Here is a 72089-nt window from a genome sequence, read left to right on the forward strand (position 1 = left end):
CACTTTTGCTACTATAGATGTTTGTAGTATGACCAAGTTTTCCATAATGGTAATATGTTGACTTGCCTTTGGACTTTGTATTTCTCAATTCTCTACTCTTGCATGATTTGTCTTGCTTGGTAGATGAATAACCTAACGAAAAGTGCTTCTAGATGACCTCATTAGTTCTTCAAAGTATTTCATTACTCCATGAGGCTTTTCCAAGTATTCTACAACTTCTTTCTTAGTCTTCAGTTCATTCTACAATGAGTCCTTCTATGATCTTAGATTTTCTATCTCGATATCCTTTCTATTCAGCTCTTAATTTTCAAGCGTCAATTGATTCATCATATCTAGTTGAGTATTTGTAAGCTTTTGCACATTAGATGACCTATCTTCAATTCTAATTTTTGTTTTCCTTTTATCTTCCTCAATAACAACTTTGTATTCCTTAGCTTGATTATTTTGTTTGGTCACTTCACATTGCCTCACTAACTGGATCTTATGTTCCCTTTTTAGTCCTCTAACTTCTTCATTCAGAATACTATTCTTTTCTAGTAGATCTAAAAAAGTTGCATTACAATCAGTTGAATATTTAGTTTCAAATATTCCTAGAGTATCTAATTCTTCACAAGTCAACTCATTTATCTATATGGCCAACTCCTTTCTCCTTTCCCAAGATTTCTTTAGTTCCTTTCTTGCCACCACAAGTTTCTATAGTATGAGTTGGATATCAATCACTAGATTGTTACTAACTCTTTCCAAGTTGTAAGCCTCTATTTCCATGATCTAGATTCTCAAGCTATTAGACTTTTATACGATAACCTTATCTCTAATACTAAGTGTTGAAAGTCTTAATTGGGAACATAAGATACTAAGATGGGGGTGAATCAGGATCTGTAACACTTCAACCTTTTTCTTACTTTAGTGCATTCACTACATTAACCATCTCTTATCTAATTTAGGCATAACATAAGTTATAAAATTAATCTATATTAGCATGTAGATCTAATATATCAATAACATGCATGAAATTTAAACACATAACACTAATATTTGGTTTCCTAGAAACCTTCCAAGGTGAAGGTAATAGTGTGGTGGGGATGACACCCACAAATCTTCACTACAATAGTAATAAAGTTAACCTATTAAGGTTACAATATTGATCACAATAGATGATCTACCTTGTGAGGGGTCTACCCTATTAAATGGTTTAGGACTATTAGGTCTTATCCTGTGAGAGGATTTTATACTTACAATAAAGTAAGGACTCAGTTAAGAGTTTTATTAAGATCTATTAAGACCACTCCATTGCAAGATTATCCCAAACTAAATCTATAAAAAATGATTCACTACTATACCCTTATTTTTCTCTAATAAGCTCATTTTAGATCTCCTTTCTTCAATCTGATATGATTTTCAATATGATATAGATTTTACTATCCCTCACTTCTTAACAAGGTTGCTTTCTCAGTTCTACAATAACCAAAATCTTTTTCCTCCTCTGCAATGTTCCCACTTTCACACTTAATCATCTTTTTTATTGGATGAATAGCTTACTCACTTCTTCTCATCATTATCATCATATCAAATAGGTTTATATCTTCCCTATTTAGATATTTCATATAGAGTTTTCTAGACACTTCCTTATTTTGCCTCTTCATCTAATTGGTTAATCACAACACATAGAGATCTATGATCCATCATAAAGCACATAATAACCTCCTTAACAACATTTACAAATATTAAATGTTTCATCCAGGTTAGGCCAAAATGGTTTACCTTAAAGTTTGCACAATTCGTGACTTGAATGTTAATTTTTCATTACTCGACATTCACTATACATGCTACTATTACTTGGTTCCTATTGTGCTTGACATCTTATACATAACTAGGCATCAATATGCTCATACTGGTCAACAATCATTAGGCTCAGCTTAAACTAAACATATTGGAGAACAATGGCATTCTCAATTCCTATAGAGCTTGGTATATATATGTTTATTTACAAGTCTTTATTTTTGGATACAATTGTTCAATTGTGTGTTGTCTTTGATGTTACAAAAATGTCATATCAGTTATCAAATAGATTCTATTAAGCTCAATTGGTTAGCAAAGTGATTTACAGAGTCTATTGAACATTCCCAGTAGTTACATTGTAGAGACAATTTTTACAAAGCTCACTTAGGCAATGACGGATTTTATGGAAGAAGTTAGTTTCTACTAAGCTCACAAGGTCGATGAAGGAAAGTTAGTGTTTATCAAGTTCACTCGGTCTCCAATGGATTTTGTAGAGTTTACAATGCTTATTAAGCTTCACTTGGTTAACACTAGAAATCATTTCTGGAGTAGGTTTACCGAGAAGGGTGGGTCAATGAAGGATTTCATTGTTTTGGGAAATAAAGTTTAATTGTTTCATGTAATATTTGTAGCTGACAAATGTCATGATTATTGGTAACTATAACTTGTAAATGAGCCAACTAGACAATTTGTATGGTATAAATAAAAGGTCAAGTTGTGAAATCTAAAAGGTAATGAGCGAGCATGCAAGTGAGTTAATTGTGTGAAGAGGAAAGTGTGAGAAAATTTAGAAGAAGGATTATAAATCCTTGAGTAACAGAAAAGTTGTATTCAATCAGAGAGGATCTAGTGAAGTAGAATAGATCTGTAATATCAAAGTTCAATTGCATCTCATTTAGGTCACTTATAGTTACTTTCTCACCATTGTAGTAGTCATTCCTAAATCTCTTAATAGATCTAGTTTAACATCCATTTTGTAAACTCTATAACAAGGTGGATAGTTCTATTTAATTATTCTAAAATTCCTCTAGCAAGGCCACTCCTAGTAGGGTGATTAAATCCTCTAACAAGGTCACACCTAACAGTGTGTTTTGTAACCTTTAATAGGGTTGGCTCCTAACAGGGTTCACTTCAAAAGAGTGAAAATTGGTAGCTAGTTACTTGGTGGTTTTTACCATATTGGGTTTCCATGTTAAATTTGGTGTCTCTTGTGTTGATTTTATTTCATTTATGCATGCATGTTAAAACTTTGTGAATTCTTAAAGATCAGTAATAAGTTAATTCTTAGTACATATACTAAGTTACAACATTTTTCTATGTGGCTACCAAGTGACAATAGTAACTAAGTTTTAAGACATCTAAGGGATTTTTAGATTTGTTTTTATGGTAACTGATTCAACTCCGCTCTCAGTTACTCCATCTATATTTCCAACAATTGGTATCAAAGCTTTTAGTTCTTGTAGGAAGGATTTCAAGGATCTAGGATAAAGATCATGATGTCTTACAAGAGGGAAATTCCAAGGCTTAACAGGGATAACTTTTTAGCATGGCAAGGTCTCATGAGACTCCATTTGGCTTCCATTGGAGATACAGGATTGAAATGTCTTGATGAAGCATATGTAACTCCTTCTGGCACATTATTTACTAATGACATTACTAAGAAGAAGACTCAAAACACCATGATGATAGACATTGTATCTGCCCTAAGCTATGAATAATTTGATGATGTCAATGACTACAAAATTGCTTTTGAACTGTAGAACAAGCTAAAAGATATATATGGAGGTGATGATAATGTGAGAAGAGCCAAAGTAGAAAGTCTAAGAAGATAATTTGGTCAAATGAGAATGAGAGAGGATGAAAACATTGCCAAATATGTTGAACAAGTCAAAAGAGTTGTCAATGCAATCAAGGCTTTTGGAGGAGACATTGAGGAGGAAACAATTGTAAGTAAAGTTCTTAGAACATTACTTCTCATTTATACAATCAGAGTTTCTACAATTCAAGAAAGAATATGTGAAGAAAATCATAAGATAAATTTAGAGGCCATAGTAGGAAGACTAACTACATTTGAGCTAGATAACTATGATAACTATGTTCCAACATCAAAGAACATTGAGTCAACATTTGAAGCCAAGATTTCATTCAAGGTAAAAGGAAAGAAAATAAAGGACTCTCCATCAAAAAGTGAAGAAGAATCAGAACAGAGTTTTGATAGTGATCTTGAGGTGGTTGAAGCTCTACTAGGAAATAAATACTCTAGAGGCAAAGGAAAATACAAAGGTAAGGTTCCTCTAATCTATTTTTCATGTAAGGAAATTGGACATATTAGTGCTAGGTGCCCAAACAAGAAAAACACAGATGAGAAGAAAGGTCACAAGTGCAATGCGAAGAAAGACTTCAAATAATTCAAGGAAAAAGGTAAAAAGCTAAGTATTCTAATGATTTTGATGAAGAAGAAGAAGAAATTGTTTACATTGTTGTGACAGATGAATCTAATAATGATGAGGAAGATAAAATGACACTTATCTCTCATGTGAGAAAAAATGATACATGGAATATAGATAGTGGTTTCTCTCATCATATGACTAGTGATAAAACTAAGTTTAAACAATTTGAAGACTATGATGATGGTAGTGTGAGGTTTGGTAATAATGAACCTTTTTGCATAAAAGGAAGAGGAAGAATCTCACCAACTAAAGAACTTGTATGTGATAATGCCTATTGGTTTGAAGGTATAAAACACAATTTGTTGAGTGTGGCATGCTAATCAATATTGGATTCAAAGTGGAATTCATGGATGGAAAAGTGAGGCTACTGGATGAAAAAGGAAAGTTGATTGGATCAAGCATATAGACAAAGGTAACTTGATTTATCTTGAACTCTATGAATATTCATGCTTTATTACTCAAGTTGAAGAAAGATGGTTATGGAATAGAAGGTTATGTCATGTGAACTTTGATAATCTGGTGAAGATAAGAAAATTCAAAAAAGTAAGAGGCATTCCTTGTATAAAGAAACCTGAGGTTGGTCTATGCAAAAATTGTTAGATTGGTAAGATGGGAAAGACTAGCTTTAAAAGTAAGAACTATCAGTCTGAAGAAGTTTTTGAAATTGTCCATATTGACTTGTGTGGACCCATTGGAATTAAAAGCTATACTAGAGAAAAGTTCTACATTCTTTTTGTTGATGATACTCTAGAATGATGATTGTCATGTATTGGAGAGAGAAATCAAAAGCATTTGAGAAGTTCAAAAGGCATTTGGCTAGAGTAGAGAAAAAAAAAGCGAAAAGACTAAAATTCTTGAGGTTAGGTAGAGGTAGTGAATTCATCTCCCATGAGTTCAATAATTTTCGCATTGAAAGAGGAATCAAAAGATAGGTATCAGCTCCTGAAACTCCAAAGAAAAATGGAATAGCTAAGAGGAGGAACAGATCTATCATGGACTATGCAAGAACTTTAATGATTGAAAAGAACATTGCTATCAAATACTAGAAGGAAGCTATCAACACTATAGTTCATACCTTGAACTAAGTACATCTGAAGAAAGACTCATTCAAAACTTCCTATAATTTATGGTATGGCTATAAACCCAATGTAAGTTACCTAAGAGTATTTGGAAGCAAATGTTACATTTTGAAAGAATTTAGAAAAGATAAATTTGATGTGAAGGGTGATGAAGGAATATTTTTGGGATATTCGTGCAAGAGTAAAGCATATAGATTTTTAAATTTGCCTAATCACAAAGTCATAGAAAGTGTACATGTAAAATTTGATGAGTTTGCAAAAAAAACTAAAGAAGAAAGAAAAAGGGAACCAAAAGATTACAAACATCTACCAGTCAGGAATCTTGTACTCTCAAGTCTTCAGTAATTGAGTTGTAGGAAGTTCAAACTGAGCTCCAAGAACCCGAGTCTCATTTAGATGCTACTGAGCCAATGCCTACTAAGTTTGAAGGACCTGACCAATAGTCAAATTATATAGAATAGCCAGAACATGAAGTTGAAATGCAAGAGGATGAAATTGTAATTCATTCAAAAGGCAATGAACCGATTTTAGCCAAGTATGTCAGGAGACATCATGCATCAGATCAGATTATTGGAGACAAATTTGAAGGTACTATGACAAGAACTAAGCTAAAAGTTACTTGTTTACTTGTTGATTTTAAATCTAGAAGCGTCAAAGATGCATTAGAAAACAAAAGTTGGATTGAGGCTATGAATGAAGAGATAGAGAAAATAGAGAAGAACAAAACATGGACTCTTGTACCTAGGCCAAAAGATAAAAATGTGATTGGAACTAAGTGGGTATTCAAAAATAAGTTGAATGAAGATGGTAATGTGTCAAGGAACAAAGCTAGATTGGTATGTAAAGGATAGTCTCAAGAAGAAGGAATAGACAATGGAGAGACCTTTTCTCCCATTGCAAGATTAGAAGGTGTCAGGATGCTACTTGCATATGCTGCATACAAAGGATTTAAGGTATATCAAATGGATGCCAAATCTACATTTCTCAATAGTATACTAGATGAAGAAGTCTACACTGAACAACCTGAAGGTTTTGTTGATCCAGACAAGAAAGACATGGTCTGCAAATTACACAAAGTATTGTATGGTCTGAAACAAGCCCCTAGAGCATGGTATGAAAGATTGCATAAATATCTTATTCAGATTGGTTTTCAGAGAACTAATGATAATAGTAGCTTGTATATCAAGGAAGGACCATATAAAAAAATTGTTTTGGCATAAATATTTGTGGATGATATTTTCTTTACAATAAATGATGATTTATGCAAAGAATTTTCAAAGCAAATGAACAAGTAATTTGAGATGTCAATGTTTGGTGAGATTAAATTCTTTGTTGGTCTTCAAATTCAGCAGAGTAAGAAAGGAATCTACATCACTCAGTTTAAATACATCAAGGAGATACTAAAAAAGTTTGATATGGAGTACTCTAAACCAGTTGGAACTATGTGAACTTGTCTAGAGCTTACCGAGGATGATGAATCAAAAGAGGTAGATCAGACATTATATAGATCAATCATTGGAAAATTGTAATATATAGTTCATACAAGGGTAGATATTGCTCTTGCAATTGGTATTGTGTCAATATTTTCAACAAAATCAAGAGAGAATCACATGATGGAAATCAAAAGGATCATGAGATACTTGAAAGGAATTAAAGATTATGGATTATGGTACAAATTTGGAGGTAATTTAGATCTGAAAGTGTTTATTGATGTAGATTAGGCTGGAAACATTGATGATAGATAGAGTACAAGTGAAGGAGCTTTCTTTCTTGGAAAGAGGTTGGTTTCTTAGACAAGTAAAAAGTAGAATTCCACATCCCAATCTATACCAGAAGTAGAGTATGTTGTAGTAGTAGTAAATTGTTCTAATATTGTTTTGTTCAAATAGTTATTGGAGGGCATGAAGGAGGAAACCAAAGAACCTATTGTTATGTTTTGTGACAATACAAGTGCAATCAACATATCTAAGAATCTAGTGATGCATTCCAAGACCAAGCATATTGCAATAAAGTATCACTTTGTTAGAGAATTGGTACAAGATAAGAAGGTTAGATTGGAATACATCCATACAAAGGAAAAAATTGCTGATATATTCACCAAATCATTACCTAAGGATGCATTCTTGTATCTAAGAGGAAAGTTAGGGGTCATTCCCCTATCTGAGGCTCACTAAAATGAAGTTTTAGTGATGCATCAAAAGGTGCCATGTTGAAGATCTATCAGTTGATGTGATATAGTCATGGGAACATTGCATATGAATCAGTACTTAAGGTACAATGCTACTCATTTGGTTTGTGCTATCTTTGGCATGTGTTGTCAAAGAGGGAGAGTATACTATCATATCTTTTTGAAATTTGAATTTGTTTGTATAGAGTTTGATGTTTGATAAGAAGCTATGTAATTCCTTTACAGAGGGAGATTATTGTATTTGGGAAGTTTGTAGAATAAAATTTAAGAGGGAGAAATATTTGGTTAAGAAAAAGACTTGTTCTCAAATTTCATCTTCTATGACATGTTGTGTTGCCATCAATGCCAAAGAGGGGGATTGTTGGATACAATTGTTCAATTATCTATTGTCTTTGATATTACACAAATGTCATATTAGTTATTAGACAGAGTCTATCAAGCTCAGTTTCTTAGGAAAGAAAAAGATAGAGTCTATCAAGCTTAGATGGTTAACAAAGTGATTTACAGAGTCTACTAAGAATTCCTAGTAGTTACACTGTGGAGACAATTTCTACTGAGCTCACTTGAGCAATGAAGGATTTTATGGCAAAAGTTAGTTTCTACCAAGTTCACAAGGTCAATGAAGGAAAGTTAGTGTTTATTGAGTTCACTCGCTCTCTAAAGGATTTTGCAAAGTTTGCAATGTTTACCCAGCTTCACTTGGTTAACATTGGAAATCATTTCTGCAGTAGTGTTTGCCAAGTAGGGTTGGCTAATGAAGGATTTCATTGTTTTGACAAATAAAGTTTAATTGTTTCATGTAATGTTTGTAGCTGACTAATGTAATGATTATCAGTAATTGTAACTTGTAAATGAGCCAACTAGACAATTTGTATAGTATAAATAAAAGGTCAAGTTGTGAAATCTAAATGCTAATGAGCGAGCATGCAAGTGAGTTAATTGTGTGAAGAGGAAAGTGTGAGAGCATTTAGAAGAAGGATCAGATATCCTTGAGGAGTAGAAAACTTGTATTTGATCAGAGACGATCTAGTGAAGTAGAATAGAGATCTACTATAGAAAAGTTTAGTTGCATCTCATTCAGGTCACTTATTGTTACTTTCTCACCATTGCAGCAATAATGTCTAAATTTCTTAACAGAGTTGGTTTAACAGCCATTTTGTAAACCCTCTAACAAGGTGGATAGTTCTATTAAATTATTCTAAAAATCCTTTAGCAAGCCCATTCCTACTAGGGTGATTAAATTCTCTAACAAGTCACACCTAATAGTGTGTTTTGTAACCTTTAACAGGGTTGGCTACTAATAGGGCTCACTTCAAAAGAGTGAAAATTGGTAGTTAGTTGCTTGGTGGTTTTTTCCATATTGGGTTTCCACATTAAATCTAGTGTCTGTTGTGTTGATGTTATTTATTTTATGCATGCATGTTAAATCATTGTGAATGCTTAAAGATCAATAATAAGTTAAATCTTAGTACATCTACTGAGTTACAACATTTTTCTATCTGGCTACCAAGTGGTAGTAGTAACTAAGTTTTAAGACATCTAAGGGATTTGTGGATTTATTTTTCTAGTAACTAATTGACCCCCTCCCAGTTACTCCATCTATATTTCCAACATTTATATGATCCAGCCTATATAGAATAGATCGGTTGTAGTGATGACCTTCTCACTCTTCCTAGTATACGACTAAGTGTTTGATGCTAATAGACAACAATAGTTAGAGATACCAACAAATTCCACTTGTGATCTAAACTAGAATGCAATACTAATATATATACTCTTTTAGGTCCTTGATAGATAATCAAAATGTAAAATTGAACTAAATGATTAGGAAATATAAATCTAGGTATTATGTGAGTAAAATAAGACAAATTAAGATGAAAATATAGGGTAAACATGTGAAAAGAAATAAAATTGGAAAGTTTGAGCTTTAAATGCATGGAAGAGGATGTATTTTCCATCAACAACTTTCAAATATGAATCTTTTCTAAATATTTTGACTGCGTATCTTGGAATAAAATGATGAAAGGAACAAAAACTTGAAATCTCCACATGATCTAATATTGAAGGACTAGGTGTACATGGAAGGATGCCATACAACCAAGTTGATTTAGTTTGTGACTCCAAAGTAACAAATCTACAAAGTTTACAAACTATAAGTTATAGATCTATAATCCTTTTTTTCTCCCAACCTTCAAATCAAAACTAAAAAGGAAGGTTTGGGGATTGGGGTTGGATTAGGGCTTGCCTTGGTCAAGCACTAGATTAAGGAATTACTTGTAATTAATAAATTTAAATTTAAATAAAATGTTTGCATGTAGTAGATATGAATAATATCAAATGAAATATACAATTACATCTGTAGATGTAATCACCTTTGATATGTGATCAAGTATGTAAGTGTAATAGGCTTGACTCAAAGAAACCATAAGTAAATGAAAGAAGAAAAAACCTCATCTATAGAAATATATGTGGCATGGAATGAATGGATAACCAAAGAGGTTGAATTAATAGGAATGATGGATCTTCTCCTCCTTAGAACTAAAATCCATTAGCACCTCGAAGGAAGAAACTTGATGCAAGGAGATGCTTGGACTTGAATTCTTAAAATACTTTATTGAGGAACACCATGAATGCTTTCTTTCTTTAGAGAAGATAAATTAATGATGAGATGATCTAAAAATCAAGCCCACAAGTCTCCTTTTATAATATATTTCAGATTGGAAAACAACTTGGGCTTGACTATAAAAGTAAATAAATAAATTTAAAAACTTGAGAACTTTTAGGCATCAAACTCCAAGATCATTAGGGACTATGTCAACTTGGGTTGATCTAATCCTAGATTAGGTCAACCTATTCTAGGTTGACCTACTCCAAGTTTACTTAGTTCAAGTGGATAGGTTGGAATGGACAAAGAAAGCTCTAGAATGTGGTGCAGATGAGACTGAGAGATAGTGAACTAAATAGGAGATATGGTCAAAAGGGTATCATGGCATTACCCAAGAGATTGAGTCAAAAAAAATGAGATGATGAGGAATCATGAAATAGAAAGGGAAAGGAAGGAAGAGACCAAAACCACAATTAGGAGGGTGAAATGGTATCAAAATGAAGTGTGTCCATTATAAAATAATACGCTTAGCCCACACTTTAGTAGGAGTATGAGGAAAGTGATACTCTTGATAAAAATAGAGAAGAGAGAGAATGTCACATCAAGGTATAGCATCACTAAGCTAAAGGACATAAATCCCCAAAACTTAAGATCCTAACTCCATTCCCATGCATAAGAGCACAAAAAAAACGAAAAAAAGAATGAAAGAAAGAAAAAAAAATACAAAGCAAAAAAGATACGAAAGAGGGTGAATAATAAAGCCCAAATCAATTAGTAAAGGAGATTTTAGCTAATTAAGGGCCTTACTCACTAATATAGAGTTTGGAAAGCTATTGCAAAATATAAGAGACCATATAGGAAAGGCATAAATACTACAAAGGACTACATTGCTCATGCTTATGTCCTACCAACATGAAAGATTAAAGAGAGAGGGAGTAATTTATGAGTGAGTTTTTTTTTCCTTAATGTGAATCACAATGAAGAAGGATTGAATAGTCTAACAAGTTTGCATTCTTGATAGTCAATCCCAAAATTAAAAAAACTAGGATCAAATGGTTTAGCAGGTATCTATTCCTGGTAGTCAATTCTATACACCCCTTAGTAGCTTAGGCATGTAATATATGTGTATATGTGTCCACCCATGGATCAATTTCCTAGTATCACCACAAAGTGTAAATGTGTGTGTGTTTTACTTTAGGATGAATTTAGCAACTACAAAAGAATGTGTGTCCTTGGGATGGAGAAGTATCTCTAGTACCCATATAGGATTTAAAAAATTTCATGTGTTACTCATACGAATGAGTTTTAACATATGTTCTTATGTGTACAGAAGATACATGAAGTGATAATGCATTGATTTGAGAGTGACTTAGAAATCATACCTAGTGGCCAAGAATAAAGTACTCCAAGTCATACTTAGATTTCATTTTTGTACTTCATGGAAAAACTATGTACAAAGAGGTTGTATATATGCCCCACTCCTTAGGATGACTATGTGTCCATAGGCATCACAAGGAAGAGAATCAAGGATAAATAATTCTATTAACAAGGAGATGTCCTTTATCAACAACATATTCCATAAACTTAGAAAAAGACTAAGGAATTAAATTAATTATGAACTAATATGTTGCAAATGAGAATAGATCCTTCAAACTAAGATATATTTGTGTACCAGACATCTACCTTCAAGAAGAGTGTCAGGAAAAAAGGATAAAATTTCCAAGGAGAGCAATAATGCATCTACCCACTATGTAGCATAAAATAGGGATCCTTGGAAGAAGCATGACAATATTTAGAGCACATAGTAAGGGAAAATATTTATAAGGACTATTAGCATGTTTAGAATAGCTAATAGGAGGGCAAGGGGGTGAATCAATTATGCAAGGTCCTAATGTACCAATTGAAAAAATAAACCCTTAAACCTCTTTAGATCTTAACATCCATTAGCTTGACCTCTATAGTAAACTTTTAGTACAATAAAATAGAAGTCCACTATCCTAAATATAATAGACTTACAAAAAATCATCACAAATAAGATGCACATAATTTTGACACTAGGATTTAATGGGGAAGCCCAATTTGAGAAAAACCACCAGCAACATGTCACTAATCTTTTCACTCTTGTGAAGTGAGCTCTAGTAGAAGCCAACCCTATTAAAGGTTACACAACACATGATTTAATGTGTCCTTGTTAATGGATTTAATCACCCTATTAGGAGTGGATTTGTTGAAGGACTTTCAAAAACTCCATTAGAATGCCACCTTGATTAAAGGATTTACATGTGACTATTAGGCCAACCATGATTAAAGGATTTCAATATAACTATTATGTCAACCTTGATTATAGGATTTCAATACTGATATAATGGTTAGAAAGTAATAACATATTTTGATCTAGCAAATACACCTTACTTTGCAAATACAGATCACAGTTTATCTCAAATGTTGATCCACTCACTAACCTTCATTGTCATCTCAATTTCTAATTCACTTGAAAAAATTTCAAGCAATCACTCTTTACCTCTTCTAAACTCTTGTAAGCCTTCTACTTTAGTTCACCAAGAAATAGCATCAAAAAATCTCCAACCTTCCTAGGTTATCCCTTGTACCTCATTCAATATATAATTCTCATCTTTTTCTACTAAAGCACCACCATAGATCTTAGGGTTTGGTTAGATTCATCAAATCCTTTGAACATTTCATCTTTTCATTTCTATTCTGGAAACCTCTCCAAACTTCTTCTTGAATCCTCACATAGAAATGCAAAAACACAATTTCCCTTAATTTAAATGTTCTAGGTCATCCATCCTTATCTTCAACACACTTTACATATTGTAAGAAATCAACTTTGTTAGCTAGAAATCACAATTTTCTCATAAATTGTGAAAATGCTATCACTCGACCAATAGTATGTTCTAACGTTAAGTCATAATTCAGTTATTGGACCGGTACTAATTTCTTGTTCACAACGTACATTGTTAGTTAGTCAATAATGATGATCCATCAACATCATATCTTCTTGGTACATACCATGGCTTAGTTGACATGAGAATCATTCAGCATGAAGTTTAAGTTCCTTAATCTTCTACTCTATTTCTTCATCATTCCTATGCATTTGGTCAAGCTTTGATCAGTTCTTAAAGGCTTTAAATTTTAAATGTCTTCTTTACTCATAACATGGTTAAAAAATCACTTTATCTTGTCAAAGTCTAACTACTCAAGTGTCCATTATAATTACTTCTCATAGAATGTATATACTATGTTTATGAATCATAATATAAAATTTGTTTCTATGCTTATTAACTGGTATTATGTATGTGCTATTGCACATGTGGGCATTGATAAAATGTAAGTTAGACATAAGCCTTATTTAAATTATGGTACATTTTATTTTAATGACTATCGTGATAGATAGTTAGTGAGGCTAATTTCTTGGAAACATAACATTTTATTCCCTTTAATTTGGGGTTATGTTAATGGTACTTTAAACATTGTATTTCTCTTTTTGTATTTAGTAGGTGTTGGGGGTTTTTCCTGATGGTTCATTCCCCCATCAACCTTGTACTAGTATATATTTTTTTAATATATTATATAGTGGCTTGCCACTTTTACCAAAAAAAAAACACTTTCGTTGTCCTAGGTGGTTTAATAAAAATGAAATCATGATATGTACATCTACAAATAAAATTATAATTTTTAAAATATTTTACAATAAATAAGTTTAAAATGTGTTTATGAAACTCATAACTAATAAAATAAATTATTACTTTTTCAAATCAATATTTTTTATCTAGCGAAAATAATTGTGCATAATACATTTTAAATAATTTTGAAAGATTTCCAATAGTGACATGTTGCGATGGTTAGTTTTTTGGGCTATAATTCTTATCATGAAGGATCAAATCCCAATGGAGACAATATCCCTCATTTCTATATGAGTTTAAAGCTCTAGGCCAAAGTATTTACTCCACTTTACATGATATTCTTTACAAAAATAATATAGGTGAATCTTATCATAGAAAATAGATGTGTTATTATAGTTGTTTTAATACGTAGCTCAATATTTAGGTAGCAAGAATTTGATGCTTTTATCTTATAATCCCTTTATCATATACCTATTTTCATAATGAATTTATTTTCCACAACTCTACATGAATATATCACATGTGGAGAAATTATTTTCTCCATATTTTTATTTGGAATCAACAAAGGAAAAAATGACGATAGTTTTTTTAGCTAATGAGCTAAAGCCTAGATTAATTATTTATATTTGTTGAAGTTTAGCATTATAATTTGTTAAGTTCAAGTAGTAATGAATTCTTTTTCCATAATTATACATGAATATATCACATTGGAGAATTTATTTTCTCCTCAATGTTTTTATTTCATATAAAAGAAGGAAAATGATGACTTGGTGTTTCTTTATAGGTAATGGGCTTAGGCCTAGAATAATTGTTTACATTTGAAGTTAATCATTATAATGTCTTAAGTTTGAGTAGACTCAAATCCAAAACATCTCACATGAGATGATCATGAGTTATCATTGTGTTATAGGTTATTTACTAAAGACTTAGGGTTTTAATCATCAAGGCTCAAATCTCATTAGAGATGATATCCCCAATTTCTAGACTAGTTTGTAGCTCTAAGCCAAAGTATGTACCTAACTTTACATGATATTCCTTGAAAAAAAAATATAGGTGAATCTTATCACACAAAAAAGATGTCTTAATGTAGTTGTTGTAATATGCAGCTCAATATTTGTGTAGTAGAAATTGTGTTTCTTTCTCTTATAATTCCTTTATCATCTACATATTTTGATAAAAAAATTATTTTATAGAACTCTACATGATTATACCACATGTGGAGCATTTATTTTCTCCTCCATGTTTTTATTTCATATCAAAAAAGGGAAAAGATGATTTGGTGCTTTTTATAGGTAATGGGCTAAAGCCTAGATTAAGTATTTATATTTGTTGAAGTTAATCATTATAATGTGTTAATTTTGAGTAGACTCAAATCCAAGACATCTCACATGAGATGCTTATGAGTTATCATTGTGTTATAGGCTATTTTATTATGACTTAGGGCTTTGATGGTGAAAGATCAATAGTAATTTATGGATAGATAAGGCTAATATATTTCTTACACTTCAAGTTGGATGCAATTTTAAAATGATATATATTTATTACTATAATATTTACATTAAAAGAGCTACTTTTTATATGAAACATAGTTCATTTAAATTTTTGCATGTAATTTTTAAAGGGGGGTATCTTCTAATAATAAGGCACATATTAGTGTAAATTTTCCATTGAAGATATAGATAAGTTATATATTATGTGTAAATAATGTCTATATATTTTCTGAGTAAAAATGTCAACTAGTTTGAATGTTGCTCATGCATTAAATTTTTTTGGTTTTTCTTTTCTTATATAAGTTTTCTTTCTCCTTTGAATTTATTTAAAGGTAAATTTTTGTTTCTTGAACCTCGATACATTTACAATGACTCTAAGCCCAAATGTTACATTCTCTTATGATGCAATTTACTACTAACTTAGATTCCTAGATAAATATTGTATCAAATAAGTGTGTACTAATCAAATTTGAAAAAGCCTTTCATTAAGGAATGATAATCAGCTCCCTTATGTTAATGGATTAAGAATAAATTCCAATGAGGGAAAAAAGAATCAATGGTCTTGATAGAGTTTGATTCCACCAAAGGTCAAACAATCAATTTTACATTTTTTTGATCTTTCTTCCTACCCTTCTTTCTAGGACGCCTCCTAGGAACAACTCTTTTAATAGCCATTTCCTTTAGTCTAAAAATAAGTGAGGTTTCTATAATTTTATTTTTAGTGAGAGGATACTGCTCTATATTAATATCCTATCTATTAACACTTGAGAAATTATTTAATTTTGTTAGTCTCAAAATGGTTTTTGACACTTGAGTGCCAACACACTTAATCACTTTCTACATTGAAGCCAAGTACACCATGTATGTCGAGCCACAACATGAGCCAAGTTAAAGTAGTCTTCAGATGCTGATTGATCTTTAGGTGCCAAGTGAAGATCAGGTGTCGAGCATGATACAAGTGCCGAGTGACATTTGAGTGCCAAGTCATAGATGATCTCAAGCAATATAGAAATACAACAAGTGCCGAGTAAGCCAGTTTAGTATAAGTGCCGAGCATCAGAGATTAGTAAGTGTTGAGCAACATAGAATGCACATATGAGTTTGTAACATTGCAAATTTAGATGTAAACCATTTTTATGGATGACACATGATGAATCTTGAAGGATTAAAAGATAAGATTGAATATTTTGTTTTTCCCATGTAATCAACATGCAACCAATAAGAAAAATGGAAAAGGCATACAACCAATTGTTAATATGCAAGGAATGAGTGAGAAATAGAGATTCAATATGGATCGTAGATCCATACCTAACCCTAAGTCTTCGAATGTCTTTATAGGGAAGAAAAAATAACATTGAACCCTATGGTGGATGGATGAGGGTGTGCAAGGAAAATTAATTCTCAGAGTGAAGAGTATTAGATCATAGAGGATCAAGATTAGAAAAAGCAAATCAAGTTCCTATATTCAGCAATTGAAGGATTGTAAGCTATCAGGTTTATTATACCTAATACTCTCCAACAATTGTATTAGAAAGAAAATCCTATGGTAATAGGTTAGCTTAGTAGCTATTTTGTAAATCCTATAAATAGGTGATGAAATCCTTTAGCAGGGTAACACTTCTTGTAAAGTGTTTGAAATTCTTTAACCAGGTCACTATTGATACATTGTAAAGCCTTTAACAGGGCAGACCATCAGAAGTGGTTAAAACTTATTGCTGTAGTAAATTTTGTGGGTATCATGCCCACCCCAATTTTACCTTCTTATTCCTGGAGGGTTTCTAGGTTACACAAAATCTCAAGTGTTATGTGGTGATGATAATGTGTTTGATATGTTTATATGCATGCAATCTATTTTCAGTTAAAAAAAAAGTTTTAATGGACAAAGCACAATAGTTTTGATTCACACCCCCCCCCCCCCCCCCCCCCCCCCTTAGAAGCATTATTCCTATTTGAATATTGCAAAAATTGGTATCATAGTAGCAAGGTTCTCACAAGAAGAAGTCTTCAAACTTGGGAAGATGATTGACAATCAAGTGATTGATGTGCAACTGGCTCTACACAAAGTAGAGGAAGCAAGGGAAGAATTGAGAAAATCCTTGAAAAGAAGGAAGGATATAGCCATAGCTGAAAATGATATAAACTACAAGGAGATTGATACCACAAAATTGTGTACCAATGGAGACACTAAAGAGTTTGATGCAACAATAGTAGAATTGATGGAAAAAACCAAAGTTTAAGTAGACAAGATAAGATCTCTCAAGATGGAACATGAATCTTAGGCAATAATGTTATGTGAAATCACTGAACAAAAGAAAAGAGTAGTTGAGGACAAAGTCATGATGGAAAATGACAAAAGAAATCTTGCAAACAGACTTGAAGAAAAATGTACTGAATTATCAAGGATCTCAAACATGGAGATGGATACACTTGCCCAAATAATGAATCTTCATCATGAACTCAACATAAAAGATATTGAGATCTCTACTTTGAAGATGCAGAATGAAAAACTGTAGAATGAAGTCAATAGAGAAAAAGAGGTAGCAGAGAATCTCAACAAATCAAGTGAAGCCATCAAGTACTTTGAACAATTGATGAAATTTCCAAGATCAGCCCATGATACATCAGGACTTGGATACAACAACACTAAAATTGGAGAATCATCAAAGAGAATTGAACAAAGAAGTGATAAAGGTAAGGATTCTAAACCTACTTGTCATTATTGTAACAAAAGGTGGCATACTACTAATGTTTGCAGGAGTAGAAGAATCAATCAGACAAGCACACCCAAAAAAAAAAGTTACTATCACAAGTGCAACATGCAAGGACATATGACACAAGATTGTAGATCCAGAGTTACAAGGACACAAAGATTTGATGGACATTGTTATAATTGTAAGAAGCATGGACACAAAGCATTTGAATGCAGATCAAAGCCTATGTGGACATCAAATCAACAAACGAAAACAAAAGGAAATGAAAATCAATGCCATTGAGATTACAACACCAGGTATAGCTATCATTATTGTTAGGAATATGGACATATACCCTAGAATTGCATAAGAACACATTTTAGAGGGAATTATAGCAAGTGGCTAAGCCAAACCACATGTTTCAGTTGCCTAAAAATTGGTCACATCAGCATCAACTATCCTACAAGGTTAAAAGCACCAAAACTTGAATCAAACAAGGGCAAAGAAAAGATTGATGAGGAATACATTAGAACAAACATGAAGAAGACATGGCAGAAAAAGAATGAATCAAGTACATCCAATGAAAGGGTCACTTCACCCACAAGGTCAAGTGATCATTTCTCATCCAATTAAACTCAAGACGAGTCTATGGGGTTGATACATACAAGGAAGTATCGTACATCAGCCCTAAATCATGAAGAAGCAATGAAAAGTATAAATCTACATGAAACAAGATGCCAAGACAAAATGATGTTGAGACTACCTTTGGATGCCGAGAAAAATCCTAGTGGAAGCCGAGTTCCTAACGGTGATCGAGTTGATGACTGATGGCGAGTTAAGAAACTCCTATGGAAGCCAAGTAAAATAAGAATGTTCTGCAAGCTGAGTAGTGTTAAAAATGCTTCATAAGCCTAGTTTGTAGTTGAGCATTTAATGCAATGGACATTGGGTATGTTATGGCAATTTCAAACATTTTTCCTCATCACGATCAAGAAGCAGAGGAGATAAAGAGCACAGAGTGACTTCACAACAGAGAATCTAGTATTCCAAGCAAATTGCGACCTCCTACAATGAGTTTTCATCAATCTTAAGGTATTTTTATTTGTTCTAAGCTATGCAGTTTCATATTTGTGTGTAAAAGAAACCCTAGTTTACATAAATGGCTTCGAGTTCCAAGAAAACCCTAGAAAAAGAATCGTTTGAAGTCAAGCTAGTGTCTAATGAAGTTAGGTAGCTTGATTTTTTCCCTATTCCTGAAGTGGCATACAAAAACAACCCAGTCAGAGCTCTTTCTTGCATACCCCCAAATGTTGTCATGGTTTAGGATGTAAGAAGATGTTACAATTGCAAGATACAAAACCTAGGAGACATGGAAATTAGAGAAGCCTTTGCAAAGCTATGTGTCAATGGAGTATTAAAAGATGAATAAAAAATTGTTGAAAGGAAGGGTTTGACACAAGTTTTAAGTTTTCCCACTGTATTCAAGATAGAGTGGATCAGACTTGTATTGAGTAGAATTCATGATGGTAGTCTATGGTTAGAAGATGTCCCTGTCAAACTAACAAAAAGAATAATTCATAGGGTAACTAGATATCATACCCTAGATCGACACAAGACCTTAAGAAGTGAATCCAAGGAGGTCATTGAAAAGAATACAGGTGCTAAGTGGAACAAGAGAGGAATGACTATTCATACCATTTTGGATCCTCTAGTTGAGTTCTTTGTTAGAGTTATTGCCCACAAATTCTACCAATCCAGTAGACTCAACAGTGTGCCGTGCATAGCAGTAGATGTAGGTTACATACTGGTGAAAAAGGATCATACTTATGATCTTGCTAAACTACAACTACAGCAAATAAATGAAAACCTAACTGCCATAAGAAGGACAAAGGGTGCTCAATGTAAATTTGGAGCAATTTTGGTTTGTATTCTTTTATGTTTAGAATGAATTTCCTTCTTTCGGAAAAGTAACATGGAGGAGTGATAAGACTATCATATCCCAAATAAATGAATATATAGAACAAATGGGAGAAAATTTTGGTACTTTCATGACAAGCTATTTTGAGGATTTCAAGAAATCCATGAAGCAAAGGGTGAGAATACCAGTTTCTTTAGTAGAAAAACATATTAATGATATATCTTTCTCAGTTGATATTGACTTCACCTACATTCAAGCTGCAATTCCAAGGGTGAGATGGATAAAGGCCATTTGGTTATGAAATCAATGTTGATGAAGCATCTGCAGCAATAAATGCATTGTTGGTAGAAGAAACAGAGAAGAGTTCCCCATATTTTGGCACTTATGATGTGGTAAGATCAAAAATAAATATGGAATTAAAAACTGCCTCCACATTGAAAAAGAAAGATAAATTGATGAAGAAAATTAAGAAGCAATTTGGTGAACGGGTAGAGGCTGAAGCTGAAGACAATGATGATGACAATGATGATGAAGAGGATGAACAAGAGCAAGGCCCAATGGAATTAACTCAAGGCCTAGGTGAAGACAAGGAGGAAGGTGCTAAGGAAGAAGAAACCAAGGGAGCACCAACTCAAGCCAAGCCAAAGAAAAGAAAGGCAAAAGATCAGCCTCTAGCTCAGCCCAAACCAAAGAAAGCTACCATACTATCACCCCAAAAGCCAAAAACTAGAGATACAACAAGGGCCTCTACTCAAAAAGCTAAAGATAAAGAAACAAAGAAGAAACCAATCAAGAAGACATAGGATGAGCCTAGGAAAAGAAGATGTGTAGCTCAACTTGATACTGATGAAGAAGATCAATCTGAAAAGGTAAGTCATTCTTCAGTCGATATAATATGTAAACAAATTGGAAATGGAGATTTAAGCAATATAAATAAAGTTGATTTCAATAAGTTCACTAAAGAAGAATAGAGTAGAATAGAGGAATCAATTTATGGAATGATGACACAGTTCAAGTACACCCCTCTTGAACTAGATGGAAAATTACTAGATGAACTGTCAAAAATCGTAGAAGACAGATGGCATTTTGGTTTAAGAATGGAAAAGGAGATGAGAGAAACAACTCTAGCAAGCATACTACCTGATTTGACTAAGGAGCAAGTAGAAAAAGTAGTCAAAAGGCACAATGCTAGGTTTACACCTAAATATAGGGCATTCTTCATTATCCAAAACAAAAAGGAAGATATTGTACAAAGAACAACCAAATCATGGAAGAACTTGTACAAAAAGATTGAAGATTTTCTTCAAGAAGAATACAAGGAAGAAGCTTCTGCTCCAGTAGAAGAAAGAAGAAAAAGGAGAGAAGAGAAGACAAAAGTAGAGCAAGGTAGAGAAGAGAAAAAGGAAGAAGAAAAGAAAAAAGAAGAAGAGAAGGAGGAAGAAGAAAAGAAAAAAGAAGAAGAGAAGGAGGAAGAAGAAAAGAGAGAAATGGAGGAGGAGATGCCAAAGCAAGATAAAATGGAAATAGTTGAGCAAGAGCAGCAATAAGATCAGAGTGTGCAAGACACAAATGCCACCTTCTAGCCCTCCTCATGTACCCATCACACCTGCAGAAACAATAACTATATAGGATGTTCTTGACACTTTTGCTCAAAACATCAATCCATTAACTGTAGAGGATCTCAAAAGAATCCTTGACCAATATATGCACCAAGCAAGATTATGTGTAGATCTAGTATTGGTCAGTATGGATGAACTACAAAAACTAGTAGAAAACACAATTAGAGATAAGGTGAAACCACAAGAACCACCTTCCAACATCTCTAAGCTACTAGTGGTCAACTTCAAATGCCAACAGTTGTTTCAACAAGCATAGTTGACATCACAATTCAGAAGACAAGTGCAGTAGCAAAAAAAGAACTAGAACAAACAAGGTAGACTTTTACATCTGATCCTACAACACAAACACAAGGTGCACTTCTGAAAATTACAATAACTTATCAAGGAAGATAGCAAAAGGAGAAAATAGAAGAAACCCCTAAAGAGCAGGAGGCAATACAAAAATTGATAAATTTGCCTATCGTGGGGACTCCTACACAAAAGCCTTTACAAATATTTGCACCAGGATCAAGCTCTACAAATATTGCAAGGATACTTCACTATGGAAACCCTAAACTAGATGAGGAGATAGTCATACTGAGTTATGATTCAAAAATAATTAACATTGATCAAATCAATAAGGTGCAGGAAGCACTAAATAGATGAAAGAGGCAAGAAATACTCAGAAATGAGTATCAACAAAAGAAAACAATGCATGAAATTAAAGATATATTTATGGATGCTTTCAGTATTCAGTCACTTGATGAGTCAAAGCATATCATGGCATAATTATCAGACATTGTTGAATAGGTGACAAATGCAGACCTAGAAACAAATGCATAACTCATGGAATGGTCTGAAAGAAAATTTCAAGGAAAAGTTAATGAGAAAATATCCAGTGAAATAGCACTTTCTCAGATAGAATTGGCAAAGGTCATAGACAAAAGCAAAAAGATACTTGAGAATATATTCTCATTATAAAAAAAGTTGTGTGACTTTTTATATTTCACACAAGAGACTGACCAAAAGATAAAGAGCTTGGAAAGAAATTTGAATATTTCTAGCATGCAACTACCTAAAGATCCAGCTCAAAGTGAGAAGCATTTTACCTAGACGCTTCATACTCAGAAAGAGATAGTTGTATTAACAATAGAAGAGGCCACCATCAAGACCAAACTATTACAACTCCAATCTTCTATAACCCCACATTTGGAAATCCTCCATAAAGAACAAGTCTATGCTAAAACTATTCTCAAGAAAGACCCTAATCTTTCTACTTTAGAAGGACTTATTCATCTTGCTGCAGAGGCTGCCCTCCAACATAAATCATTGGAAATTGCTTTGCATAATTGGGATGTAGCTCTTAGGATGATTATGGAGGTAAACAACACATTTTTGGTGAAATATGGTCTTAACCCTTAAAACCCTTTGAAATAAGTGTCAAAAAGGGGGAGATAATAAAAATAGGGGTAGACAAGATAATGGTGGAGATAAGACAACAAAGGCGGAGCATGATATACAACGTCAAATTTTGGTTACCAAGATAGCACTGATAATGGTGCAATCAACTCAGGGGGAGTTACAATACTTTTGAGGTATATATATTGTACATTACAAATTTTGATTGTATATACCAAGCAGATCAGTACATGTTCTCATAAGGGTAGTTAAGTGTTTTTGTCACTCATGTCAAAGGGGGAGATTGTTAGTCTCAAAATGGTTTTTGACACTTGAGTGCCAACACACTTAATCACTTTCTACATTGGAGCCGAGTACACCATGTATGCTGAGCCACAACATGAGCCGAGTCAGAGTAGTCTATAGATGCCGAGTGATCTTGAGGTGCCAAGTAGACTTCAGGTGCCGAGTGAAGATCAGGTGTCAAGCATGATACAAGTGCCAAGTGACATTTGAGTGTCGAGTCATAGACAATGCCGAGAAATATAGAAATACAAAAAGTGCCAAGTAAGCCAATTTAGTATAAATTTTGAGCATCAGAGATCAGTAAGTGCTGAGCAACACAGAATGCACTTACGAGTTTGTAACATTGCAAATTTAGATGTAAACTATTTTTATGGTAGACACATGATGAATCTCGAAGGATTAAAAGATAAGATTGAATCTTTTTTTTCCCCATGTAATCAACATGCAACCAATAAGAAAAATGGAAAAGGCATGCAACCAATCGTTAATATGCAAGGAATGAGCAAGAAATAGAGATTCAATATGGATTGTAGATCCATACCTAATCCTAAGTCTTCAAATGTCTCTATATGGAAGATGAAATTAAATTGAACCCTATGGTGGATGGATGAGGGTGTGCAAGGAAAATTAATTCTTAGAGTGAAGAGTATCAGATCATAGAGGATCAAGATTAGAAAAAGTAGATCAAGTTCCTATAGTTAGCAATCGAAGGATTGTAAGCTATCAAGTTTATTATACCTAATACTCTCCAAAAATTGTATTAGAAAGAAAATCCTATGGTAATAGATTAGCTTAGCAGCTATTTTTTAAATCCTATAAATAGGTGATGAAATCCTTTAGCAGGTTAACACTTCTTGTAAAGTGTTTGAATTCCTTTAACCAAGTCACTATTGATACAGTGTATAGCCTTTAACAGGGCAGGCCTTTAGTAGGGCAGACCATCAGAAGTGGTTAAACCTTATTGCTACAGTAAATATTGTGGGTATCATCCCCACCCCAGTTTTACCTTCTTATTCCTGGTGGGTTTCTGGGTTACCAAAATCTCAAGTGTTATTTGGTGATGATTATGTGTTTTTCATAATTGTTTGGTATGTTTATATGCATGCAATCTATTTTCAGTTAAGAAAAAGTTTTAATGGACAAAGCACAATACTTCAAATTCACCCCCCCCCCCCCCCCCCCCACCCCTCTCAAAAGCATTATTCCTATTTGAATATTCTAACAAATTCTTCACATCTATTTCCTTTGTATGCCTATAAATTCGAAGGACTAATATCTATGTGCATTCAAGAATTAAAATGTTACTTGTGGGTACAAAATGAGTTAGTTGTTTCCTTTATAAACTAATTCGATATATATCCTAAATAACTTTAATAATATGAATACCTAATAGAATTCATGAAAAACTTCAAATTCCTCTAGTGCATCAAAATTATCAAACTCATCATCCGCTTATCTATCCTTAATAATTATCTATTGACATCTTCTCTTATTAATTTGTGTGACCAAAATAAACCTTTCTATATTTACCACCATAGATGCTTCACCCTTATTATTCTTAAGGTTAGATAAATCCATAATATCCCCTATATGATTAGATTATATTTCTAAATGCAAAGGGAAATGTAACTAAAATGAGAGTGGTGTAGGGTAGGTACAATGAAATATCATTTTCATATATGATCCTATCTTAGCACCAACATAAATATAACTTAACCCTCAAAACTACTAGTCAAGAATAGCTAGTCCATATGTAGTAATACAAACATCTCTAGCATGTATCCCCTCATATGGAGCTACAATATACTACCATGTGTCTAAGAGTTGAGATAAGTGTTGTACTAAGTGATGAGTAGTAGATTGATGAATGTCAAACTTCCATGTAGAGTGTTGAGCACAAATATCTCATTTTGAGTTTTGTTTACTCCACTACTACATTTTCACCTAAATTGTGACAAGAGGTCCATTGTAATTATGGTGTCACAACCTTTCATTGTTACAATTACAATGGCAAGCCATCACAATTTTTATGGTTATAGGTTGTTACACCATAATTGTGACAGACATGTTGTCGCAATTTGGGTGCAAATCTAGTAGTGCTCTAATGTTCATGATCTAATATTGATTCTTAGGTAGTTCAAAATGTTGAGATATGTAATAGTATAATGATCTTTGCAACATCATATTAACATATCTTCTACACAATTGGATTATAGGAATATGCCTATTAAAGATCATACCAAAAATACAATTCTATATCCATATATATTGTTAGAAAGTAATGTCTAGCAAGATAAGTCATTAGATCAATATAAATTTTATCAACCTTATTAAACCTTAAACATGTGGGAAATATTTTAAGATGTTTTAAGAAGATATACATACACAATAACACTAGATATGTTTGCTAGGAAAACCCTTGATTAGAGGGAAACCTTGGTGGAGATGGTACCCACAAAATAATGTACTAATATATAAGTTCCTTGTAAGAGGAAAAACTCTATTAGGAGCCAATGAAATATATTTATTACATATGAATACATTCTAGGAGACATTGAATCCCTACTAGGGGTTGTGCCAACTTTGTAAGGGGTTGTAAAAGGTAGATGGATCCATTGTCTAAATAGCTCGTGGGGAGAGACTAGTAAAGTCACTATCCAATTGGCCTCTATATTATTCCTTTTAGAATAATAGAAATTTAAATGATTCTTAGCAACTTTAACTTCACTTTGTCCTCTTACCACACAATACCACACCCAATACCTTCTCAAATCTCAATACCATATCTCCAATTTTGTTTATAATGATCCCTTTGACTACTTACTTATATTTACCAACTTCATCTATCCAATACAAGTTTTCTTATAATTGAATATATTACAAACATTGTACACTTCATTATAAGTAAAACAACTTTCCTTTACACCATGTCATCAAAATAATTCCTTGCTTTGGCCTTGATGATTTTCCAATTAATTAAAATAGGACTTTATTAAGATAATAAAATTTCTTACATCTTTTCATAATTACAAAACATTGTGATCTCATAGTCTTCACAACTTTTCAAATGTGTAACCATTGACCTCACGCACTCACTCACATCATCATCAGGTTATCTACTATCACTTTCTAACCTTTCTCATTTTTATTCTATCCTTGTTAGTAGATACAATACTAACACCAAAAACTACTTCTTGGATACTCTACCTACACACTTTCTTCTATAAATCATGTATAACTTTAACATGTCTTTGAATTTCTATGTGAACATTTTTCCACATCATTAGAAAATATTGTAGAATTTTTCCTAAATTTAACTTTGATTGATTATCAATACATAGTCCATATTACCCCATCATCTATCTTTCACTTTACTAGCCTTTACATAAACTAAAGTATGTCAACTGACATCAATTATAAACACAGTCACTACCCAATTGTTCTAGCAATACTTAGGATACCACCCCTTAGTAATACCATAAGAATTCATGCTAATAATTTCCCCCTTTATCATTGATCCTAACATAGATGAAAAAATCTAAGTCCATGAATAGAAAATCCACCACTTTTGGTATTTGTGCTCTCATCTTTCCAAATCTTCTTCATTGATCAAATTTGAAACTTATAGAAATAAAACTTTATCAATTCTTCCTCATTCTTACATGGATGAAATTAGTTGTTAACACTTCTCCCCAACTGATATCACTCAATGTTCTTCTTTAGTACATCTCTCCCCCATCACACATTACCCATTATTTATTGGAGATATTTTTCATACAATTCTCTCCCTCATTGACATCAATTGTATAATTATCATTGTGTTAGTCAACTCCTTAAAGTCTTCAACTAGCTCAAGTGTCCAAAGAGACTATTTCATACCATATACCAAGAGTCATATATGAATCTTCTCAACCATAGATACTCTCCTATATAGAAAGCTTTAGCATTAAGTCTTGATAAATAATACCTCTCTATACTATTGGATTGATGTAATCTATTCATCATCTATTTTGAAGTAAGTAGGAGCATAACCCTAGGCATACCTCACAAACACTCAAATGTATCCTTAAGAAAAGGCTTCATAAAAATATTTGCAATCTTCTTCTTTGTGTTAACATAGTCTAATCTAGTTGCTTTCTCTACAAATCTCTCTCTCAAAACATGATACTTAATAGATATATGTTTATTCATAGAATAGAACATAGATTTCTTAAACATACTCATTGTACTTGTGTCATGACAATATATGATACTTGGTTCTAAACACTCTATCCCAATATCCTTCACTATCTATTTCATCCACATGGTCTTATTTTAATTATTTTCAACTACTACAAACTCTTTTTCTATTGTACTCCATGAAATAGAAACATGTTTCTTTCTTAGCCAAGAAACCAATCTTCCTCCAAGGAAAAATACTCCACCACTTGTACTCTTTTTCTCATCGATAATTCATTCCCAATCTACGTTAGTTTATGCACCTAGAGTAAAGTAATTTGATCTATCATACCATGATACAAAATCAAGTGTACCCTTCAAATATACAAATATTCTCCTTATTTCTATATGCCATGATTCCTTAGGATCTACTTGAAACATTTATATTATACCAACAAGATTTTCTATACTTGGTCATGTGTGAGTTAGATATTACAAACCTATAATAATTGACATGTACTTATTTTTCTCAACTTTATGTGTGTCATCTTTTCTAGATAATTTGTTACTAGTTATCATAGGTTTACCAACAAGCTTACAAATTTCCAAGATAAATATCTTCAACAGATATTTCAAATACTTTATCTATGATAATAAAATACCATCACTATTCTACAAAATCTATAAACCCAAGAAATATTTCATCTAATCGTTCATGCTCATCTCAAATTAACTCTTTATTTCATTAAAAAGAAATTCATTTTCTTCATCATTACCTCCAAAGATTATGTCATCCAAAAATATCACAATAATCAGTAACACATCCTCAATTTCTTTCAAATATAATTTTCTATCTATAGTAACTTTAGTAAATCCCAATTTTTCCAAATACTTGACTAACCTTGCATAATAGGTTCTATATGCTTGCTTTAGTCGATACAATAATTTATCCAACTTGCATACCATGTATCCTTCTACTATCAGAGGAAATACTTTAGGATTCTCAATCTAGACTTCTTCTTCAAGTTGTCCGTTTATAAATGTTGACTTCACATCCATCTGATATACTTTAAACTTTTTACTTACTGCATAAGCCAAGAATATCCTTACTAAGTCAATTATGGAAGCATGTGAAAATGTATCTTCATAGTCCATACCTTGTTGTTGTGAATATCCTTTACATATAATTATTTCTTTATTTCTCATAACATTACCTTGTTCATTCATCTTGTTTCTGAAAAACCTTTTAGTTCGTATAACATTCTTATCTTTAGGTCTAGGGACTAGTTCTTATATCTCATTCTTAACAATTTGATCTTTTTTTTTCATTCATTAATTGAATCTAGTGATCATCCTTATATGAGTCATCTGTACTTTTTTCTTTTCAAATCATTTTTTTTCATAGCTCCTCTATCATTCCTTAAAAAATCATATTAGCAGGGTGATTCTTTGTCAAATTTTTGTTCAGTGTCACCATTCCAATTTGCAATTTTTCTCTACATTAGATATTGGTTCTCTCCATTCCTTAACTAGAATATCATTCTAAAAATCATTATTATTCCCAAAGAAAGTTTCAACATTTTCTTGGATGGGAATAGAATTATCTTCTTCATCATTAGAATTATAATCAAGGACAAATTCTTACTCCAAAATTTTCATCCACTATCAAATTCGTGCTCTCAACAATAGTTTTAGTCCTTTTATTTAGACATATATAAGATTTTATTTTCAATAAATAACCAAGGAACATAACTTCATCACTACTTCCATAAAACTTTCTTTTTCCATCACCTCACTTGATATAACATTTTCTTCCAAAAGTTTTGAAATACTTCAACGATGATGCATGTCCAAACCATAGTTCATAAAGTGTTTTGTTTGTACCATTTCTGATCTATACTCCATCCATTGTGTATACTATTGTATAATTGAGTATTTTTCTCCAAATTATCTGTGATACATCATTCTCAAATACCATAGCTCTTATTGCTTATTTTACAGACCAATTTCTTCTCTCAACAATTCTATTATTATCAAGATTCTTTTCAATTAATAGTTTTTTATTAATTCCATTCACTTCAAAAAGTGTATTAAATCACTCAAATTAAATTATCCACCTCTATCAAAACTTAAAAATTTAATTTTCAATATACATGCATTCTCGACTATTTTATTAAACAATTTAAAATCATCAAATTCTTTAGATTTTTCTCTAAGAAAGCCTACCCACATCATCCTAGTAAATTCATCAACAATAATCATGAAGTACCTTTCATTATAGAATCATCTTATCTTACTAGTGTTGGGAATGTAAGAGAGTATTTAACAGGGGAGGGTTGAATCAATTTCCACAAAGAAAATTCCTTTTGCCTTAGATGACAATTGAAACTTTCATTGATTATACAATATTGAACAACTCGGTTAACACTTAGAATATTACTATCACTCAGTTAATAAAGTAATATTAAGATTTATTAAACTATTTTATCCTTTAGTAACTTAGTTTTAGAAACATAAAGCATAAGAAAATAAAATGAACATAGATGACACCAAGATTTAATGTGGAAACCCAAATGCGAAAAAACCTGCTTACAACTTGCGAGAATAATTTTCACTCTTTTCAAGTGAGCCTTATTAGGAGATAACCCTATTAAATGTTACAAAATATATTGTTAAGTATGACCTTGTTAGTGGATTTAGATCACCCTATTAGGAATGGCTTGGTTAGAGGTCTTCAAACAATTCAATAATGAAGTGTCACCTTGTTGGAGCATTTGCACAATGACTGTTAGGTCAATTCTCTTAAGACAATTATTTACTACTATAATGGTTAGAAAGAAACATCAATTTTGACCTAATTTATGAATCAAATTTCTTTGTAGATTCACATCTCTATTGTAGTTTAAACTCTAGATCCTTCCTGATAAGATGTTTTTTGCATCTTATCTTCCACACTTTCATGCTCTGTCTTGCTCTTTACTCGCATATCCATCTTATGTAATTTTTCATTTGTACATTGTATTCTCACAACTTGACCTATCTTATTTATCATAAGCTAAGACAAGTTGGCTTGAATACCCTTCCAAATAATCAAAAAACATCCAAATAGTTGGCTTCAACCATTTAAATAATTGATAAATGTATTCTGTTATCACTTGGTCAATACTAGGATTGAAGGCTTAGTTGACACTATGATTCCTATAATTCCTAACCACTTGATTAATACTATAAGCCTTTTGATACTCGACCACTCAAAAAATAATGTAAATAGGAATACTTCATTAATCAACTACTCAATTAATACTAGACTACATTCTTTACCTGACTACTTGGTCAATACTAAGATATACAAGGTTAATATTGCAAACTCTTTATTGCTTGGTTGATACTGACACTTGTGTTAAACATTAATGACAATATATAATTGAAGAGTTTTTTCCAACAAACTCCCTCTTTTCTAGTGATGACATCACATCATGTCAACATAAATTGATAAAACATGAGAAATAAGATAATATCCTTGGTTTCATTGTGATTCTTATCCATATCAAATCCCTCTTATATTCTTCTTGGATTTATCTCTGATATGCTCTTTTCAATACTTTACTTATCATTTTCTCCCTCTTTGATGGACACACCATCATCTAAATATCAAGATTCTCCCTCTTTCTCATTGATACTGAAGTTCCCTCAATCTTCCATGTTGACACTGGCATCTCCCTCTTTGACACCAATTTCCAAAGAATATAGACTCTAAAATTACTATGTAACCCTGTACTTATTCATATAAAATATGGTCTATATTTCATTGCATCAACTTGATTTATCATCAATGTAGGTCAGTTGATGCATCACTATCTTTTGTTTAAGTGAGTATCAGATATGGGAATAACCCCTAGTTTACCTCCTAGATACATAAATGCATGCTTAGGTAAATCCTTGTTAAATATATCTTCTATCTACTCCTTGTTGTTCACTTATTCTAATCTCACCTCTTTTCCTTAAACTAGTTCCCTTAAGAAATGATATTTGATTGCAATGTATTTTTTCTTTGTGTGGATCACAAGGTTTTTGGATATATTGATTGTACTTGTGTTATGACCTCTCTCTCTCTCTCTCTCTCCCCCCCCCCCTATTGCCTTGATCTCTATCTCTATTTCTCTCACTCTCCTCCCTTTCTCCATCTCTATTCCCCATCCTCTCTTAATCTCTCACTCAACCTTAATCCCTCTCTCTCTGCATCCTATTTCATGCTCTTTTTCCATTCCCTTCTCTCTCACTAGCCTTATTTCTCCATCCTCTCTCACTCTACATCCTATCCCCTACTCTCTTCCCTCCCTCCCTCTCTCCTTCCCTCTGTTACAAGGCTTACAACATGCATGCATAGTATTGTGTGTACATGCTATTTAAGCCTTGAATTTAAAAATGTTTTAAATAGCGCTTATGCACTATAGTGCATAGACACTATTATACACACACATAGTATAAAGCATTGGATACCACCAAGCCTAAGGCTTTGGTTTTCCTTGGGGATCCAACCCAAAGGTTTGGACACTCTAAACTAGTCTGAGACAGATTTTGCTGCAAGCATACAAAAAAATGCTTCATTTTTCTTTTGTACTCTCCTTTAAGTTTCCTTATGGTTGAGCATCGATAAAATCTAGTGACATGATATTGTAGATCTCTCTATTAGCTATATGACCAAATAATTTATTTCAAATTCATACTATTTCAAGGCTTTCAACTATATTTTATTTTGAACATATGTCCATTTTCTCTTAAAAACCAACATATACTAATTGGGGTGTAGATTATTAAAAACTAGATAATTTTCTACACACTTAAAAAAAAGTTTTTGATTTTGGATTAGGTTTTAATCATTTGTAGGGGGACCATATAGATATTTCACATTTTTGGGATGTGTCCCCTTACAAAATTCATTAGAAAAAAAATACTTTATAAAATTACCCTGAAATTTTGGGATAAACTATACGGTGTTAGTTAACCTTTGACCAGAGTGATTAAAGAATTTCAAAAAAATAATTAAAATTTTATGGGGGGGAGCACTTTGCACTATGTAATGTTTTTTCTAAAAAAATAGTACCCCTTTTTGTGGCCCCCATTTTTGATGGCTTGAAACAAAACCATTTTGAAAAAAATTAATAGTTTAGAAACTAGATTCAAAGGACTAATACTTTGTTTTTGTCAAATCTCAAAATTTTGAGCGTAACTATCGTCAAATTCTTGTTGAAGTTTAGAAATTTCTAATTTTATAAAAAATAGTAGCCACTTATAGAACCCTTTTGGCACAACAACTTTGTGCACTTACCCCATAATTCATAAGGTATTTTGTTTGTACCTTTCTTCATATGAACTTAGTTCAATGTATGAAATGCTATGTTGATTAATTCTCTCAAGTATTTTGGTACAACGTGTTTGTAATTCTAACCATTTTTGTCTATTAGTGTCAACTACTTATTCATTTACAAGGAAGAGTTAGACAATTATCAATATCATTGAGCTACTCTATATAGGATGAGTCATGTACATAAAATATATAGGATGAGTCAAGTGATATAATATATGTCAAGCATCAAAAGGTTAAAAAAGGGCAAGTAACAAAAATGTCAAGAATCAGAAATAGTTGATTTCAAGCAATACAAAGTTTACATAAAATACAAGAATAGAATAGAGTTTTAGGAAAAATGTTTATCATGTTGAATTGGAAGGTTTATTTTAATTTTGAAGAGGTTGTTATAGAACATTTATATGATGTGGATCAGATATCCCTATGTGTATGTTTAATGACAAGATCATGAGGGAAAACATAGAATCATCTAGAAGACTCTTCATGAAATCTTTAAATAGTGATGATATTAACCTAGACCATGTGTAATTGAAGTAGAAGCATGGTTAGAGTATATGTGAAGAGAGAAGAGAAGGATTGAAGAAGCTCAAAATTCATTTAAGGGTTTTGTTATCATCTAGTAGAGAAAGTGACCTATTCATAAGTAGTGAATGTGGAAGTGAAAGACAAGTGTTATCAGATAAGAGGAAAGGATCAGTTAGGAAAAAGGTGACTCAAAATCATCTTGCTAAAAAAACCAATAGTCAGGTACTGAGTCAATTTTAATAGACTTCAATTAGGGTCAATCTCTTAACAAAGTGGTGCAAACAGATCTTTGTAAATCTCCTAAAAGAATCCTTACTTAGTTGTAAGTGTCAAATCCTTTAACAAGGTGGAGCCTAATAGTTTTTTAAGTCTTTAATAGGATAGACTCCTCATAGAGTAGATCATAGTTATGGTCAAACATTTTAACCTTAACTGGTTAACTTTATCACTATAATAGTGAAGATTTGTGGGTGTTATTCCCACCTGAGTTTTATGTTCACCATGGAGGGCTATTGAGTAAAAAATATTTTTTTACGTGATATTACTGTCATGCATGTGATTGAACTATTTAATATGTTACAAAATAGTTTACATTTGTAGTTTTACGTGCAAAAATTATTATTGGATGTGGATGAATCTAGGAAAATGTATAAAGTGTTATAGATTCTGATTCAACTCACCATCTTAGTATCTAGTTTACACCTCCACAAATCAAAAATTAGTATTAGAGCACTAGTTCTCTAAAAAAAGCTTAAAGGCTTGGAGATTAGGTGTTGGAAGATGGAAGCTTGCAAACTAGATAAATCTATTGACAATCAAGTGATTGACATTTGACTCATACTATGAAAACTTGAGAAGGTGAGACAAGATCTTAAGGACTCCCTAAAAAGGAGAAATGAAATTGTTATTCAAATAAAGGAATTCTCTTATGAAGAAGTTGAAACTGAAGGACTATTTGAAAAAATCAATCCAAATGATGAAGCATCGATTGAACTACTTGAAAGAAACAAACTCCTTAATGAATACATAAGGGCACTGAAAGGAGAACATGAAATCCAATTAGTAAGACTATGTGAAGTGACTAAATGAAGAAATAAAGTTTAAGAAGACATAACTATGGTAGAAGAAGACAAAAGGATAATGGCTACTAGACTTGAACACATGATATCAGATGTACAGAAGCTCACAAATAAAGAAATGGATCTGATGAATCGACTAATGGTTTCAAATTAGGAAAAAAATCACAAGGATATGGATATTGCAAACCTAAAATCACACAATGAGATACTAAAGAATAAATTGAAGAATGAAAAGGAATCTATGGAAAATTTCAACAAACAAAAGGAATCAATAAAATAGTTTGAAGAACTTATGAAGTTATCAAGTTCTTCTAATGTGTTTTGACATTCATGCACTAAGAAAGGAGAATCATCCAAGAATGGAGAAATGAGAAATGAAAAGCCAAAAGAAAAACTAACATGCTATTACTGTGGAAAAATTGGTCATACTACAAATATATCTTGAAGTAAACATGGTATACAAAATTCTAAACCTAAGTTTATGGGTTACTATTTATACTCCAAGAAATAAGGACATCAAATACATGAGTCTAGTTCAAGAAATACACCTATTACACCTATATTTGAGGGATATGACTATGAATTTCAAAAATATGGGCATAGAGAATTTGAATGAAGATTAGAGACAAAATCCTACTAGCCAAATTAGAGAAAGAATAATTATACATCAAAAAATACATGTTCCAAATGTCACAAGTTTTGACATCAAAGCAAGAATTGCAAGACCCAAATAAATTCAAGAAATTAGACAAAGGATAAAGGAGAATGCAGAGTGGACACTAAGAAAATGAGGAATGAAATAAATTAGAAATGGGAACGGAAAACAAAAGATGGAAATAGTAGAGCTAATGGAGCTAATGTCACCTAATCCAATGTAGAAGGTGATCATGTCATCTCTAACTAAGAAAATGAGGTATGTATGGAATGATATACTTAAATAATATATCATACATCAATTACTTACATGAATATGTGAAAATTTTCATGTCTACATATATAAGATGCATGAGAATAAAGTTTTTGAAAGGTTATCGAGTGTTAGTAAAATTTTTATGTTGATCAAGCATTGCAACATAGATCGATCATTTCACTAGAGATCAAAGGTTATGGAAGAGATTGAGTTGTTATGCTAGTAGGCTTTAGGTTGATGAAAGGCACAACATTAATGGTGAAGCTAATCAATCAAAAGAATGAGGTATATAAATTATTGTAACTATATTATTTCAGACCTTGCATCTAGTTTTTTCAAGAGCTTAGTGTGATCAAGTGATTAAGGGATTTCAAGGAATATTTTGATCGAGAAGTTTGAATTAGTAAGAGAATGAATGAGTACCAAGTATCTAGATAAGGAAAATCATCAATCCCTACTCACAATCATGGAAACATTATCACAACCTGGAATGAGTCAAAAGGTTAGTAAAATTTAACTAGTGAAGAGTGATGCCTATCCTCCACCTAAATTTCATGATATTCCATAAATTGTTGTTAAATGAGACTCAATGGGTTTGTTATCATTCATACCACATAAATTCATCATGATTCATGATGTCAGAGGTTGTTACATGTGCAAAATTGGAGAAGTCAGAGACTATGAGATTAGGGAAGCTTATGAGAAGCTAGGTAGTGAATGAAATTTGAAGGATGAGTTTTGGATTATTGAAAGGAAAAGGTTAATTGAAGCCCTAGAATTTCAAAGAAATTTCATGATGGTATTGATCAAAGTCATCTTGAGCAGAATTCATGATATGAATTATTCATTATAAAATGGACCTATGGAGATCATGAAGATGATGATGAATAGGGTTACATGTTATCTAACCCTAGATAGAAAGAAAATCATGTGATGCTTGAGCTGAAGTGAAACCAAGGCTAATGGAAAAGATGAGTGGAATGGAAAAGATCCATTTATTACAAGAATTTTTGATCCACTCATAGAATTTTCAGTGAGATTCATTGCTCATAAATTCTACCAATCAAGAAGATTGAATCATTTTTCATGTATGCATATGGTCCAAGCATGGAAGATTGCGATGAAAGATTATTAGTATGATCTTGTTGAAATACAAATGCCATAACTAGCAAAAAACATATCATCCATAAGAAAAGAAAATAATTCAATCTGTAAGTTTAGTTCCCTAATTGATTGTACATTCCTTTATATTCAAAATTAATTTTATAGTATAGGAAATGTTGTACATGGGAAAAAGATAAACTAGTAACAAGGAAAATCAATGAGTTTATTACTCAATTGGGAGACAATTTTGATAATGCAATGACTACATACTTTGATGAATTCAAGTTGAGAATGAGAATTCCAAATGAATTGGTCACAAAATTTTATCGTCAAGTTTTTTCTTGTTGATATAGACAACACATTTGTGCAAGCAGTAAAGACAAGGAAGGCATGGCTATAAAGCTTTGTATATGAGATAGAGAGTGATGATGTTAGTGAAAATATCAATGCATTATTAAAAGAAGAGATAGATGCCAAGGAAGAACCAATTGGAACATATGAAGAAGAAAAGGCAAGGATAATAGTGAACATCAAGATAGCTTCTAAATAGAGGAAACGAAAGATGATGATCAAAGACCTAGAAGCTAAACTAGGCACCCTAGGAAATGAAAAGAACTATTGTAATTGACACAAGGTCTTAGTGAAGATGATGAAGAAGAGGAAAGTGACAAGGGTAAAGCCCTAATTTTTGTCATGTGATTGAGAAAGAAGGTTCCAAGAAAAGAGAAGAAGGAAGTGACACCTCCACCACCACATAAGCCAAGGATTAGGGTAGCTGCTATTGCTAAGTAGCATGTGAAGTAGAAAGTAACGAAGACTGCTTAGTGAAGTCAACCTCAAACTAGGAGGAGAATGGTTAGAGGACCACCTATGAGGAAGATCAAGACCGTTGAAGAGATATGTGATAGCCTAAGAAGATTTTTAGGTTTATCTAGTTTCAAATATGTGAGATATAATACACTAGATAATGGTGATAAAAATAAAGTTAAGGAAGCTATGGTAGAAATGATTGAAAATCAAATGATATCTGCTATTGTAATAGAGAAGATGATACTGAAGAATCGATATGATATATTAGAAAGGAGATGGAAATAGAATGGAGTAGTAGAAAATTATATAAGAATTGACACACTAGTCAAAGTTATGCTTGACCTGTCACAAGAACATGACACATTTTTGAAATAGCATAGGAGTAGATTTGTTCCTAAATAAAAAAATCTCCTCATAGTACAAAATAAAGAGGAAGTTGTACGAAAATAGAGTGAATTACTGTGGAAAAGCATTTTTGTGCTTACAAGAAAGAAGGTAGTGACAATGAATATTGGTGATGAATATAGTACTAGAGAAAGCTCGGGCATGTCAATTCTACAAGGTAGCATGTCCCCTATACATATCAACACACTAGACACTCCATAAGCCAAGAAGTCAAGGCTTACCAATGAAGAAGAATATGGTGAAGAGCAAAATAATGAGAAAGTTTTAGTACGTCCAAATAAGGAAAACAAAGAATTGAATAAGGATGAACCAAGAATTGTTCCTATCTTGAGCACCAATGCACAAGAAAGACTAAGTGGTGACATCCCCTCACCTACTTGTAAAGTAGTGCCAAGCTATAACACCTCTTCATTGAAAAGGAAGAGAAAATAAAGAAAGGATATTTTACCAGATATTGAAGTTAGTATAGATGCAATTATAGATCTTAGGAGAGAGCTAAAGAAGCAAGAGCCATTCCAAGATGTGTACAAAAATTTTAGAGATGTGTCAAGATTTATAGATCATGTTTAGGAACAAGTAGATATGATTCATGCTGAGATGAAAGCATTCAAGAATGCTATCTTAGATTTAACATGATCTAGCAGAAATCAATACAAATTCCTATTGAATGCTCAAGGTAGAATGATTAAGCTTCAGACAACTAGCAACACTATGAGATACAAATTGATCTCAGTTTAGGCAATTATGATACCTCATTTGGAGGTCATGTAGAGAGAACTAAAAATAGCCCAGGATCTTATCACAAAAGATCATAACTTATCAGTGGTTGAGAGTCTAATAGATTTAGCTACAAGACTACAATTGTAGAATGAAATTTTGGAGGTGGAATCATGCATTGGCCATGATTACCAGAGTCACAAGGAATTCATTGAAACACATGGATTACTTCAACTCTTTTAACCCCAACATCTATGACATCAAGTGTTCAGAGAAAGGGGGAAGTGAATACAAGGGAGAAAGGTATATCAAAGAGGGAGTATGTTGTATAGGTATAGTATAAAGTTTGTGATGAATTTTTCATTCATTATTCATAAGTCATAAGACATGGGGGAGAGTTCAAATTTTGTAATGATATGACAAATTGATATAAACATGAAAAAAAAATCCACTAATGTCGAAGGGCGAGAATGTTAGCATCTCTAACCATTGTTGTCTATTAGTGTTAACCACTTTGTCATTTACAAGGAAGAGTCACAAATTTATCACTATGACTGATGTACTTTATATAGGCTAAGTCATGTACATAAAGTAGTATGTACTGAGTAATTGTGTAGAAGCTTAGTAAGTGTATAGTCATAGATTAATTCTCTATATGAATCAAGCTCATTTATGGATTGAGAAAGTCATCACCAACTGAGTGAAATTTCAAGTATATAAATATTGAGTGATATAATATATGCTAATCATTAGAAGGTTAAAAAAGGCTCAGCAACAACAATGATGAGCATAAGAAATATTTAATTCCAAACAATACAATGTTTACATAAAATTTTGGAATGGAATAGAGTTTTACGCAAAATGATTATTGGACCGACTTGGAAGGTTTATTGAAGTTTTGAAGAGGTTGTTATAGAACATTTACAAGACAAGGATCAGATATCTATATGTGTATGTTCAATAATTAGGATGAAGAGGAAAAATATAGAATCATCTAGAAGACTCTTCATGAAATCCTAAAATAGTGATGATCTAAACCTAGATCATGTGGAATCAAATTAGAAGCATGGTCATAGTATATGTGAAGATCTAGAAGAGAAGGATAAAAGAAAACCAAAAGTCATTCAAGGGTTCTATTATCATCTAATAGAGCATGTGTCTTATTCATAAGTAGTGAATGTGAAAGGGAAAGACAAGAGTTATCAAATCAAGGGAAAGGATTAGTTAGGAAGAAGAAGACTCAAAATCAGCTTGTAGAGAAAACTGAGAGTTAGGTATTGAGTCATTTTAAATAGACTTGAATCTTGGTAAATCTCTTACCAAAGTTGTCTTAATAGATCTTTTTACATCTTCTAATAGATTCCTTACTTAGTTGAAAGTGTCAAATCCTTTATCAAGGTGAAACCTAATAGTTTCTAAAGTCTTTAACAAGACAAAATCCTCACAATGTAGATCATATATTATGGTCAAATATTGTAACCTAAACTAGTTAACTTTATTACCAGAGTAGCTAATATTTGTGTTAGAGTAATTATTATTTCATGCTTATTAATTAGATAATCTTGATTTAGTTAATTAATTTGTTTATTAGTCTAGTTACTTAAGCTATCTCTTAGGTGCATATATTTAATATTTTATATTAATTATATTGTGCAACCTAGTTTTATTTCCTTTTAGGGTTTTATTCACCTTTAAGGTTGAAGTCTTTTGTTTTTGTTTTCATAATATTGGAGTACATTTGGCTCTCACACCGTTGAGTTTTTTCAAGCCCCAATTTGTCCTTCTTTGAATTCTCTTTAGTATGGGTTATTTGCATGAAGGTGATCTTGGTGATCTGTAAAGTTGGTTTTCACAACTTCTAGATGGTATTAGAGCTTCCCTACTTCTTCCTAATTTGGAGATTTTGAAGCTACATTTTAGAGATAGAAACCCCAACTTTTTTGAGTTTTTTTCTTCAATCGAGAGGAGGCACATTTTTTGGTGCACTTTGGGCAAAAATAGATGCCACCATCACGCTTAGAAGGCCTGGTATAGTAAAAAATATTATAAAATTTCTTATTTTTGGTTACTATAGCCTCGAAAAAAATCTTGGCCTCTTAAAGGGTCTTACGAATGCAAAAATTTAAAAAATATAAAAAATATAAAAAGAGAGCATTTAGGCCACTTTGCCTGGTGGCCACCCTGACACCACCCTACCATTGTCAGAGTGCCACCCATGCTCAGCCTATGCATCACCATAGTTGGCGCACTACCCATGGCATGGCCCACACACCACCACCACTAACGAGCCTCCCTCCAACCACCTTTTTCCGCATAATTTTTCCCTACAATCATCTTCACCAGAGTAGCTTAGCCTGAAAACTACCACCGAAGACCTCTAGCCACCTGGTGAGTTGATGTCAACTTTGCAATAGGTAATATCACTTATAGGTCAAGAGACATCATTCTCAGGTGGGCCAACATTATCATTCTGACCATCAACTTCTACACCTATTGACATCATTTTCTAATCAAATGATGTCATATTCTAGCTGATTGACATCATTTTGTGGCAGCCAGATTTTTTTTTGGTGACGGACAATTGATAGCCATACAAATATTAATTTTTTTCTCATGATAATATTTTTCTAGTGAGCTTACTTTTGGAGAAGTAGTTCTTTTTTTGGCCATAACTTGAGCATACAAAGGTCCTTTTTCAGTCTAAAAGGAGCATTAGAAATCTAGTTTCAAGCTAGAGATGATGATGTAGGTTTTTTTTTCTTCTAAGGCCATTTGGGATCCCATTTTTGGCATTTAAGTAGAGGTTTTAGTTTCCTCCTTCTTTGCGTATGGTGTCTAGGTTTTTTTCTCATTTTTTGTGCTTTGAGTAGTTTTTTCTTTTCTCTTTGAGGGATATATTTATATGTTGTGGGGGGGGGGGAGTATTTTCTTTTCTATAATTTACTTCAAAATTGACCCTTCTTCCATCTTCTCTCAATGTCTCTATCCTAGTTAATGCCACACAACTATCACAATTGGAAAGCACACATGACTCAGCTTCTTATGTCACATGGCTTATGGTCATGTTTGGATGAGAATCAACCTAGACATGGGATTGATTACAGTGAAAATCTTATATAGTCTCATGTTTCACCTAGATGGTTTGCATACTCTATAGGCTATTTGGACCAAGTTTCACAACTTATTTGGCATAGACAATAAGTTATGGGCACTACAGCTTGATGTAGAGTTGACTTCTTTGACACCTACCAGCTTTCCCACCATTGAGGACTTCTTGATGAAGTTCAAATCTCTACGTAAAATTTTGCAAGGATGTGGAGAAAAAAAAATAGATAATGAGTATATTTGATTGATACTCTCAAAGTTGTGAGTATAGTATCACATCTTTTCTTCCACTTTTTGCTCCACTGTAGATGCCTTGGGTTACAAACACTAGATGCCTTCTTTGAGACATTTTGTTATTGGTTGACATGCGAATAGGAAAAGATCCAATAGGTAGATGCCTCTAGCTCTTCCAACCAAGCATTAGTTGCTTAGAATTCTTAGGGGAAACCAAAATAGAAAGCCAAACCGAAGAAAGATACACCAAAAATTAATTCCAAACCTCTAGCTAACCCTTCCAAGGGTAAATCTTCTTTAAAAGCTACTAAGTCTACCTCCAAGACTACGAAGAAATTAGTTGATACCTATAGTTTTTGTGGAAAGGATGGACATACCATTTCTAGATTTTGGAAATTTTTGGAGGCTTCAGAGGAAGCCATGTAGGAGCATGACATTTTAGCTCCTAAGTCTACATCCCCCCTCTAGGGAATGGTCATGCTCTTAATGCACAAGCTATGACTTTTGGGCCTACTTGGATTCTTGATTCTAGTGCCTCTCACCATATGACAAATATTCAATAGTTGGTCAACTCACTTGCTCCTTGTGCTACTTCACAGATTACTTTTAAGAACTCATCACATCTTTCTATCATGGGCTCTAGTTCTATTGCATTAGCTGTGGGTTCTCTTTTGGATGTTCTTTTTGTCCCTGACATATCAACAAACCTATTGTCTATTTATCATATTTTCTCTAGTAAGACAATTGAGTTCTCACCACATGATGTGGTTATTCGGGACTTATATGCCTCTAAGTTGATTGTGGCCACTGCAAGTGTTGACTCTGCATCTCACCTATATAGATTTGAATGATTTAGTCTTCTAATGACACAAGTTCTTGTCTTGTTGCACATGCATATCTAGTAAGAATAATTTGACATGAGTGTTTGGGCTATGTCAATTACAAATATCTTTAGTAGATGATCACACAAGCACTTGTTCCTTAGCTTCCCTATATTTCCTACATAGATGGTGTTTGTCATAGCTATGCTCTTGGAAAACAATATAGGGATCCTTTTCCACATGGATGAGTCACTCATGCTTTGGCAAAATTGGAGTTGATTCATAGTGACCTCATGTCATTTCCCACTTATTTTTTTGGTGCCAGATATGTTCTTACTTTCATTGATGACTTGTCCAGATGTACATGGGTGTACCTTTTAAAGTACAATTTTGATGTCCTTGATTCATTTTGAGTCTTCAAGACATTTGTAGAGTAGAAATTTTCCCTTTCTATTTGGAAGATACACATAGATAATGGGGGAGAGTATGCAAACCATGCTTTCAAGGATTTTTTCTTTGAACATGGTCTTGAGCATCAATTTTTAATGCCCTACAGCCCACAACAAAATGGTGTGGTAGAGAGAAAGAACAAAACACTTCAAGAGATGGATTATTGTATGATTTAGTCTAGGTCCATGGGTTCGTCATTTTGGGTAGAGGCAGTCAATTGTGCCAACTACATTCAGATTTTGATTTTTTAAAAGGTAGTTTGACCTATGACTCCTAAGGAGGTTTGGTCTCATGTCATGTTTAATGTAGCTTCATTCTAATTTTTTGGTATTAAAGCATGGGCATTTTCACTAGATTCTTAGAGGATAGTAATAGAGTGGAAGAGCTGGCACATCATTTTTGTTGGCTACTACAAGGATGTTAAGGCCTATAGGTTGTTTGATCCTAATTCTAGAGACGTCCTATTTCAACGAGATGTGTAGTTTGATGAGCACCTTCTTGCAATAGATACCCTATCTCTAGAGTCTATTTCACTTACCACTACTTTTGCATCCTTTATAGTCTCTTTTTTAGATGATGAGGATGATGATCTTATTTATCCCCATTTACCTCTACCATAGGATCCTCCCCAGATGCCTAAATGGGCTTTAGGTACAATTGAGGATGTAGGATCTCTACCTGGTGACCCTTCCACTTCTTATCACAACCAATCTCATACTATGGATTCTAGTCTTCTGACTCATGCTATTTTTGATGATCCTAAAAAATTTACAATAGCGATAGGATATTCTAAATGGGATAGTGCAATGGGGGAGGATTATTATTCTTTGATAAATAATCACACATGGGATCTTTGTTCTCTTTCTAAGCCAAGAAAGTTAGTGTAATGTAAATGGTTCTATCGTACTAATTTTTCTGATGGTGGTTCTATTTATAACCACAAGGCACATCTTATTGTAAAGGTTTTTTCACAGGTTGAGGGTATTGATTACACTGAGATATTTTCTCCTGTCACCAAGATGAAATCTATCCACACCTTGTCTTATCCCTCATAGCTTCACAAGGATGGCACCATTTTTTAGATAGATGTGAAGAGTGTGTTCTTGCATGGTGATCTTACTAAGGAGATTTACATGGAGTATCCTCATGGATTTGGGTAGGATTCCTCCTTGGTCTTTAGACATTGATGCTCATTGTATCATCTCAAACAAGCCCCTCGGGCTTGGTATGAGAAGATGGTCTCCTTTCTACTTTATAAAAGATTCACATGCTACCATTCCAATCCTATAGTCTACACTCAACATCTTGAGGTTGAGGTTTTGATCCTTTCTCTATATGTTGATGATCTCCTTCTCATAACTAGCTCATCCTCAATGATTCAAAATGTTTAACAAGCCTTGATAGACTAGTTTGTGATGATTGATCTTGGTCTATTACACTATTTTCTTGGTCCACAGATTATTCAGTCCTCTACTAGAATCTTTTTTTACTAGTAGAAGTATGCTCTTGACATGCTTCAACACTTTGACATGTTTGAATGTAAGTTTTCTCCCACACCTTTTTAGTAGAGTGTTACTTTGTCTCCCTCCTGCACTTTGCCTTTAGTGGATCCCGCATTGTACTAGTAGTTGGCTAGCAACTTGTTGTACCTGACACACAATACTCCTGATCTCTCCTTCACAATTGGTCCTGTCTCTCAATTGTCACATGAGAGTCATTTGCAAGCTGCCAATCATATTTTGAGATACATCCTAGGAACATTTTTGTATGACATTCATTACACATTAGGGATTCCTCACATTGTTTGCTACATGACTCAGATTGGGCTGGTGATGTTGATGATCGAAAGTCTACTTCTGGCTTGTCTATTTATAAGTTTACTGCTAGTGGTTCTATTTATAAGCACAAGGTACATCTTATTGTGAAGGATTTTTCATAGGTTGAGGGTATTTATTACACTAAGATATTTTCCCTTGTCACCAAGATGAAATCTATTCACCTTGTCTTATCCCTCACAACTTCACAAGGATGGCCCATTTTTTAGATAGATGTGAAGAGTGTGTTCTTGCATGGTGATCTTACTAAGTAGATTTACATGGGAGTAGCCTTAGGGATTTGTTCAGGATTCCTCCTTGGTCTGTAGACTTTGATGCTCATTGTATCATCTCAAACTAGCCCTTCAGGCTTGATATGAGAAGATGGTCTCCTTTCTATTTTGTACAAGATTCACATGCTACCATTCCAATCCTACAGTCTACATCCAATGTCTTGAGGCTAAGGTTTTGATCCTTTCTCTATATGGTGATGATCTCATTCTCATAAGTAGCTCATCCTCAATGATTCAAGATGTTTAGCAATCTTGATGGACCAGTTTGTGATGACTGATCTTAGTTTGTTACACTATTTTCTTGGTCTACAGATTGCTTAGTACTCTACTAGAATCTTTTCTTACTAGTAGAAGTATGCTCTTGACATGCTTCAACACTTTCACATGTTTGAGTGCAAGCTTGCTCCCACACCTTTTCAGTCAAGTGTTACTTTGTCTACCTCCTACACTTTGCCTTTAGTGGATCCCCCATTGTACTAGTAGTTGGGTAGCAACTTGTTGTGCCTAACACATAGTTGTCCTAATCTCTCCTTTGTAGCTGGTCTTGTCTCTCAGTTTTCACATGAGAGTCATCTGGAAGATACTGAGCATATTTTGAGATAAATTCTAGGAACATTTATGTATGGCATTCATTACACATTAGGGACTCCTCACATTGTTGGCTACACTAACTCAGATTGGGCCGATCATGTTGATGATTAGAAGTCTACTTCTGGCTTGTCTATTTATAAGTTTGTTGTTGGTTATTCTATTTATAAGCACAAGGCACATCTTATTGTGAAGGGTTTCTCATAGGTTGAGGGTATTGATTACACTAAGATAATTTCCCCTGCCACCAAGATGAAATCTATTCACCTTTTCTTATCCCTCATAAATTCACAAGGATGGCCCATTTTTTAGATAGATGTGGATAGTGTGTTCTTGCATGGTGATCTTACTGAAGAGATTTACATGGAGTAGCCTTAGGGATTTGTCCAGGATTCCTCCTTAGTATGTAGACTTTGATGCTCATTGTATCATCTCAAACAAACCCCTCAAGCTTGGTATGAAAAGATGGTCTCCTTTCTACTTTATACAAGATTCACATTCTACCATTCAAATCCTACAGTCTACCTTTCATGTCTTGAGGCTAAGGTTTTGATCCTTTCTCTATATTTTGATGATCTCCTTCTCATAAGTAGCTTATCCTCAACGATTCAAGATGTTTAGCAAGCCTTGATGGACTAGTTCATGATGACTGATCTTGGTCTGTTAGACTATTTTCTTGGTCTACAGATTGTTCATTCCTCTACTAGAATCTTTGTTTACTAGTAGAAGTATGCTCTTGACATGCTTTGACACTTTGACATGTTTGAATGTAATCTTGATCCCACACCTTTTCAGTCGAGTGTTACTTTGTCTACCTCCTACACTTTTCCTTTAGTGGATCGCACATTGTACTAGTACTTGGCTGGCACTTTGTTGTACCTAACACATACTCGTCCTGATCTCTCCTTTGCAGTTTGTCTTGTCTCTCAGTTTTCACATGAGATTCATTTGCAAGCTACCAATAAAATTTTGAGATAAATTCTAGGAACATTTATGTATGGCATTCATTACACAGTAGGGACTCCTCACATTGTTGGCTACACTGACTCAAATTGGGCAATTGATGTTGATGATCAGAAGTCTACTTCTGGCTTGTCTATTTATAAGTTCTCTACTAGTGGTTTTATTTATAAGCACAAGGCACATCTTATTGTGAAGGGTTTTTCACAAGTTGAGGGTATTGATTACACTGAGATATTTACTCCTATCACCAAGATGAAATCTATTCACCTTGTCTTATCCCTCATAGCTTCACAAGGATGGCACCATTTTTTAGATAAATGTGAAGAGTGTGTTCTTGCATGGTGATCTTACTAAGGAGATTTACATGGGGTAGCCTCAAAGATTTTTCAAGGATTCCTCCTTGGTCAATAGACTTTGACGCTCATTTTATCATCTCAAACAAGCCCCTCGGGCTTGGTATGAGAAGATGGTCTCCTTTCTACTCTATACAAGCTTTGCATGCTACCATTCCAATCCTACAGTCTACATTCAATGTCTTGAGGCTAAGGTTTTGATCCTTTCTCTATATGTTGATGATCTCCTTCTCATAAGTAGCTCATCCTCAATGATTCAAGATGTTTAACAAGCCTTGATGGACTAGTTTGTGATGACTAATCTAGGTCTGTTACACTATTTTCCTGGTCTATAGATTGTTCAGTCCTCTACTAGAATTTTTGTTTACCAGTAGAAGTATGCTCTTGACATGCTTCAACACTTTGACATGTTTGAATGCAAGATTTCTCCCACACCTTTTTGGTTGAGTGTTACATTTTATACCTCATGTACTTTGCCTTCAGTGGATCCCACATTATACTAGTAGTAGGCTGGAAACTTGTTGTACCTGACACATACTCATCTTGATCTCTCCTTTGTAGTTGGTCTTGTCTCTTAGTTTTCACATGAGAGTCATTTACAAGCTACCAAGCATATTGTGAGATAAATTCTAGGAACATTTATATATGGCATTCATTACACATTAGGGACTCCTCACATTGTTGGCTACATTGACTTAGATTGGGTTGGTGATGTTGTTGATCGAAAGTCTACTTCTGGCTTGTCTATTTATAAGTTTGCTATTGGTGGTTCTATTTATAAGCACAAGGCACATCTTATTATGAATTGTTTTTCATAGGTTGAGGGTATTGATTACACTAAGATATTTTCCCCTATCACCAAGATGAAATCTATTCTCCTTGTCTTTTCCCTCATAGCTTCACAAGGATGGCCCATTTTTTAGATAGAACTAAAGAGTGTGTTCTTGCATGGTGATCTTACTGAGGAGATTTAAATGGAGTAGGCTTAGAGATTTTTCAAGGATTCCTCCTTGGTCTATATATTTTGACACTCATTGTATCATCTCAAAAAAGCCCCTTGGGCTTTGATGACGCACCACACCACCCGTACAAACTCACAACAAAAAATGAAATAATATGGAGACAAGAGAGATGACAAAATGCTTCATAAAACTTCCATTAATACTTGAAATTCATTAGAATATTCTCCAAATGGAAAAAACTCCAAATTCTTACAATATAAGAGAGATGGCTCGCTAAGAGCTTCTACAAGAAATTACACCCAAAGAGCTTCTACTTGAAGAGCTTGTCTTGAAGAGCTTCTATTTCTCCAACTTCCATTAGAAGAGCTTCCATTTCTTGAACTTGATTACAAATGATAATAAGCCTTGCTTAAATAGGCACTTCTAACCCAAGATATTACAAACACAACCAATGTGGGATAAAAGGTAAATACAACTACCTTTAAATAAATATTAAATTCCCATCCAAATACAACTAAGCACCCAACAAATATTAAATGCATGATCTAAGGAACTTTCCACAAACTTCTAAGATGCCACCTACACACCTCGATTAATCGAATGACAACTATTTTTATTATTTTCTATTTATGCCACCCATGCACCTTGAAAATAGAGATTCCTCTTTTCTCCACTTTTCCTATTTTCTATTTTTAATTATTTTCCTTCCATTTTCGTCACTTTCTCTCTCCTCCACAATTTTTTTTTTTTTTTTTTTCTAATAATTAAATTTTTCCATGCAAGATGCTCCTGCATCAGACTCCCTTGGTAGATAGAAAAGTGTGTCCCACACTTTGATGTCAAAAGAGAGATATAGAACCATCTTCATCTTCACCACAAGCTTCCACCTCAATAGGGACAAGAAAACCAACATGCAAATGTTCCACATTTTTTTTTTTTTTTTTGTTGATGCATGATGCTCCTGCATCCGACTCCCATGGTAGGAAAAATTTTGTGAATATGGATTCACAAAATGAAGTAGCCACTGTTGACAGATTTTTTTTCTTTTCCTCCAACACATAGCTGGAACAAGTATCCGATGCCGATATATTTCCTTCTTTCTTCTTTTCCAACACCTAGTCGGAACAACTATTTGCTGCTGAAAATACTCCTTCGCAATGAACTCTATCCAAGTATAAATCTCATCCTCATCCAATCTTGTTGAATTAATCACACCTGTAATAAACCCAGCAACACCATACCAATCTTCCTTTGCATACCACACATGACTAACAAGATCCTCATGCAAACCATCATCAATATCTTTTAAACTCATATCAAAGACAACATCCCATGATTCATAAGAATTTACCTGTTTGACATCTTCATCTTTGCTTGCCTCTTTTATGTCGTCAACAATGCACGTAACTACTCCACCTGCTTGATCTCCAACGAAGGCACTATATTCTTCCTCCATTGTTGCAATCTTCAAATCATCTTGCTCTATTTCAGGTTCATAAATCTTGCCATCTTCATGCTCTTCCTCTTGTCTTTCATCTTCTTCAACTTTAGGTTCGCAAATGACTTCCTCTTCATCCACTTGCTCTTCCACTGGATCATCTTTCTTTTCCACATCCAAGGAATTATCAACATCTCTTTTCTGGTGACATGCTCTTCTCTTCTGCAACTCAGCTTCTAATTCATTCACTTTCTTATGCAAATCAACTAGCAATAATTGTTGATTTCTTGCTCTAAATTTCTCAAGTTGAGGAATCCTCAAAATCCATCCAATCACAAAAGTCATCTTCTTCTTTCTCTTCTCCATAATCAAGTCTTTAGAAGACAAATCTCATCCAAAACAAGAACTTCGTGCAAACTGCCTCACAGTCGGCGCTCTGTCTACACAATCAAGAACTTCTTGACAAACTTCACCCAACTCAAAGTCCTGGTGCAAACTGCCTCATGTTCGGCGATCTGTCTGCACGCTCAGGAACTCTCGCTCTGATACCACTGATGACGGGCCACACCACCCATACCAACTCACAACAAAAAATGCAACAAGATGGAGATAGAGAGATGACAAAAAAAATGCTTCATAAAGCATCCATTAATACTTGAAATCCATTAGAAGAGATTACATGTCTCCTTTCTATTTTATACAAGATTTGCATGCTACCATTCCAATCCTATAGTCTACATTCATTTTCTTGGGGCTAAGATTTTGATCCTTTCTCTATATTTTGATGATCTTGTTCTCATAAGTAGCTCATCCTCAATGATTCAAGATGTTTAGCAAGCCTTGATGGACTAGTTTGTGATGACTGATCTTGGTCTATTACAGTATTGTCTTGGTTTACAGATTGTTCAGTTCTCTACTAGAATCTTTGTTTATGAGTAGAAGTATGCTCTTGACATGCTTCAACACCTTGACATGTTTGAATGCAAGCTTGCTCCCACATCTTTTCAGTTTAGTGTTACTTTGTCTACCTCCTATAGTTTGCCTTCAGTGGATCCCACATTGTACTAGTAGTTGGTTGGCAACTTGTTGTACCTGACACATAATCATCCTGATCTCTCCTTTGCAGTTGGTCTTGTCTGTCAGTTTTTACATGAGAGTCATTTGCAAGATGCCAGGCATATCTTGAGATACATTCTAGGAACATTTATGTATGGCATTCATTACACATCAGGGACTCCTCAAATTTTTGGCTACACTGACTTAGATTGGGCCGGTGATGTTGATGATTGGAAATCTACTTCTGGATTTTTTTTCTATCTTGGCTTTGGTCCTATCACATGGGTGTCCAAGAAGTAGCATGTTCACACACTTCCATCTATAGAGGCTAAGTATAGAGTAGCAATGCGTTTTAGTTAAGAGATTTTATGACTTCGGTAGTTGAGGACTGAGTTTGGTTTTCCTCCTGATCATCCCATTGTTTTGTGGTGTGATAATGAGAGTGCTATTCATATTTCTTGCAACCTAGTGGAGCTTCAATGAACTAAACACATTAAGCTTCATATCCATTAGCTGATCTAGGATAGTGTTCACTCTTTGGAGTATATTCCCACTGATGCCCAAGTTGCCGACATCTTCACCTCATTTGCATCACCTCACTCTCTTTAGTTGTGGTCCATGCTTGGGGTCACAAAAGTTGTCCTTGGAGGGTCTTGTTGAGGCCTTCCTTCCTTCATTTTTTTTCGGCATATTTGTTCTATCCCTTTTTGGAAAGGGGATTTTCCCATTGGGTTTTCTCCTTTGTCTCCGGTTTACAAAGATTTCCTTTTTGTTTGTACCTGATCAAGCCTTGTTGCTGAGACCCATTTTCCTACTTTTATAACTTTTCTAGGTTATCTTACCTCCTAAGCTTTTCTTAAGGGTGTGTGTTAGAGTAATTATTCTTTTACACTTATTAGTTAGATCATCTTGATTTAGTTAATTAAGTTATTTATTACTCTAGTTACTTAATCTATCTCTTAGGTGTGCATATAATTATTATTTAATATTAATTATATTGTGCAACCTAGATTTATTTCCTTTTAGGGTTTCATTCATCTTTAAGGTTGAACTCTTGTATTTTTTTTTTCATAATCTTGGAATACATTTGGCTCTCAGACTATTGAGTTTTTCCAAGATCTACTTTTTCCTTCTCTCGTTTCTATGTAACAAATATTGTTTTATGTGCTACTAATTTCATGCATGTGATTGACCTGTGGTAAATGTTATAACAAAGTTTACATTTATAGGTTTTCATGCACAATTTATTATTAGATGTGGATGAATCTAGGAAAAGGTATAAAGTGTTATAGATTCTAATTCATCCCCCCTCTTAGTATCTAGTTTACACCAAAATATATCAACAAAACATTCAGAATGCTTGGACATTCCATGATGGATTTGTTTCTCATTTCTACTCTTCCATTTGGCTTTGGATTTCTAGCTTTTGAAACTTATATTTTCATTCCTATTTCATTGTAGAACTCATTGAACTCATTTGCGGTGAATTCTCCTCATCTATCTAATCTCAAACATTTAAGATTATTCCCTATTTCTTTCTCAACTCAAGCCAAATACCATTTGAACATTTGAAAAGCATCAGACCTATCTTTTAAAAATATTACAATCATCATCCTAGAATAATCATCAACAAATGGAATGAAATATACATCTCCACAATAGCTTCCCACACCTACTCACTATAAAATATATGTGTGAGCTAGTTCTAAAACTTCTTCTGAATTATAAGACTCACTTCAAAAAAAATTTACCCATCTTATTAATTTGGAATTGTTTGCACATGCCCATTTCAAGTTTCTTCAAATAATCCATGCCTCTTACTCTCTTTTTCTTTCTTATTGTGAGAAGGTTATCCAAGTTAACATGACACATTATTTTATGTCATAGGAAAAAAATTTCTATGTAAGCTAGCATGCATGTATTTTCAATGAGATCTAGGTAAAACAAATTCCCTTTCATCTTATTTCCAACCCCAACTAGTTTTCCTTTTACATCCAATAGTTTATCTTTTCCATTCATGAATTCTACCTTGTATCCTATATTATTCAACTATGCTATGCTAAGTAGATTATGTGTTAACCCTTCAACCCATTAGGCATTTTCACATTTGATTCCTTATATTAATGCAATGATTGCTTTCCCTTTAACATAAAAAAGTTCATTATTTCCAAATCTAACACTTCCACCATCACAATTTTCTAATTGTTCAAAATTAGTTTTGTCACTAGTCATGTGGTGAGAAAAACCATTGCCTATGATCCATGTATCATTTTTGCTAATATTATCGATAGGTTTCATCTTTTCATTTTTCTCATTATTAGATTCATGTTTAACAACACTAGATTACTTATTCTTCATCATTATCACTATCATAATCTTTAGCAATTTAACATAATGAAGATATATTAATCATCATTATATTTTTATCAATTTCCTCTTTCATGCACTCCATTTTCAAAGGTTTAGGTGGTGACACATATCTCATTTCAAATTAGACTAGACAAAAACCACTAATGTTTGATAGATGTAGCTTCATCAATTCTTTCCATGTTAAAAAGATGTATTTATTAAGCTTAGGGATCTCTATTCTATAATATGTCTTAATCTTGAGCTTAGGTCCTTAAAACCTTTTCCTACAAGCACCAAGAACTGTGATACCATTTGTGGGAAATGTAAGAGAGTAATTAAGAGGAGAGGAGTGAATTAGTTACCAGAAAAACAATTCCTTGACCCTTAGATATCAATTCAAACTTTCACTGATTATGCAATACTGAACAACTTAGTCAACACTTAGAATATTACTCTCATTCAGTTAACAAAGCATTATTAAGATTTATTAAATTATTTTATCCTTTACTAACTTAGCTAAAGAAATATAAAGCATAATAAAATAACCTAACCATATAAGATATCAAGAATTAACATGGAACTCAAATCTAGGAAAACCACCTTGCAACTAGTCAAAATAATCTTCACTCTTCTAAAGTGAACCTTATTAGGAACCAACCCTATTAAAGGCTACAAAATACACTATTAAGTATGACCTGGTTAAAGGATTTAGATCACTCTATTAGGAGTGGCCTAGTTAGAGGTCTCCAAAAACTTCAATCATAAAATTCCACCTTGTTAGAGGATTTTCACAATGACTGTTATGTCAACTCTATTAAGAGATTTCTTTACTACAACAATGGTTAGAAAGAAACAAAAAATTTGACTTGATTTATGAAGAAAATTTCCTTGTAGATTTACATCTTTGTTCTAGCTTAACCTCTTGATCCTTCCTAATCAGATGCTCTTTATGACTTATCTTCCACACTTTCATGCTCTTCGTTACTCTTTACTCACATATCCATCTTATTTCATATTCCACTTGCACATTTTATCCTCACAAATTGATAATTATTATATATTATAAGCTAGGACAAGTTGGCTTGAATAACCTTCCAAATAATCAACAAACATCCAAATAGCCACCCTCAACCAATTAAATAATTTCAAAATGTATTCATTTGTCACTCAATCAATAGAAGGTTGACATTGAGAGTCCTTTGATGCTCAACCACTTAGTCAATACTACAAGTAAGAATATTTCATTAACTAACTACTCAGTTAATAGTGGATTGTCTTATTTACATGACTTCTAGGTCAATACTTACATTTATATGGTTAATATTGCAACCACTTTATTTCTAATTTTATACTAACATTTATGTTGAACATTAATGAAAATATTAAATTGAAGAATTATTTCAAACAAAATCCCTCTTTGGAATTGATGGTAAGACACCATCTCAATATAAACTGACAAAACAAGAGTAATAACATAATATCCTTAGTTTCATTCTGATACTCTTCCATATCAACTCCCTCTTATATTTTTCTTGGATTTTTTTGTACTACCTTCCTCTCAATATTATACTTATCATTTTTTCCATTTTTGTTGTACATTCTATCATCTAAATATGAAGACTCTCGGGTAAAAGTACAAAGATGTGTCACCTTTCAGGCTGACTTATCAGAAATAATGAATTTGATTATTTCTATCAAAAAATCTATTTTTTTAAACATATGATTTAGATAAATTCATTCTAGCTAAGTTATATATGATCTCACACTTTTCCAATTGGAAATGTCTATTAAATGTATATTTTATACTACTTTATATCCAATTACTAAAGAAATATAATTATTTTAGAGAAGTGGTGTTTCAAGAACTCTTACTATTTTTTATGATATTTTTATCATAATATGTAAACACCATTTTATAGAGTTTTGAGTGAAAAATGTTCTCCTACAAAGTTTATAGTGTTTTCATTAGATATAGTATATTGTAAGTAAAAAATTCTACAACTAGGTATTTTAACACTCAAAAAGATGTCTGTTTTGAGAAAGAAGAAAAAATGATCACATCAAAAAAATATAAATAGTATATGGTGTTCTAGAGGAGAGAGTCCTCTTCCAGAATGTATAATTATTCCCCTGGTTAGAATAGATTTTTTTCGAAAAATGTGGTGGGAGATGAAGACTATCAATTTCAGGTGAATTGAGATTTCAATCCTTATAAAAGAGAAAATATAGTTCTAAAACTAATTTTTATTTTTGATTGTTCTAGATATATATGTGATCTATAATATAGTCTAAGATCAAATGGAAATAAGTTTATTTCCATATAGTTTTGTGGTGGGAACTAGACCCCTAATTTTTAACATTTTTCAACACCTAAGAAATTATCTATAAAGATTAGGAAAATATAAGAATTCTTATTCTAAATAATTATTAAAAATTATAATCCTTAACTTCATCCATTTCTACACTTTTCATTAGTTTACTTTATTTCCAAATTCAAAATAATAATACCAATTTTATGTCATTGGAGGTGGACAGTTATAATTTTGTTAGCCTTTTCCTTTACAAAAGGGTGACACATGTTTGTGCTTTTACCCTCTCCATCATTCTCATTGATACTTAACTTCCCTCAATATTCCATGTTGACACTATAATCTCCCTCTTTGACATAAGTTGCCAAAGGATACATACTCTAAAATTACTATGTACCCTTGTACTAATTCATATGCAATATGCTCTATATTTCACTACATCAACTTGATTGATCTTCAATGGAGCTTGATTGATGACTCACTATACTTTTCTTTAGTGAGCATCAAATAGGGGAATATCCCCTAGTTTACCTCTTAGATACATAAATATATCTTCTATCTACTCTTTGGTAAATATATCTTCTATCTACTCTTTGGTGTTCACATATTCCAATCTCACCTATTTGTCTTGAACAAATTCCCTTAAGAAATAATATTTGATTGCAATGTGTTTTGTTTTGAGTGCACCTATGTTATCACAATAGATAACCATTAGTTCCTTGATTTCTTCCTTCATTCCTAATAATAGTTTTTTGATCCATATTATGTTAGAATAATTGAATGCTACAATAATATACTTTGCCTCTATTATGGATTTATTGATACATTTTTTCTTCTTGCTTTTCCAAGGCACTTGTCTCTTTCCAAGAAAGAATGCTCCTCCACTCATACTATTTCTATCATCAATGCTTCCTGCCCAATCCACATTAGTAAAAGTTATTAAATTAAGATTTCTTCCTTTCTTATAAGATAAATCATATTCTTGAGTTCCTTTTAGATATCTCAAAATTGTTTTTACTATCATCATGTAATTTTCTTTAGGATTAGAAAAAAATTCTTCTAACTATGCCAACTACCAATGCAATATCAGGTATGATGTGTAGTACATAATGAAGTTTCCAATCATTGATCTATAGGTAGTTTGATTTGATTTACCTCCTTTGAATCATTACTCTTTGAGAGCTTATGTCTAATAGACATAGGTGTTCCAACTAGTTTGGAATCTTCCATTCCAAATACTTCTAGTGTCTCTTTGATGTACTTTTATTGAGTGATGAATATTCCATCCTTGATTTGATGGACTTGTATACCCACAAAGAATTTAATATCCCCAAGTGCGATGGGTGGAGAGCCAGGGAAACAAGAGCCATCTACTTGCAAGGAATGGAAGGTGAAATTTATGGTATGTGATAGACATTTTAAATTATCTTCTCATTTCTTTAGAAAATGTCTAGCATAGCATTTCATGTCCACCAAATATGATATCATCTACAAATATTTCAACAAGTAATGTCTTTTCATGTAGTCTTTCTCTAATATACAAGTTATTGTTATCATTTTTCTTTTTAAAACCAATATTTACTAGATATCCATTGAGCTTTCCTTAATCCATATAAGGCTTTATGAAGTTTACATACCTTATTTCTTTGGATTGGATCAATGAAATCTTCAGTTTGTTCAATGTAAACTTCTTCTTCCATGAATTGATTCAAGAAAGTTTATTTGACATCCATCTAATATACTTTGAATCCCTTTTGTGCTATATATGCTAGACATATTCCGACTACTTCAAGTCTTGCAATAGGGAAAAATGATTCCCCATAATCAATACCTTCTTGTTGAGCATAAAATTTGCATACAAGTCTTTCATTATTCCTTGTTACTTTTCCTTTCTCATTCAACATATTTTTGAATACCCATTTTTTACCAAACACATTCTTATCCTTAGATATAGGAATACAAGGCTAACTTTTATTATTTTATGTTTTGCTAATTTTTTTCATTCATTACTTATTTCCAAATTTCACTTTCTAAATCATATTTTAAAGATCTAAGCTCAAATTCACTATGCAAATGTGTACCTTTCAATTTGTTCATTATTAGTATGCTTTATGTCTATCCTTTAATTATTTGTTCAGGTGCATGATGCCTTTTGACATATATAGAATATCTTGGATCATTGTTTCTTGATTCTAAATTTAGTTCACTTGGTTCTCCGAGTTCTTCTTCCTTTTGCTCGATTTCTTCTTCCTTTTTCTCAAGGTCCTCTAGTTGATTTGACTATAACTTGGGTTCCTCTAACTATGACTCAGATTGTACTACATGAGGCTACAACTCAACATGAGCTATTTTTCACACTTGTGCCTTTGTTTATTACTCAGGCTGAACTACCATTGATTTATTAGGTGCACTTGATTATTGATTGGCTTGAACATTATGGAGTAGAATATCAAGTTCCTCCTCATAATAGACAAAATTTTTATAATATTCAGTCTCTTTGTTTCTCTATTCTTCCCTTCTTTCTAAAAGTCGTCAATCATTACATGGGCACTTTCTATCACTTTCTAAGTAGTATGATTCAAATAGTTGTATGCCTTGTTTCTATTGGAATATCCTTGGAATATATCTTTATCACTTTTTGCATCAAATATTTCATTTCCTAGCATCTTTTAGGATATAACATTTTCTTCTAAATACTCTGAGATAAATAGACATTAGGCTTACAACCATACTAGGATTCATAAGGTGTTTTGTTTGTACATTTTTTTAGTTGAACTCAATTTAATGTAATACCTACAAAGTTGATTTCTTCTCTTTATTATTTTGGTGCAACATTCTTTTTTGTAATTATTGTTCTTGCACATTCCATTATGGATTTGTTTCTCCTTTCTAACTATTCCATTTGGTTTTTAATTTCTAGGTGTTGATACCTATATTTTCTTTCCTCTTTCATTGCAGAATTATTGAATTGATTTGAGATGAATTCTCCTCCTCTATGTAATCCCAGACATTTAAGATTCTTCCATGTTTCTTTCTCAATAGTAGCCAAATATCATTTGAACTTTTGATAAGCATCAAACTTATTTTTAAAAACATTATAGTAATCATCCTAGAATAATCATCAACAAATAGAATGAAATATACATCTCCATAGTAGGTTTCAACATCTACTAGCCCACAATGATCTATGTGAACTAGCTCTATAACTTCTTCACAATTGTAAGACTTACTTCTAAAACTTCTTTTATTGATCTTATCAATTTGGCATTGTTTACACATGTCAATTTCCAGTTTCTTCAAATAAGGTATGTCTCTTACTCTCTTGTTCTTACTTATGGTAAGTAGGTTATGAAATTTAACATGACACATTCTCTTATGTCATAGCCATCTTTCTTCTATGTGAGCTACCAAGCATGTACTTTTAGTGAGACCTAGGAAAGAAATTCCTATTGTGTGATTGTCAGTCCCACCTAGTTTTCGTTTTCCATCCAATCATTTAGCATTGTCATTCATGAATTCTACCTTGTATCCTATATTGGTTAACTATGCTATACTAAGTAGATTATTTGTTAATCCTTCAACCCATTGGGAATTTTAACATTTGTTTCCTTCTATTAATGCAATGATTTCTTTCCCTTTAACATAACATGGTTCATTATTTCCAAGTCTAACACTTCCACCATCATATTGTTCTAAATGTTTAGAATTAGTTTTTTTGCTAGTCTTGTGATGAGAATAGCCACTATCTATGATCATTGTATCATTTTCTTCTAACATGAGAGATAAGTTCCATCTTTTTATTTTCCTCATTATTAGACTCATCATTAAAAACCATATTGACTACTTATTCTTCATCTTTATCACTATCAAAATCTTTAACAATGGAACAAAATTTATTACCTTTGTCTTTGTAGTCCTTGTATGCTTTGAAGTCTTTCTTTCCTTTGAACTTGTTGAATCTTTTCTCATCTTTATATTCTTTGTTTGGACACCTTGCAACAATGTGACCAACTTCTTCACATGAGAAACAAATGAAAGGAATTTTATCTCTAAATTTTATTTTCCCTTTTACTACTCTTTTTTCTAGAAGAGCTTCAATTACTTCAAGGTCTTCATTTGATTCATCTTTTTCTTCATTGTCAACCTATTTTCCTTTTGAGTTTCATCCTTTTTTACCAAGGGTCAGTTTAGCTTTGAATGCAAATTAAAGATTGCTAGATGTAGGACAATAGTTATCAAAGTTATCCAACTCAAAAGTAGTTAATCTTACCACAAGAGAATATAAGGCCAGATCATTTTATAGATTGCATCTCATCTCTTGAATATTTGAAAATCTAATTTCATAAATAGGAAGAAGAGTTCTTTGTACATTTCTAATTACTGTCTCATCATCAATTTTACCTCCTACAAATTTGATTGCACTTATACTTTCTTTGATCCTTTCATTATATTGGGCAATATTTTTTCCTTCTTTCATATAAATCAATCAAACTTACCTCTTTAACATTTTACCTTGACTCTTTCAACATTTTTGTCTCACCTCTATAGAATTTCTACAACTTTTCCCACATATCATATGTAGTAGGACAATCTTTGACCTTATGAAATTCAGAGCAGTTCCGAGAGGAAGCTATATAAATCATTATTATATTATGATCATTTTCCTCTTTCATCTTCTCCATGATCAAAAGTATAGGTGGTGACACATATCCCTTTTCCAAGTAGAATAGACCAATATCACTATTTTTTGATAGATGTAGCTTCATCAATTCTTACCATGGTAAAAAGACATCTCTATTAAGTTTAGGGTTCTCCCCTCTGTAAGACATCATTGTCATAAGATTAGGTCCTTAAAACCTTTTCCTACAAGCATCAATAATTTTGATACCAATTCTTGGAACTCTAAGTGAGTAATTTAGAGGGGAGAAGTGAATTAGTTACCACAAAAACAATTTCTCATCCCTTAGATGTCAATTCAAAATTTCACTGATTATATAATATTGAACAACTCAAATAACACTTAGAATATTAGTGTCACTCGGTTAACAAAGAAATCTCAAGATTTATTAAACTATTATATCCTTTAGTAACTTAGTTTTAGAAACAAAAAGCATAACAAAATAATATGAACACAAATGACACCAAGATTTAACCTGGAAATTCAATTTGGTTAAAAATGCCTTGTAACTAGTCACAATAATTTTCACTATTCTAAAGTGATCCCTATTAGAAGATAAGCATTTTAATGGTTACAAAATATACTATTAAGTATGATCTTGTTAGAGGATTTAAATCATTGTATTAGGAGTGGCTTGGTTAGAGGTTTGCAAACACTTCAATCATGAAATGTCTCCTTGTTAGAGGATTTGGACAATGATTGTTAAGTCAACTCTATTAAGAGATTTCATTACTACTACAATGGTTAGAAAGAAAGAATAATTTTGACCTAATTTATGAAGCAACTTTCTTTGTAGATTCAAATCTTTTTTCTAGCTTAACCTCTAGATCCTTCCTAATTAGATGTTCTTTGCTTCTTATCTTCCACACTTTCTTGCTCTTCCTTACTCTTCACTCACATATCCATCTTTTTTGATATTTCACTTGTACATCTTATCCTCAAAACTTGACCTTTTTATATATCATAAGCTAAGACAAGTCAACTTGAATACCCTTCCTAATAATTAAAACAACATCCAAATAGTCAGCCTTAACCAATTAAATAATTGACAAATGGATTCTTCTATCACTCAGTCAATACCAAGATAGAATGCTTGGTTTCCACTATGACACCTTTTATGCCAAACCACTCAATCAATACTAGGATATAACACTCGGTTGACACTATCTCCTTTGAGGTAGATCCACTTAGTAAATATTGCAAGCCCTTTGATACATGACCACTCGGTCAATACTACAAGTAGGAATCCTTTATTGACTAACTACCTTGTTAATAGAAGACTATCTTATTTACTTGAAGACTATCTTATTTACCTGACTGCTTAGTCAATACTAAGATATATAAGCTTAATAATGAAAACTCTATATTGCTAGGTTCATACTGACATTTGTGTTGAATATTAATGACAATATACAATTGAAATTCTTTTTCCAACAAGTGGAACCACTTAGATTTGTATGAATAATCTCTAACTTAGTTGTTGTGGCACACTTCTTGCTAGGAAAGGAAATTTTCTTTTGCTTAGCCATAGCACATTCCTTGCATACAACATTAGTAGGCTTCAAAGTTTTTGGTAAATGTCTAACAACAAATGTAATACTTGCCTTTACAATATTATCAAAATTTATATGATAAAACCTTCTATGCCACATCCTACTATTATCAACTTTTGCAACCAAACATGTCATCTTTGTAGGATTTACCTAAAAAATGTTACCTCTAGATCTCGTATCAGTGCCAATCAACTTACCATCTTTGTCCTCAATAAAGCTTTTTTTTAAATTTTAAATGATATCACATATCAACCAATTGTCCAATAGTCAATAGACTATTCCTTAATTCATAAAAATAGAAAAAAAATGTTTGTGTTAGTTTTTCCATCAAGAGTAATAGGTCTTATTCCTTTGATATAATGAGTCACATTGTCACCAACTTTGATAAGTCCTTTATTATGGCTATTAAACTTTAAAAAATATTCATGTCACTAGTCAAATTATGTGAACAACCACTTTCTATGATCCAATTAGTGTTCTTCTCAACCTGTGACACAGATCATCACTCTCACTTTTAACTCTCTCATCAAACTCATTATTTTCATTTCTGCACAAACAATCTCTAGGTCTTTTAGAATTAAAATTATTTTTGAACAATTCACTCTTTTAGAAAATTTTGAAGCATGATGAGAAAACTCATCAAAAATCTAACATTTAAAAATTTTCTCAGCCATTAGTTCTCTTCTTACAAGTAAGGAAACTCCTTCTTCAATTCTTCTATCTTCCTCAGATCTGGACCCATGGCTACTAGCATAATTCACTAGTGCTTCAACTTCTTGACAAGGAAGGGAGAAGACTCATTAATGCACAAAAATAAATTTCTACTCTAGGAAAATCTCTAGACTACTACAAGCTTATTTCTGTTGCTTCAAATCTTTCAATAAGAGTCTCTCCAATAAATTTATTTGAATAAGGTATCACTTGTTCAATCATCTAAATTATTTTCTTGAATGGTTGTTTCAAGTTTTCTTTTAGATCTTCCATATAATCTCATCTTCATTTTTGGTTCCATTACAAGACTTGATGCTTAAAATAATTTTTGATATTCTTCCACTATATCTTCTCACATATTTATCTTTCATGTTCCATAATTTTAGCTTTTTTTAATAAACATATCTTGTTGAAAAAGAAGATTTTTGAATTATGGAAACATATCATAGTTACCATCATTATTTTTCCATTGATGTCAGACTTGCTACTTGTTGGTAAGACAATTGATAACTTTGGTCCGAATGCTATCATTTGATTGATTGATGAAGAGGATTTGGAAAGAAATGATAACAAGAGTATCTAGAGAAAGGTTGAGTTATATGGTTTATAAAAGGAGCACTAACACCAAATAAGACTTTGATGATATAGTCCAATGTTCATCTACTTAAGGCTATGATGAAAGGGTACAGAAGAAAAGAGAAGAAGAAGACTGTACATTAAGAATGTGTTTTCCAAGCTGGACCAAACAAATAGTGGAAGTCAAACATTTAGTTTAGACTAAAAAGAAAGATGGTTATGACCAAAAAAATAGGATGTGCCAAGAAAAGCAAAATTTAGTATGTGCTAAGTGTAACAAAATGGTAGTACTAATCGAGAAAGATTTAGTTTATGCCAAAAAACCTAGTGTTGACTAAGCATCAAAGGATAATTATTTCCAAGTGACAACATTAAGGGTTTATATGAAGATTTGAAGAATATGAGCTGACATAAGTTAATTTCTTGAATTTTGTGAATCATCTTTAAGATAAGCATGATTAGCTATTGGCAAAAAACTCCATCAAGAGTAATAGATCTTATTCCTTTGATATGATAAGTCACATTGTCACCAACTTTGATAAATCATTCATCATGGTTATTAAAATTTTAAAAATATTCATATCACTAGTCATATGATGTGATCAACCACTTTCTATGATCCAGTTAGCTTTGTTCTCAACCTATGACACTAGGGATCATCACTCTCACTTTTAACTCTCTCATCAAACTCATTATTTTCATTTGCATACAAAAAATCTATAAGCCTTTTAAAATTAAAATTATTTTTGTACAATTCACTCTTTTAGGAAGTTTTGAAGCATGATGACCAAACTAATCAGAAGTCCAACATTTAAGGATTTTATCACCCTCTAGTTCTCTCCTTACAAGTAAGGAAACTCCTCCTTCAATTTTTCTATCTCCTCAGATCTAGATCTATTTCTACTAGCATAATATCCATTAGTGCTTCCACTTCTTTAAAAGGAAGGGAGAAGACTCATTATTAATTCACTAAAATAAATTTCTACTCTATGAAAATCTCTTGACTTCTTCAAGCTTACTTCTGTTACTTGAAATCTTCCAAGAAGAGTCTCTCGAGTAAATTTATCTAAATGAGGTATCACTTGTTCAATCATCTAGATTATTTTATTTAATGGTGGTCTCAAGGTTTCTTTTAGATCTTCCATATAATCTCATCTTCATTTTTGTTTCCATTACAAGATTTGATTCTTACAATAATTTTTGATATTCTCCCACTATATCTTCTTACATATTCATCTTTCATCTTCCATCAATTTAGCTTCTTGTAATAAACATGTCCTATTGAAAAACAAGATTGTTGAAGTATGGAAACCTATCATAGGAATCATCATTATTTTGTCATTGATGTCAAACTTTCTTCTTGCTAGTAAGACAATTGATAACTTTGGTCAAAATGCTATCATTTGATTGACTGATGAAGAGGATTTGAAAAGAAAGGATAAAAAGAGTACCTAGAGAAAGGTTAAGTTATATGATGTATAAAAGGAGCACTAAGACCAAATAAGGCTTTGGTGATATAGTGTATTTTTTATCTACTTAAGGCTAACGTGAAAGGGTACTGAAGCAAAGATGAGAAGAAAACTATACATTAAGAATATGTTTTCCAAGCCTAACTGAACAAACAATGGAAGTCAAACATTTAATTCAAACTAAGAAGAAAGATGGTGATGATGAAACAAACAAGATGTGCCAAGAAAAGAAAATTTTAGTATGTGTTGAGTGTCAAAAAATGATAGTATTGACTAAGAAAGATTTAGTTTATGCCAAATGACCTAGTGCTGAGCTAGCATCAAAAGATAATTATTTTTGAGTGACAAAATTTAGAGTTTAAATGAATATTTGAATAATATGACCTGGCATAAGTTGATATCTTGAATTTTGTGAATCATCCTTAAGATAAGCATGATGAGGTATTGGCATAGAATTCAAGTTAAACAATTTTGAGATGAATTTAATGAGGATTATAAGAGAAGTTTCTAGATAGAACATAATTGAAAGAACGGATGATTCAATGAATCTAACCTAACCCTAAGATGGATGATTGTGATTAAGTGAGAAAAGATCAAAATTCTATATTTAAGGTAATATAAGGTCAGAAGGAAAGTAAGAGCGATAAAGAGAATTCCAATTCTTAGTCTAGAAGTGTTGCTTCATATGGTGGCCAAAGGAATGAATGTACATTAGGCACACTAAGAAAAAATTATTAAGGAGTTGAAGGCTTGAAGGATGAACAAGAAATAAAAGATGAAAGGGGTTGAATAGCAAGTAGAATTGAGAGTTGAATTAGAGATCTAAAATTTGCAAGTGAGTTGTTTTGTTAATCAGATTGAGTCTTGCTATTACTTTCTAGAAATTGTATCAGTTTCGATAAATCCTTTGGATTAAGGTTTACCTAATAGTCATGAGTAAATCCTTTAACTAGGTGACATTCTAATAGAATATTCTAAATTCCTCTAACAATTCTCACTCCTAATAGGTGATTGAAATCCTTTAATCAAGGTCACATTTAACAATGTGTATTATAACCTTTAACAAGGTTGGCTCCTCACAGAGCTCAGTTTAGAAGAGTGAAAATTGGTAGCATATTACTGATTTTTTTTCTCAAATTGGGTTTCCACATTAAATCCTTGTGTCAAAACTATGTGATTGAATTTGTGTTGACTTATGTTTATATTTTTGCAAAGCTAATTTTGACCTAGGACAACAATATGAAAAGTTTGATATATTCGATGGTCTAATAAATGCATGCACATATACTTTCTAAGTATTGGAAATATCTATTTGTACATTTGGACCTTGGATAACTATTTCACCCCTCTGTCACCACTCTCTTAGTTATTCTAAATTATTCCAATGTATCCAACTTTTTAATATTTTAATCTTAGCATATTTATCACCTTCATCCCAAATTGCATGACATGTTTCTAAGGATTTCACTTGACTGTATTCATTCTCAAGAAGAGCGGACAAAAGTGCTTCATTGGAAAGCATGTTACACAGTAGTAGATCCCTTTTCGCTTTACTACATTCTTCAAGTTTCCTTTCTTCCAAAATCTTCTTTCCAGTCTTCATCATTAGCTAATATCCTAGACCAATGCATAACATATGTGTCTTCATCTTCTCCTTCTAGTTGTCATAGTTAACTCCATCAAACTTAGGACTTTATTTTCTAAAATTACTCGTCATTGACCTGCTTAAGTCGTTAAAATTTTCCTTCAAGGACTTGATGCTCTTATACCAATTTTTAAAAAGTAATATCCACCAAGATAACTAAAGAGGGTGGGGTGGTGAATTAGTTATCAGAAAAATATAAATTTTATCAACATTATTAAACTATAAACATATGAGAAATACAATCAGAAACCGTACGAAGATATACATACACAATAACACCATATATGTAACTAGGGAAATCCTTGAACAGAGGGAAAACCCTGATGGGGATGGTACCCAAAATATGATCTCCTAATTTATAAATTCCTTGTAAGAGGATGAAATTTTTTAGAAGCCAATGGAATAGATTGAGTACATAGCAGTTTTGGTTACAAGACTTTGAATCTATGTTAGGAAATTCCAACTCTATTAGGAGGTGTGTCAATCTTGTTAGGAGTTGTCGAAGGAAAATGGACCTACTATCCAAATAACTCCATAGAAATATAACTCAATCACCATCCAACTAATCTTTCAACAATCCTTTGCATAATAATGCAAAATAGATTTTATCTTGGTATCTCTATCTCTATCCTCTTTCTGTACCTCTGGTACACCAAATAATTCTCACATCTCAATACCAAATCCACAAATTCACATCATTTATCAATCCCTTAGATCACTTACTCAAATCTACTTACTTTGCATATCACTTCTACACATTCACTTTAATATTTTACACATACTAGACAAGGTAAATAACCTTCCTTTATACCAAGTCCTAGAATATAATATTGAGTCATCTTTGAGGATTTCTCAATTAAAAATTATAGTAGAGGGCCTCATTAATATAATACAATACATGTTACAATTTGATTCCATAATAGAATAAAATTGTCAACTCCCAAGCTTCATAAATCTTCACACGTATGACATGTGACTTTGGTGACTTAGCTAGATCATCTTCATCAGTCCCTATTAGGAGACTTTGAATCATTGTGAGGAGATTCTAATCAATGTAGGAGTTATAGAAGATGGATGGACCCAATATCTAAACAACTTTAGGGGAAAGACCACCAAACTCACTATCCAACTGGCCCTTGTATTATTCCTTTTTGAATAATAGAAATATAATTGATCTTTAGAAATTGGAAATCTTCTCTATCCTCTTACTATGAAAATACCACACAAAATACATTTTTAGATCACAATACTAGATCTACAATTTTATTTATACTCATCCCTTTGATTTCTTAATCGTATTTACCAACTTCACATATCCAATATAAGTTCTCTTACACTTACATACATTACACATACTTCATTCTTCATTAAAAGGAAAATAACTTTCCTTTATACCACGTCCTCAAAATAATTCTTTGAGTTAGCCTTTTAGATTTCCCAATTAATTATAATAGGGCCTTATTAAGATAGTACAATTCATTACATATTTTCATAATTACAAAATACTACCATCTTATAGTCTTCACAAAGTTTTACGTGTGAAACCAAAGACCTCATTTACTTGATCAATTTATCATTAGGTTACTCATTATCACTATCTAACTTTTCTCATCATGATTCTATCCCTATTAGGGGATACAATTCAAACATTAGATAACACTTCTTAGGTACTATTTCTACACAATATCTTCAATAAATCACATATAAATTTCAAATATCTTTGAGTTTGTATATGCACACTTGTTTGAGTCATTAGGAGATAACTTTACAAAATATCCTCAACTACATTGAACTCATCATCAATACACAGTATGTACAACCTTATCATCTATCTTGTCCTCTTCCAATCTTTATAGAAGCCATACTCTATTGGCATCAATGAAAAACATAGTCATTACTCAATATGTCAATTATGTTAACTATCTCCCCAACTATTCTAGCAATTCTTAGGATATTACTGTGAAAGAATACAATCAGCATTCATGCTAGCATATATCTTCTAGACTAGAACAACATCCAACTCTGTTGACCTCATGACTTAGTGATGCTTTTAAATTATTTTATGATCCATCTTAAGATGATCTTGGTCAAATAAGTTAGTTTTTAGTCTATCCTATCCTATCAATTTCTTTTGTCTGAGAAAAATGAAAAACTTTATCTACCACAAAAACCATCATAGGTGTCACTAGCATAGTCTTTTTGACCCATTCACTCTTGATGAGTAGGTGGAACTTGATCAACCCTATAATATTCATCCTAATAAAAAACTCTCCTATTTTATTAACCATAGTATGTTGAAAGAACCAAATACTTGATGTGGATCCCCAAATGGAAAATAGTGTATAACTATTGGGAAAAGTATGACAGTATCTAGTCCTTATATAGATAACAACCATGTGTTGCAATAAACTGAGGGTATATATCATACATGTAATCTATTGAATAAGACATCATGTATACTTATATTCCTTCACTATGGTCCTCACCTTATAATATGGGAAGAGCTCTCATTTGATGATATCTTTATGGATTATTCTATAAACCTAGTCTAAAGACACATCAGTTGAGACCCCTTCTACAAGCTCTTATAAAATCCTCTAAATATGCTATGGAAAAATTGTTGACCATGCTCCAAGTCAGTATTAAAGAATCATCAAAATCTACTGATAAATAACTCTATACGATCCATCTTATTCATCTATCTATCAAAAATCTCATTTAATGCAAACTTGTAGTGGAAAACTAGATGATAATTTACATATCATGAGTGCTATGTTTGATAGGAAATGCAATACCATGTGGTCCATCCTATGTTCTAGTTCATGTCCTAAATCCCTATGTGTTTTCATGATCCTATCCCTCTCTAGGTTGTCCTTGTTATTGTCCCTCTCTCAAATATTGGGGTTTTCTATAACCCCAGTCCTATGTTTTACCCTAACCTTAATCATGAAGTGCCTAAGAATCTAAGGGTACATGATCTTAATCATCTAAATAAATTTAGGGGTAATATGCAGAAACCATATTATTTTTAGTAGGAAAAGCAAAAATTAGTGTCTGTTGACCTAAAGTGCAATCAAATCTCTAGACACCAATAACACAACATTACTAGTGCCTATTAATGAAACATTCACATACATTAGATCTCTCTCTATCAAAGAAAAAAGTCTACAAAAAATGACTTTCCAACTATGGTCAATGTTGTCAATAAATAACCTACGTTAATTCCCCATAATAGATACAAACTTAAACAAAGAAAAAACAATAAAGGACCAAAGTGTTCCCTTTAAAATTTCCAACAATCATTCTTGGTCATAGGGAAAACAAAATAATAAAACAAAAAATCACAATAACAAAAATACAATGAACTTAAGCCATCCACACCTCTAAGAACTATAAGAAAAAATATAGGACCAAACAAGACATATCTCTAGCCTAAGAAAACATAGTAGATGTCTTCCAACCATGGGTTTAGGCAACGGTAAATCTCTAGCCTTGGAAAGTGCAACCAAAACTATTCCAACCCCCTATAAAATCCCAAATCACCATAGAGAAGAGTTTGGAGCATGAAGAGCCAACCCCAGAGGGAAGAGCTACCCCCTCTTCCTTTTTCAAACATTCAAACATGATCTCCACCTCAATCATAGATTGCTCCACCTCCATAGGAGATATAAATGTAGAAGTAAAGAGGGAGGTGTAGGCCATCTTGAAGGAATTGAAAAACATATCTACACCAAAGTATTTAGATGTGGAGTCATCTATTCTTAATTGCATGAAGTACACTGTCCAAACATGCTTTATCTAGCCATATCTCTTACAATGAGAAAGAGACACTCATAAACAATAGAAGGAGAGTACTTGTTGAATATGTTTCCCATCACTTTCCCCTAACAACTAGATACCTCAATATCAAGTAGGAAAGTGAAATAATAGAAAAAAGGACACAACCATCACATGTTTTAGAAGCCCCAATTTGACTTCCACAACTAGATTCCACAATTAAATAGAAAACATATTCTCTTGAGAGCATGGTAAACCAAAGGGAATCCAAAAGAAGAAATCACCAAGATGTAAGGGAATCCCAATATGGTGAAAAATGTGCACCCTAAAAGTATGCCTAGCCATGGGGTGCCACTATCAGGAAAACCCTTGAAAATGAAGACTCATTAGAGAAAACAATCTCATCAATAGAAATAGTAGTAGGGATAAGGATAAAATTTCCCCTGTAAACCAGACCATCAGTGTCCAAGTACCTATAAACACTAGAAATCATGGGAATCGTATGAGCCACAACATGAGGCCCCAAGGAGAAATGCTATCATTGAGGCCACTATTAGCATGGATACTAAAGATATTCCTATGGGGAAGTATTCTAGTATTAAAAGAGGATTGGAAAGATTTTAATAGTGGGCATATGTTGCATTCATGAATATTTTTATCATTGAAGTCAACATATTGTTAATACTATGAAGAATGACATAATATAGACATAGATCATGGTAGCTCATGCAAAGTATTGAAGATGATTTTATGAGATGTTGAGGATGTGTCCTATAGAGTTTCTAAATTGTGTGTTTAAAATTGTGTACATAAATTTGAAGACTTGTGATAGTTATTAGAGATTTACTATAGACTATATTCTAATAGAGCTCCTAAGAAGTAGTTTGTGATGATAGAATCTTCACAAGGACATATAGATAGAAGCAGAAGACATGATAAATCTGATCTAGCTATGTTAGCAAAGTTATATGTCACATGTGTAAATATTTATGAAGATTGAGAGCTAGTAATTTCATTCTATTATTGAATTTTAATGTAATGTGTATTGTATTATATTAATGAGGTCCTATGTTTTAAGTTTTAATTGAGAAAGCCTTAATGTCGGCTCAATATTATATTATAGGACTTGATATAAAAGATTCTTTTTTCCTTTCTTGGTATGTGTGAAATGTTAAAGAGAATGTGAAGAAGTGATATGGAAAGGAAGTAGATACATGTAAGCATTCTAAGGGATTGATAAGTGATGTTAGTTTGCAAATCTAGTATCAAAATCTGAGAAGTATTTAGTGTGGTAGAGGCACAATAAAAGGATAGAGAAAGTGTTTTTGAGATCATTTTTATTTTTTATTACTATGGAAATGATAGTAGAAATATTAGTCAGATAGTGAGTTCAATGATCTTTTCCTAAAGTTGTTTGGATAGTGAGCTCTCTTGCCTTCTACAACTCTTAATAGGGTTGGCATGACTCCTAAAATGTTTGGAATCTCCTCACATGGAATTTAATTCTCATAATAGGTACTATTATGTACTGAATGTAATTCATTGACTTCTAACAAGCTCTATCCTCTTACAAGGAACTTATATCTTAGTATGTCATTTTGTGGGTACCATCCCCACTAGGTTTTTCCTCTGATCAAGGTTTTCCCTAGTTGAACAAATCAAGTGTCATTGTGTATGGTAATATTCTTATGGTTGTTTATTATTTTGATCACATATTTCAAATTTAACAAGGATAACAAAACTTTTTTTGATCATATAACCAATTTACTCCCTCCCTTCTCAATTATATGTGTGGACTTTACTTTCTAACAATTGGTACCAAAGAATCAGGTTCTTGAAGGAAAATCTTAAGAGCTTAATGAGATCTATGGTGGGTTATTTTAGAAAAGAAATTCCTAAGTTTGATGGAGTTAGCTATGAAAACTATAAAGAGAAGATGAAGACACATCTGCTACATGTGGCTCTAGGATATGAGTTGATCAATAAGAATGAGAAGACTATAGTCAAAGAAATAAAGCTTGAGGAATGTGCCACTTTTGAAAGAGATTTGACCATGTGTAATATGCTTCCAATAGAAGAAATTTTATCATCTCTTCTTGAAAATGGATATAGTTAGGTAAGATCTTTTGGGTTATATTTTGAAATTTTGAAATATTTAGAATATACTTTTGAAGATGATACACATGATAAGAGGATTAGATTACAAACATAGATATTTCTATTTCAAGAAGCTAAAATGATAGAAGATGATTTTCTATAAGACGTTATATTATGATGTAGGAGAATTTTGGTTGTGAATTAGTAAGGGTGGTTTGGCCCTTCATCAAATGGTATCAGAGACATGTTCATGAGCATGTGGACAAATCATCAAACATGAAGTCATTTTCAACAGGACCTTGAGTTCGGTTAATTTTTTCAAGAAGAAGTTCTTGAGTGTGTAGATAGATCGCCAACTATGAGGCAGTTCACATGACGATCATGATTTCAGCTAAGCGTGTAGATAGATCACTAATTGTGATGTAGTTTGCATGAAGTTCTTGTGTTGCAAGAAGTTTTTCTTATATATATTTGAGCGTGGAGAAGAGAAAGAAGAAGATGAGTTTTGTGATTGGATGGATTTTGAGGATTCTTAGACTAGAGAAAATTAGAAAAATAAATCAAGAGGCTTTGTGAGTTGCACTCTTTGATTTTTAGAAACAAGTGAATAATTATAAGTTGAGTTGT

The sequence above is a fragment of the Cupressus sempervirens genome, chromosome 5 (genome assembly GCF_028749045.1).
Source record: "Cupressus sempervirens isolate cs-2001-9-10 chromosome 5, ASM2874904v1, whole genome shotgun sequence".
Classification (NCBI taxonomy): Eukaryota; Viridiplantae; Streptophyta; class Pinopsida; order Cupressales; family Cupressaceae; genus Cupressus; species Cupressus sempervirens.